Source organism: Elephantulus edwardii, unplaced genomic scaffold, assembly GCF_000299155.1.
Source record: "Elephantulus edwardii isolate Elephantulus edwardi_28Jun2011 unplaced genomic scaffold, EleEdw1.0 scaffold00105, whole genome shotgun sequence".
In the NCBI taxonomy this organism is placed as follows: domain Eukaryota; kingdom Metazoa; phylum Chordata; class Mammalia; order Macroscelidea; family Macroscelididae; genus Elephantulus; species Elephantulus edwardii.
The window spans coordinates 908,376-978,855 of NW_006399855.1; the positions used below are offsets into that span (position 1 = coordinate 908,376).

The window sequence follows — 70,480 nt, forward strand, 5'->3', positions numbered from 1 at the left end:
GGCTCCACGGTCAACACTCTTGGCACCAGCATCCAGGAAATAAAAAAACGTATTGCGATGGGAAAGTCTGTTGTTAGGGACCTCTCCAAAGTACTCAAGAGCAACGGTGTCTCTCTGGAGACTAAAGTGCACCTGATACAGGCCGTGGTCTTTGCAATCACTTGTTATGCATCGGCGAGTTGGACAATGACTAGGGAGGATAGAAGGAGAATTGACGCCTTTGAACTGTGGTGCTGGAGAAGAGTGTTGAATGTACCATGGACTACCAAGAAAACAGACTCATCCTGGAGAGGGATAAACCAGGCTACTCCTTGGAGGCAAGGATTCTGAGGCTTTGTCTGACACACTTTGGACATGTTGTAAGGAAGGACTGGTCCTTGGAGAGCGACACCATGCTTGGGAGGGTGAAGGGTCAGTGCAGGAGGGGAAGACCCTCTATGAGGTGGATTGATTCAGTGACTGGGGGAATTGGGATGGGAGTGTCAGAGGCAATGCAACTGGCACAGGACAGAACAGGGTTTAGGGCTGTTGTACATAGGGTCACTATGAGTCGCAAACGACTCGATGGCACATAACAACAACAACAATTCCACAACACTTAGCATCTGAGGGTTACATTATATCTTTGTATTCTATTTTAAAAGATACAATAGATTTTCTCAAATCTTCAAGTTAATCACAATGACTATAAAACAAACGTAAATTATAAAGTTTATGTAGTACAGAGAAAATTTTTTTTGCTTCAGTTGTGTGCACTATCATAGACAGCCACCTTGGGGGGTTGTTGTTATTGGGGCATTGTTAGGTGTCATCGAATGGAATACAACCTATAGCAACCCTATGAACAACATATCTGAACCCTGTCCACATTCATTAGTTAGTGCCTTTCCTAAGGCACTCCCTAAATATAGGGCTCACTCTCTTCTTGCTTATTTAATCCAATAATTTATAAAGAATCATCAGTTCTCATTCCTTTACTGTTACTATTGCTAGCTGCTGTGAAGTTTATTCCAATATAATAACACATATGCATAAAATATAATTTCTCCATAGGCATTTTCAAGGCAAGCTGTGATCTTTGTAGAAGCAAATCACCAGGACACATTCTGAGTTGCCTCTGGGTGGGGTGGGGGTGGGGGTTGAACCAAAGTTTCAAACATATTCACTTCAATTTTACCTTCTGCTGAGAATTTGCACTTCTACCCTGGACATTCTAAATCAGAAACTATTTTAACAAGAACTCTAGGTGATTCTTACAGATCATAAGCCCTGGCATGAACCATCAACCTTTCAACTTTACCACCTGTACAACTCAGGGACTCACTACCGTTTTTATTATTTATTCTTTACTTGCTCTGCTGGTGTAGTCCATAAGAAGTTGCTATGCCTCTCTGGTGGTTTGAATTCACCCGCAGCTCCAAGGGAGATAGATTTGCAATTTCCTCTCATACAATTAACCTCCAATATCTCACGGAGGGTCAGCTATGATGAGCTGGTTCTGACTTAATAGCAAAGAGGATGAGTAATATTCTATTATTGTTATTATTATTATGTGCCATTGAGTGTGACTTATAGTGACCCTATGAACAACACATCTGAACTTTGTCATATCTTGTGCCATCCTCATCATCTTTGACACTCCTAAGCCCACTACTGCAGTCACTGTGTCGATCCATCTCATTGAGAATCTTCCTCTCTTCTGTCAACCCTCTACCTTTCCAAGATGTCTACCTTTCCATAATGTCTCTTTCCAAAGAATAGCCCCTCCTTTAGTCTGGTGGGCCCCATGCTACTGAGCGGAGCTCCTCCTGCGGGCTCCGGCCCGGGCCGTGGGCGCAAGCAAGCGCAGGGGGAGGCGGCAGGGGGTGCAGGGGCCGGCCCAGGAGGGGGCAGCAGTGGAGGAGTGGCCAAGTGGCTCCGGGAACACTTGGGGTTCCGGGGAGGGGGCGGGGGCGGAGGAGGGGGCAAACCGGCGCCCCCCGAGCCCGATTACCGCTCCCCCGCATCCTCCCCGGCAGCGCCCCCCGTGCCTCCCCCGGACATCCTGGCAGCCTACCGGCTGCAGCGGGAGCGCGACTTCGAAGACCCCTACCTGGGGGTGAGGTCGTCCGGCTCCACGGCCCTCGCCACTCCCGCTGCCCCGGCCCCACGCCACCCCCACGCCACGGCTTGCCACCCCATCGTCTCATTCGGGTCGAGACTCCTGGGCCCCCAGCACCCCCTCCCGAGGAGCGGATCTCTGGACCCCTGCTAGCAGCGACAGGCTGGCAATCCTAGAAGATCATGCGGACCCATTTGATGTTCAGGAGACTAGCGAAGGCCCAGCAGGAGCTTCAGGAGTCCCAGAAAAGATCCCTGAAAATGGGTACATGGAACCCTACGAAGCCCAAAAGATGATGGCTGAGATCCGGGGCTCCAAGGAGACTGCAGCTCAGCCCCTGCCTCTGTATGACACACCTTATGAGCCAGAGGAAGAGGGAGCCACCCCAGAGGGTGAAGGGGCCCCCTGGCCCTGGGAATCCCGCCTGCCTGAGGATGACGAGCGGCCCCCTGAGGAGTATGACCAGCCCTGGTAGTAGAAGAAGGAGCGGATTTCCAAAGCCTTTGCAGCCCAGTTTGAAGGATCCGAGAAGAGCTGCCTGTCACCTGGCCGGGAGGAGAAGGGGCGACTACCTCCCTGACTCTCTGCAGGGAACCCTAAGTCAGCCAAGCCCATAAACATGGAGCCCAGAAGCCCCCTGGGGGAGTGGACAGACCCAGCACTGCCTCTGGAAAACCAGGTATGGTACCACGGGGCCATCAGCCGCACAGATGCCGAGAACCTGCTCCGGCTGTGCAAAGAGGCCAGCTACCTGGTGCGCAACAGTGAGACCAGCAAGAATGACTTATCTCTCTCCCTCAAGAGCAGTCAGGGCTTCATGCACATGAAGCTTTCGAGGACAAAGGAACACAAGTACGAGCTGGGCCAGAACAGCCCGCCCTTCAGCCGTGTTCCTGAAATCGTGCACCACTATGCCAGCCACAAGCTGCCCATTAGGGGGGATGAGCACATGTCCCTGCTCTACCCTGTGGCCATCTGGACTCTACAGATGTGTCCAGCATGGTGACAGACCTGGGCCCAGCGCTGTGGACCTCGACCTCAGAAACCCTTCTTTCCCTTTCTCTCCCTAGGATCCAGAGGGAGTTGGAGGATCTTAATATATTCTAAAGGGGAAAGGTTACGGGTGGGACCTGTAAAGTTAAAGGTGGCTGTAACTGGGGTAGAGAAATTTCTGGGGAGAAAGGACGGCCTCAGGATGAAGGAGACTTTGAAAGCCTTAGGTCTCCTGAGGGGTTTATTAATCGGTTACTCCAGGTCCCTTACACCCCTAGCACAGAGGTGATGAGGACCCCTTTTATTACCCACTCATTACTGGGTCTAAGCTAGGTGGAGAGGGACTTTTTCTCCACCTCCACTCCAACTACCAGAGAGTTCTGACCAGAGTCTGGCACGGGGATTGGTGAGTAAGGCAGAACCCTGGGCAGGAGACGGCTTTGAAGGGTGGGGAGAGAAAGGCTCTGGTCAGAGGGAACTTGTACAGTCCCGGAGCAGCTCCGGCCAGAGGCAATAAATAAATGCAGCCCCGCCAGGCAAAAAAAAAAAAAAAAAAAGAATAGCCCCTCCTAGCAACATGCCCAGAATACATGAGATAAAGTTTCAGCATCCTTGCCTTCAAGGAACACTCTGGTGGCACCTTTTCCAAGACTTATCTGTTGAGTTTTTTTGGCAGTTCCTGAAATATTCAATGTTCTTCTCCAACACCACAACTCAAAGACATCAATTCTTCTTCTGTCATCTTTATTCACTGTCCAGTTCTCAAATGCATATCAAATTCTTTTTAAAAAATCATGGCCTGGACCAGGCACACCTTAGTCTTCAAATTGACATCACTGCTCCTCAGTAATTTGGAGAGATTACTGATAGCAGACTTGCCCAGTACAATATCTCTCCTGGTTTCCTGACTGCTGGTACAAGGATGCTGACTGTGGATCCAAATGAGATGAAATCATTGATAATCTCAATCTTTTCTCCATCTATAATGATGCTATCTGTCCAGTGGGGAGGATTTTTGTATTCTTGATGTTGACATGCAGTCTTTATTGAAGGCAGTAATCTTTGATCCTCTGCACTAAATATTTCAAGTCTTCCTCACTTTCAGCAGGTAAGGTTGTGTCACCTGCATAACACAGGTTTATTGCTAAATCCTCCTCCAATCCTAATTTCACATTCTTCTTCAGAGAATCTAGTTTCTCAAATGAATTTGCTCAGCATACAGACTGAATAGATAGGGAGAAAAGATCCAACCCTGATCTTTACTTTCCCTGAATTTAAATGATGCAGTGTTCTCTCTTGCTCTGTTTGGACAACAGCTTCTTGGTCTAAGTAGAGGTTTCGCATAAGCACGATTAAGTGTTCTGGGATTTCCATTCTTCTCAATGTTAGCCTTGGTTTGTTATGATACACACAGTCAAATGTATTTGCATATCAATAAAATACAAACAGTATTCAATACCTACAACTTATTCTTTATCCATTACGATTCTTAGAACTTTCATTAAAGTCACTATTACATTGCTCAAATTTTTTGGTCAGTGAAAGAAAGCCCACTGAAATTGGATCTACGTCCTTTTTTTATGCCCCATCATTCTTTGAGTAACTCTTTACCTTCTAGCACAAGTTTTTCTAGACTCATTTTCATTTTCCTAAACCCAATATTAAATTTCTGCAAGGAGCTTAAGATTCTTTCAGTGGAAAATGGTATTTAAAAAGCCAAAATCAGGGCACTAAGTGTGTTCATTGCTATCAGGATTGTATTACTTCTAAACCTCACTGGATAATTTGGCATTAATACACATACATACAAATACATTTATATCCTTTGTCTACATATATCTCAATAATCATGACTTGACAGTGATAATCTTTATAATTCTAAAGTCCTGATCAAAGTCTTCTTTCTCCCTTTAAGCATTTCAAGACACTTTTAGTTGTAATTGTGGTTCTTTCTGTTCTGACAGTATTTTGTCATCTATGCCTCCCCTTTGTCATCTTTGCTCACCAGTTTACAAACTCCCTAATGACAGCAATCAAATCCTATTTACTATGGTTTACCTCACTGCTGCCATTGCTATGTGCCCCTCAGTTCATTCCAACTTGTCGCCAGTGAGTTACAACCCTGAGTGATGGAGGAGAACTGCCACATGAGGTTGCAGTCTTTCCAGAAGCAGATTGTTATTTTCTTTCATGGAGCTGCTGAGGTGCTGAGGGCTGTGAAATGCTAAACTTTTGGCCAACAGCTCAGTGTACAATTGTTGTATCATCAGGACTCCTAATTTACCTTAAGATATCCTAGTGCCCCAAATATGGTAAAGTAGTAAGTATACCAAGTGAATTTTCATAAAGAAAGACAACTGACTCTAGAGTAAAAGAAAACTGCATTTCTATGAGCAAGAGACAATGGTGATGAAGGAGGAAGTGCAGGCTGCTCTGAAGGACCTGACAAAAAATAAAGCCCCAGGAATTGATGGAATACCAATTGATGTATTTCAGAAAACAGATGCTGCCCTGCATGTGCTCACCAAGTTGTGTCAAGAAATCTGGAGGACAACTACTTGGCCAACAGACTGGAAGAGATACATATTTATTTCCATTTCAAAAAAAGGTGACTTGACAGTGTGGAAACTATCATATTAATACCACTAATATCACACACTAGCAAAATCCTACTGAAAATTATCCAGAAAAGACTTGAACAGTACATTGAAAGAGAACTACCAGAACTACAAGCTGGGTTTAGAGAGGTCGTGGCACTAGGGACATTACTGGCAATGTTAGATGGATCTTGGCAGTAAGCAGAGAGTACCAGTAGGATGTCTACCTGTGTTTCATTGACTATGCAAAGGCATTTGACTGTGTGGATCACAATAAATTGTGACTAACCTTGAGGAAAATGGGCATCGCAGAACACCTGATTGTGCTTATGCAAAACCTATACTTGGACCAGGAAGCAGTCCTCAAAACAGAGCAAGGAAACACTGCATGGTTCAAAATCAGGAAAGGAGTCTGTCAGGGATGCATCTTGTCCCCGTACCTTTTCAATCTGTATGCAGAACAGATCATTCAAGAGGCAGGGCTTTATGAGGATATGCAGATGACACAACCTTGTTTGCTGAAACTGAAGACCTGAAACACCTGCTGCAGAAGGTCAAAGACTGTAGTCTTTAATATGGACCGAAGCTCAACATCAAGAAAACAAAGATGCTCAACACTGGGCCAGTTGACAGCACCATGATGGATGGAGAAGAGATTGAGGTTGTTAGCAATTACAGCTTGCTCAGATCCACAATCAACATTCTTAACTCCAACAGTCAGGAAATCAAAAGACAAACTGCATTGGGAAAATGTGCTGTCATGGACCTCTCCAGAGTGCTGAAGAGCAACGATGTCAGTCTAATACAAAGGTGCGCCTAATACAGGCCATGGTCTTCTTAATCACTTGTTACGCTCCAGAGAGTTGGACAATGACTAAGGATGACAGAAGAAGGATAGATGCCTTCAAGTTGTGATGGTGGAGAAGAGTCCAGAACATACCATGCTGTACCAAGAAAACAAATAGGTCTGTCTTAGAGAGGGTGAAACCAAGTCTCTTCTTGGAGGCTAGGATTTTGAGCTATGCCTCATTTACTTTGGGCACATGGCCTGGAGAGATGGTCCTTGGAGAAGGACATCATGCTAGGAAACGTGTACAGACAGTGCGGGAGAGGGAGACCCCGGAGGAGAAGGATTGATACAGAATTGAGGCGATGGGAGTTGGTGTGTCAGAATTGGTGAGACTGGCTTAGGACAGGGAAGGGTTCAGAGCTTTTGTACACAGGGTCGCTATACATCGCAGGCAACTCAACAGCACATAAGAACAATACCATACTATGACAGGTTTGGAAGCAAGAGTGGTATCCACCTCCTAAACAACATGCCTCCAGAAACTCTATGAACTTTGATAAATGTTGATAGTTGTAGAAGCTTCAGGTCTTTTGCTCATAGGGTCACTACGAGTCGTGCTCAACTCAAAGGCAATCAACAACAACTTATGTCAGCGCACATAACTTTTAACACTTAAGGAAATAAATGGTCTTAGGTGTTTCCACCATTTTGTTTCTCTTATACCTTAGAAACTATCACAATAGAAACATCCCCTTATTTAGAATTGTATTAGAAAACACCTTTTCCTTAAAATGTTTTCTATTTTGTGTCTTCACATTTATATAGAGGGAACTTTATAAAAATCTTTCTCTTTTATCTTAAAACATTTATCTACTAAAAGTATTTTTTTCAGTAAATATTTTCTTTAAAAGATAACATAAATTAAAATTTACAAGATGAGATTCTCGCCAAATGCAGCCAACATGGTGTTCAGGCGCTACATGGAGGTCGGCTGGGTCGCCTATATCTCTTTTGGACCCCATGCCAGGAAACTGGTCGCCGCGTGTAAACGTTATTGATCAGAACCGGGCTCTAGCTGACGGACCATAGACTCAAGTAAAAAGGCAGGCCATGCCTTTCAAATGCATGCAGCTCACCGACTTCATCCTCAAGTTCCCACACAGTGCCCACTAGAAGTACGTTCGACAAGTCTGGCAGAAAGCTGATATCAATACAAAATGGGCAACCACAGATGGGCCAAGAAGATTGAAGCTAGAGAAAAGAAAGCCAAGATGAGAGATTTTGATTGCTTTAAAGTCATGAAAGCAAAGAAAATGAGGAACAGATTAATAAAGTATGAAGTTAAGAAGCTTCAGAGGGCAGCTCTTATGAAAGCTTCTCCCAAAAAAGCAGTTGCTGCAAAGGGAGGTGCCACAGCTGCTGCTGGTGCTGGGAAGGTACCACCCAAGAAGGTGACTGCTGCGGACAAGAAGGAGAAGGCCCCTTCCCAGAATGAGAAGGCTGCAGGCCAGAAGGCTGGACCTTCAAAAGCTCAGGAGGGTCTGAAAGCCCCAGCCCAGAAAACTCCTCCTTGAAAGGCATCGACAAGAAAGCCTAAGAGGCTGTTATAAAAGTAATAAAGTTTCCACTGAGGGAGTATGGGGGCGGGGGGTGTTTGTGCGGGGAGAAGGGTGCAACAATGAATGAATGGAATTCCAAAATCTCTGTAGATGTTCATTGAAATGAAAAATAAACAAACTAAATTAATTAAAAAAAAAGTAATAAAGTTTCTTTGTGACCCCCCAAAAAAATTTATAAGATGAATTTTATTTTGAAAGGCTATAATATGTTCAAGCAACTTTTATAATTTTTCAATTTTTATATAAAATTTTGGCTACAGTAACATACTTCTCTAAACGCCAACCTAAAATAAACTAATTTTTATGCCACTTAAGTACATTTGTATAAATAAGTAAATTTTAAACCTTAAATAGACCTAAAGAAACTTAAATGTTAGGCTTAATTTCTTTTTTCAAAGCTCAAGTGAAATAGATCCAAGAACCACATATGCACGGAGAATGCAGCCTCTGAAATCAAATGGAAAAATGAGCAAACTATGTTTACTTAATGATTAAAGTTCTTTTTCAAAATAATAACTCATAAAGAAAAAGGTATTTGAAATGATAAGTGCATGGGAATTTAGAAAGGGAAGCTCTTAACCCTTCATGCTATCCCTGATGACAGTGTGAGACTATACTCACAGTGACACTGCTCTATTCTTACCGTCAGTGTGGCCGTGTTCTCGTCATCTGACCACTGTATGGAGAGGAGGACAAAAAGGAGGCTTAGACTCAAATAGCATAAGTACTGAGCTTCTTTACAATATCATTTACATGAGACCAAACTGTCAACAATTACTTTTACACAAAATCAAGAATATAAGGAGGAAGGTAAATTGGATTAGTGGAAACCAATCCTCCAAAATGAAAAATACTGAGAAAGCCAGGCCTTGCCAGAATGAATTGTACTGAGAATGTAATCAACATCAATGAACATTTTGTGTACAAACTACCAAATGGGCACCTAAATGGTTATGTAAACGTTCAACAAAAACACAGTAAAATATTTCAGGGAAAAATTTAAATCATGTATTTGGTTTCCAAAACAGTATTTCATGTAAAAATGATAAACAGGTGACATCTTTTCCCAAACACAAAATATATGTAAACATACATGTCAATATGAGATATTAATGAAATTTTTCACTTTTATCAAATGAGTATTAAAACTAAATTCAGACTCATTTCAGAGATCATTTAGAGTAGTCTAAAGAATAGACACTTTCTTTTGTACTAACCTGTATCTCTTCTGCTTCATCATCCATGTCTGGCTGAGAGCATGCTGGTGGATCTTCTCTAGAAAAACATAAGGGAGGAAAAAAAGGCTCTAGTCTCTCAAAGTAAAATTTGCAGTGTCCTAAGTATTAAAACAAAACAAACAAGCCAAAAAGGCAAGTGTTTGAATAAAGGGGACAACATTAGAAAAAGTTCACTTTCTAAAAATGAAACAAAAACTAAAGATGGAAAAAAATGAGAGTACACTTTACATAAAAGACAGGAGAATAAATATTTTCAATCCTCTTCTCAGAAATTGTTTTTAATAATATATAAGAGATGTTAGAGACAGAAGATTAAACAAGAATTGCAAAATCAAGGAAACTGCCCAAAAAATAGAATGAAGAAGGAGATAGACAACTGAAGAGAAATTACAACATCCAGAGTAATCCAAGAGATCTAAAAAGTAAACACAGTCTTTCCAGAAAAAGAACTAAAAATATTTTCAAAAATAGGATACTTTAAATGCCCCCAAACTAAGTCAGCAGAACACAAGGACCAGACAAGAACACAGTGTAAGGAATGGAAAAGAAAACTCAGATGACGTGATAAATCATTTACAAAGATGGCCACTACTATTCTTCCTGTCTCTTCATGCATGCCTCTACAGGGTGACCTTGCCATTCTTCCTATTCAGGATACACATATTCACAGAATTCACAAGATTAGTAATAGCATTATTTTTAAATGCATATATGCAGTCAAGTAACTCTTACTTTCGCAGCATAGAAACAAAAAAGTTAGGATAGTTAAGGGATGTAATGAGATGAATAATTCTCAGTTACTGACCATTTCATTATTGGAAATTATACAGCAATAGTAAAAGAACCTCTTATCTATTTTTAAATTAACAGATGGCAGTACCACACAAAGGTTCAAGGCAAGAGTAAAGTTAGCTGTGATGGCTGGTTATGTGTCAATCTGGCTGAACCATGATTCCCAGTGGTTTGGCAATTACATAATAACGTAAGCTGGCAGTTACGTAAAGATAGAATCATCCTCCATTTTCCCTTAAAGCAGAATTTCACATAGACTAATCTTTTAAACCTAATCATGACATTAAGGGAGATGACATGTACACATCCACACCTAGACATATAAACAAAAACTGAGCTTTAAGAAGACATGTTTGAAGAACGTAATAATAAAATGCACCAACTACTGATATGCATAACATCACAAATGAACACAAGCATTGTGCTTCACTGAAGAAGGCAGACACAAAAAAAATCCTATACTATTCCATTTATACAAAGTTCTTAAAAAACTAAACTTTCATGATAAAAATCAAGACATTGCTTGTAGCAGATGGGGAGTGGAAGGGTGACTGTCAAGCATACAAACAAACTTTCAGGGTGATAAAGAGGTCAATATTTTGAAAAGGCTACTAGTTAAACAGGCATATATTTTATCAAAACTACTGAACTGTCTATTTAATATCTGTAAATGTGTATCACTTAAGTGTTCAAGATTTTACCTATAAAAGTGATTCCATCTAAAATTCATACCCTTTCAGGCCAAAATTCTTCTCAATCTCAGTAAATGGCATCTTCATTCACCCAAATGCTCAATCAGAAATTGGAGAATAATTGATAATTTCTTCTCTATCATCAAAAAATAATCAGCATCTCCTTCACTTCTGACCACTTAATTGTCCCCTCCTTAGTTCAAAGTTCTTATTTGGTCCACTGCAATGGCCTCCAAATTGGTGTCTGAGGTCTACAAAATCACCCATCGTATTCTAAAAATTAAACCAAATCAAGTCACTCTCTTTTTCCTTTAATATTTTCCTATTATCTTCAGAACACATTTTAAACTCTAATATGTTATCTTCCTACACATACAAATGTAACCTGAGAGTGCAAACCACTTCCCTTTCCCACTAATTTTGAAACCTGTACTACTCTCTCTTTGTGTCTAAATGCTCCTGCCACAGTAACCCTTTCTTTGTTTCTTAAGCATGTCTATGAGCCTTTGTCAATATTATTCTATTAGTCTGGAAGATTCTTACTTCCACTCTTCAACAGGGTACCTTTCAAACCTTAATCTCCACATCTCAGAGGCTCAAAAGTTACTTTTTTTCAGAGACTTTCTAATCTCAGCCTGTAATGCCCTGATCCTCAGCAAACCAATGCAGTGACCACCGCCCTCCATTTCCTTCATAGCACTTCTTACTAATATACTTATATGTTTGCTTAATGTTCACTGCTATTAATACTAATGATAATAGCAGTTATTCAATGTATACACAATATTAGGTATTGAGCTACTTTATTATCTCATATATTAATGCTTTTTATCCTCATACTAATCCTAAAGTGTTTTGCAGGGGGAAAAAAGCAAGAGAGAGACATTAAAAAAGGATGCACCAGTAAAGACTACTATTACACTACTTCAGAAAAGATGGTGAGAAGGAAAAATGCTAATTCAGCTTCTGAGCAGAGACCTGAAGGGGATGGGGAGAAGAAATCCAAATGGAAACTTACTGAATTCAGTGTTTCTTAAGCTTTTCAAATTTGCACCAAAAAGACTGAAAAATGCTAACTTCCTCTTTTCACTCCACAAAGAAGGTAATTCAGGCTGGGTAAATTGTGAGAAACAAAATTTAAGACATTAAATTATAAATCCTTGTGGTTGTTATGATGCTAAACACTGTGACACTGATGTGTCAAATGGTTACCCAGGGTGGACAGGGTTTGGTGGAGCTACCCGATAAAAACAAGTGTGGAAGCAGGAGTGGCATCCACTTTCGAAATAGCTTGCCTCTGGAAACCCTATGAACTTGGAGAAATGATGAAAGTTATACAAATGTTCAGGTCTTTCATTCATAGAGTCACTATGAGTCCTCTATGATTGTTTGTTGTTGTTAAATGCCGTCAAATCAAATTAAATTCTTAATCCCACAACGGCTTTCTAATTACAATGAACAATAAATATTTTATTTTAAAAACTGAAGGATGTCACAGGGTTATAACACAGCTCCCCAAAGCCACCACTTTCAGAAGGAAAAGTCCCCATCATACTGATTTTTGAAAGGCAGAGATGAAAGAAATTGCTAACCTTTACAGCTAGTGATTATTAGAAGGGAGGAGTACTAACTCTTGAAAATATTATGGTTTAAGCATTCACTAGAAATAAGGGAGAAAGATGAGCACATAATTTTAACTAGGAAAAAAGAGCAGACCTAAGGGGAAGGAATAAAGATTAAGAACTTAATTCATTTTAGATGATGATAAAAGCAGAGATGCAATCATTACATTTCCTTATTAAAATGCTTAAGGAGTTTAAATGTACTTTACCTTCCTGAAACCACCAGGGTTCCATCATCAAGTAAATAATCCTTCACATTCTGAGGAAGTGGAAGAATGACACTAAAAAAACAAACACAAAAACAAACAAAATATACAGGGGGGAAAAAAGGTAATGTTTTAAAACATCCACAGTAGAGAGGAAAAAAAAAAATCCAAACTTATTCATGAAATGTCTTTCCTTAAATTTAGTATGAAGCAAAAAATGATAATGATATACACTTGGCAGCAGCAGACCAGGAATATGAATATGAATACATATTGTAGTAAATGAAATTGGTTTTGTTCTCTAGCTGCACAGAAATTTCTCTTAGACACTGCCACCACCACCCAACAGCACTGCAAACCGAAAGGTACAGCCTCTAGGAGTTCCAGAAGCATGAGTAAGGACCTTAAGTACCCTTTAGGAAGGATTTCACCCCTGCCCTCAGTGACAGCAATTATCAAAAAGCTGTCACTACTTCACCTGTATACCACCTTGCTTGACTGTACTTGTTTGTTCTCATACCAGCCTGTTTGCATAATAAATCTTATAGTGACCACAAAATTGTTATACGTAATGGCAAACAATGCTGCCATTACGTAGGCTCTGACTCATATGTACACCAGAATAAAACCCTGCTCGATCCTACACCATCCTTGGAATCTATGCTGTCACTGTAACTGTATCAATCCATCGTGTTAAAGGTCTTCCTCTCTTTCACTGACTCCCTACTTTCCCAAGCATGATGTCCTTTTCCAAGGGCTGGGCCCTCCTGATAACATGCTTATGGTTTGTGGGATTAAGTCCTACTATTCTTGCCTCTAAGGAACACCCTGGTTGCACTTCTTACAAGACAGATTCATTTGTTCTTTTGGCAGTCCATGGAACATTCAAAATATTCTTTGTCAACATCACAACTCAAAGGCATTGATTCTACTTTGATCTTCCTTATTCATTGTTCAACTGAAATGACTATGGTGCATCTTAGTCTTTAAACTGATATTGTTACTCTTGAGCACTTTGGAGAGGTCCATGACAGCAGATTTTCCCAATGCAACATGTCTTCTGATTTCTTGACTGCTTCTGCCATGAGTGTTGATTGTGGATCCAAGTAAAATGAAATCAACAACAACTTCAATCCTTTAGGTTCCTATAATTGTCACAATCTTCTTTGTAGTGAACAAAACAACAAAAATCCTATCCAAATCCAAGAACCAGACTGAAATCACAGTATAAAAGCAACAAGCTCAAAATAATTTGAGTTAGCAAAATGATTATGTGTCTTTAGGGGAAAGAGGACCAGAAAATCTTTGCAAAAGCACAAGAAATCCAACAAAATAAGCCAAACAATTAACAATACTTGACTATTTTCTAGCAGACTTTATTAGAAAACCATTTTGCAGTTAGCTACCCATGTAAGGGTAAGAATTCATATGTCTTCATGGTAACCTACTGAGCTGTCAGGTATAAAGCTGCTTGATGGGGCATGCTTTACATTAACTGATGTCAGATAATCATTAAGGAAAAACCACACTTGAAATTACTTAGAAACTAATGGGTTAATCTGCATTTTTAACTTGCTATAAGCAATCATGGGAAAGTATACTGTTTTTATTTTAAAGCACATATTTTTTTTAAAAAGTGATAAAGATTACAACCTACTTTTAGAGTTATCTGGACATTGACTTATAATGCACCTCACTCATTGAGGATTTTGTGTGTGTGTATATGCATTATGAATTGTTTTGTGCACAGAAAAGAATACTGATGAGCTATTTCATTTTAATTATTAATATTTATCAATGCTCAATTGAAAATTCTAGACCTTTCTCCGTCTTTTCAGTTAAGAAATCTTACTACTCTATTTATAAATCCATTAAGTCTTAAATACTCTTAAGTGAGAACATGCAGCTGAAAGCTCCTTCATGAACTTAAAATCTAGAAAAATAACCTATTTTATTTTCTTTTAAAGAATTTTAACTGAGTACAAATAAACCTTCAGAAGCATTTAACTCATAAAGCTAGCAAATTGGCCTATATAGTTGAATATTAGATTGTCTTAAATATGCCATCATTATTTAAGAACATTTTTTATTATACATTTTAACTTAATGTAATTAAAAACCAATAACCCAATTTAAAGTTATGGCTTCCATTTAAATTGAGTAATTAGTGTAGTGCAGCATTGGAATGTTTAAGACAATCTCGTTGTTGTTTACCGTAGAGTTGGAACTGACCCATATCTGACCCACTGGTGGGTTTTCAGAGGCAGTTAACTGCACGGGAGACTGCCCATCCTTCTCCCGTGGAGCAGCTGGGGGCCTCAAACCAAGTGCCTTTGGGATTCCAGGGAAGTTTCTTGCCGCTAGGCCACCAGAGCTCCCTAAAACAATCTTAGATACAGTTTGTTTTAATGTGACTTTGACCACTAGGAAAAGCAAAAATTGTATTCATTTAAGTGGTTAGCCTGTCTTATTCTATGGATAACTGGAAGCAGAGTCTACATAACATGATAGGAAAGAATTGTCTTTTTTTAATACCCTCAATGCGATTTTTCAACACTTCAAGACTGAAAAAGTTTCCTTCTTTGTACTTACTTTCTGTACTCCAATGAAATGAAAAAGACTATAATAAAAATAAAAAGGCAATCTAGATCTAAAGGAGAAAGGGGTAAACAGAAGATTTATCGACAGAAACCCTCTTAGTGAGTGAAAACCAATTCCTGCATCAGGTAGCAGATGCTATGACTTCATTTGAAAATTAAGAGTATTCTAGTTACCTTGTCTATGTCTAGTACCTTGAATGATGGGATAAAAGAAAGAAATAGTTAATGCTCTCTTTGTCCTACAAATTGGGAATGGATTCATTTTTCTAAAGCAGAGAACTAAGAAACTAGTACTATTCTATTCTCCTTCCCCATATTGGCTTCTATCACAGTACATCACTATCCTTAACAATATATAACTACAACTGACCCTTGCTTCAAGTGCACAGACTTTTTAAAAAAAATATTGTGTGGCACAAATCACCTCTTCCTGAATAGTTCAATCTCTTCATAAATTGAGCACTGCAATAAAAGACAGAACTTAGTGCAATACTGTAAATGCTGAATAATACCACAAGACCCATATGAAATGCTACTAGTGATGTGAGAATTTGTCTCCAAAAGCAAAGTTATGATATAAAGAAAAACTTAAACCACTTCATATGGAGTGGAGATTGAGGTCTGCACTTGTGGGTGTGTACTATTCCAAGATAAATTAATTCAGTGTAAAGACCACTGAAGGAGAAAACAAAATTGTGAGGTTATTGCTGCAGCTACACCAGTAGACATGAAAACCCTGCACTTTTAGTGAAATAACTTGTTTTCAAAATACAGCTTTTATGTGGGTGTAGTATGTATAATACAGTGTCTGGTCAATATCAAGCAGTTAGTCATTTTGGGGGAACTGAAAGTTATACTTGAATTTGTCACTGGGTAGAGAAGTGTCTAGCCACTAGACATATGGCGTTGTTCAACGTTAACAGAATACTGACACTTTTTTCATTTTTTATTTTATATGAGTGTGCATACAAAATTCATATGCATTATTTTGTTTCACATTTTCCTTCATTTACATTGTTTCATACAATCATCCCCATACATTGTGTCTTATAAAATTAACCACCATTAAACTATGCCCACCATTACACCTTCTCAGGTCCCTCCCTGCCAGATCTTTTCTATTTCCTTTAGTCCCTCCCTCCCACCACCAAATTGTGCGACCCTGTGATTTCCCCCTTGCCCACCTTAACCCCTCTGTTTCCAACTCCTTTCCCATTTAGACTCTCATACATACTTTACTAGTTGTCCATCTATTTTTATAATAGTCTTATGCAGTATTTGAGTTAGATCACTCAGCTCAGCATATATTGACACTTTTTAACGTACATTATCATCTAGCAACTTGACAACGGATTAAGGTAGTCAGGTTTAATGCTACAACTGTGATCATTTTACCAAAAAGAAAAGCAGTGAAGTGACTATTAGATTCTCCGGATTATCATGCCTCTCTGGCCCATTCATGCTCTCATTCTGGGAGGACGATGGTGAAGAGAGAAGAGCACAACTCTCAAACCCAAACTAGGTTAATCCACTACTCATCCGGTCCCCGACTCCCTGATTTACCTTCCTCACTCTCTTAGCATAAGGTGGACGGCAAACACTAATTTATCAATCCATTTCAAATCCCACTCGTTGTTGTTGCTGTGTACCACCGGGTCGAAATCGACCTGCAGGTGATCCTTCAGTGGGTTTTTAGAAGCAGTAAAGCGCACAGGAGAGACTGCCCATCTACCATTCGCGGAGCAGCTGCTGCATTAGAACCACGTACCTTGAGTCAGCAGTACAGCTCCTTCCCACTTAGCCATCAGCGCTCCCTTAAATACCACTGCTGTTGACTGCCGTCGAGTCAGAAATGACCCACAATTGACCCTCTAGAGGGTTTTAGAGGGTCTAGAGGCAGTTAAATCGCACAAGGGTTGATTGCCCATCTTTCACCTGGCGGGTTCGAACCATGTGTCTTTAGGTTGACAGCATAGCCAGGGTTCAACAGGGCTCCGTTGAATACCATTAGAAAATCGATTCCTCGGCTTCCCGTTCCACTAAAAATAAGGCCATTTTTTTAAAAAATGAAGATGATATTTGCCAAAAATGTCGCCCTTTTCCTTTGCCTTGCTGCCCCAGAGTAAATCTTCTCATCTTACCTCTTGATGGTGAGGCTTCGGAACAGTGGGTACCATGCGGAAAACTGACAGTGCAGCACTTGCTCCTTCTTCATCCTCTGGCCACCTCCGCCGTCGCCGCCGCCTTTCCTCTTCTGGGCACTCTCCCGGAACCCTGGTCTCCGATCCCGGAAGTGCCTGCCGAGCTATTTTGGTTCAAGGACTCTTCCGGTCTACAAATCAAAGCAAGGTGGTGGAGAAGGTATTGTTAGCAGAAACATCCTTTTAAAATAGTTTTGGTCACGAGAAGGGGATTCCAGAAGTGTTGCGAAAGGAATTTTAGGTAGTTCAGTATTCCCATTGCTGGCTCTAGATGCGCAGTGACCCGGAAGGATAATCTGTAAAGTTCTGTCACCGGCAGGGGTGCTACGGGTGCCGGGAGGGAGGAGAGCGCACATCCTCGTATCTACCGCGAGACGGGGCTGTCTCAAGCAGTAGCAATCACATCTCCGGACTTGCCTTTTCTTCTTTCAAATCCCTAGAAGAATTTTACACCTTGGGGTAAGTGAGTGCAGTTAATCACAGTAGCGGGTTTCTTTGGGAAAGAGATTGAAAAGAGAGGGAGGGTGTACATCTAGAGCGTGCTGACTGCAACCCGCCGCGCGCGTGGCTGTCTCCGTTTCTGCGGACTGGGCTCCCATCCAGTAAAGCGAAGGAGAGAAGGGTGCGGTGGCGCGTAGCGGAGAAGTTCAGATGGAAACTAGACTAGAGAGAAAAGAGGCCCGGGATACTTGAAGTAGAGAAAGCGGGGCAACACAATAGACATGTAATTCGGGTTCGGGTTTGAGGTCCCTGCAAGTAGGGGGATGGCGCCTCTTCGTTCACTAATGAGAGTTACGAAAGAGAGGGAGGGAATTCCCCTTACCATTCTGGGGAATTTGCTTTTGGAGCTAAAAGAGAATTTTCGGAGAGCAGAGAATTCCTCTAGGCATAAACTTAGTTTTTTGCTGCACCATAGAAAACAAGCTCTTAACAGAATTCTTGCAGTGATGCAATCCTAAGAATTCTAGTCGAGCTTGAAATATCCTTCCCTCTTCTTCCCAGCCGCCACCCATTTTTTTCCTCTTCCTCTGTTGTTGTATGCTGTTTCCTTGATTTAGACTCAGTGAACCTACCTACAGCACAAAGTAGAAATACCCTAAAGAGAATTTTCTACGCTGAACTCTTAAAAAATTGCCAAACTTTTACCTCCATGGAGCTAGTGGGTTCCAGCTGCTAACCTTTTCATGAGCAGATCAGTCGTTTAACTATGGCAGCACCAAGGTTCCTTTACTCCTCCCTTTGCATAATTAAATGCCTGATGCTGTGCTGTGTTACGTGTCAGCAGGAAAATGGGCAGTCTTCTGTAAAGATTTATAGTCTTGGAAAACCGATGGATGGCGAATGGGTGAATTTAAGTCTTTTAAAAAACCCACCAGATCTACTCATAGCGACTAAATTTACAAGAGGAAGCAACTCATCTTGTTCCTTAGAGATGTTGGTGGGTTGGAACTGCTGATTCTTTTGATTAGCAGCCTGGTAACATTCCACACTTCGCCCTCACAGCTCCTTTTTAAGTCAGCCGGAGCTGCTTAAAATTAAAAATCTTGAGCATGTTCCAGGTGTATTATTTTCTATATAGCCTTAAAATTTCATGTTCTTACTAGTTTTCCTAGGTAGCTTTAAATTAGAAGGAGATACAAAGTTCACCCACCGCAGACCTGTAAGAAAGACACTCATACGGAAAATACAAACTGGAACTTAAGTGTTTTGAGTTAATACTCTTCTCATTTTCCTTGCCCTCTCTCCCTTCCATACCAGTAATATACATGTTTTTTTCTTTTTTCTCTTCAAATGTGCTACTGATAAGTGGTTTAATTGGGAACATATCCTTTAAAGATACATTTTAAAAGCAAAGGTAAATAGATTATAATATAGTAGTGTATTTTGGTGGGGGTATACTAGGTATAATTGGCCATATACATACTACTGAGGTGAAAGATTATGCAAACTTTTCTGTTTTGAGGGAAAAATGATGTACTATCTATGCCGGAAGCATGATGTTTACAGTTAAGTATATGAGACATAGTGGAGAAGTTTCACAAGCATTTAGTTTTATTTTGTTGTTACATGCTATTGAGTTGGAACCAACTCATAGCTGAACCACCAGCAAATTTCCAAAGGCTGTAAATCTCATGAGAGAAAATTGTTCATCTTTCTCCCAGGAGCAGCTCATCGATGCCACATGCCTTTGGCTTCATAGCACGGGCTTCTTACCTGGAAATAAATTGCAGCTGAAGGAAATGTGATCTGTATGAATGTAGGCAAGATTTTTTTTTTGGTTGAAGCTATCTTCAATGGATTAACAGGTGTATAGGAAAAGGTTCTAAGTCAGATCTACCAGCTGCTCCATAGGAGAAAGATGGATAATCTCCTGTTAAACTGAAAACCCACTGGAGGGGCAGCTATGAGCCAGTTCTGACTTGATGGTACAGAAAAACCACATAGGAGAAGGTAAAAGTCAGAAATATATGCTTTCTGCAAGGGTATTACTTTGACAGCAGAGAAAATATATTGAGCACAAAGTTTGAGGTAGCTGCAAATTTTTGATAGAAAATTCCAGTTTGTAGAGAAGCGGCTAAGTTTGTGAAGTTCAATATTGACATTATAGACAAGAAATTTGACTGGTTTTGGGGGTTGAATTTGTATTGTTTGTGGGTTGTTGTTTTTTTAACTCCAGCATATTTTCAAACTGTGCTTAGTAAATTTTCAGTATTATAGTACAGAAAGTTTTAAGTAACTATTCCTTAAGACAAAATAAACCAGCAGGACTCAACTGTTATGAGTGACTATACCAAAATTATGGACTCTGTGGGCAATGCAAAAGCTTGAGTGTGGTAATTTGAACTCACTCCGAGGCATCTCAGAAGACATGCCCTGTGATCTTGCCCAAATGAAGTCTCCGTGAGTCGGAATCAGCCTGCGGACTAATTTTCACTACTTTTTAACCATCTATTTGACTTTTCTTCACTTACTCATAAAGTACTTATCATGGTTATTTAGTAAAATGTTTGTCCTGTTGTGTGCTAGCAAGTCAGTTTCCAGTCAGAGAAATACCATGTGAGAGAGTAGAACTGCCCTGTGTCTTGTTCTTAGCTGTAATCTTGCAGGGTTTTCTTCACAGTGCTAGTTTGTTTTGTTTTTGTTTGTTTTGGTTTTTTCTTTAAATTTTATTAATTTTAACGAACATTTACAGAGATTTTGGGTTTCCGTTCATTCATTGTTGCACATCCCCCCCCCCCCAGTTCGCTCCTCCCTTTGAAAAGTAAAAGAAAAATTCTTTCATTGGTATACAGTCCCTCCACACACACACACTGCCCAAGTACACTCCCCTATGCAACCTTAATTCTGGACTCTTGTGATAACCATAATACATAATACAACAGCCCTGAAACACCTCTATCTTGTGCCAACTTTATTGTCTCCAACACACCTAACCTCATTACCTCAGTCACTGTATCAATGCATCTCATCAATGGTCTCCCTCTCTCCATCCCTCTACCCTTCCAAGCATGATGTCCCTCTCCAAGGACAAGTCCATCCTTGCAACATGCCCAAAATATGTCAGACGAAGCCTCAAAATCCTTGCCTCCAAAGAGCAGACTGGTTTCACCCTCTCTAGGACAAACCTGTTTGTTCTCCTGGCAGTCTATGATATATTCAAAACTCTTCTCCAGCACCGCAGCTCGAAGGAATCAATTCTCTTTATATCATCCCTAGTCATTGTCCAGCTCTCTGACGCATAGCAAGCAATTGTGAATGCTATGGCCTGGATCTATACTTGGACCAGGAAGCAGTCATCAGAACAGAGCAAGGAAACACTGCATGGTTCAAAACTGGGAATGTGTCCTATCTCCATACCTTTTCAACCTATATACAGAACAGATTATTTGGGAGGCTGGACTGTATGAGGAGAAGTGTGCCATCAGGATTGGAGGAAGACTCATCAACAGTCTGCATTATGCAGGTAATACAAACCTGCTTGCCGAAACTGAAGAGGACCTGAAGTGCTTGCTGCAGAACGTCAGGGACTACAGCCTTCAATATGGATTAAGGCTCAATAACAAGAAAACAAAAATTCTCACCACTGGGCCATTTAACAGCATCAGGAAGGCTGGTGAAGAGATTGAGATTGTTCACAGCTTTAGTTTGCTTGGCTCCACAGTCAACAGTCTTGGCACCAACAGTCAGGAAATTGAAAGATGCATTGCAATGGGAAGGTCTGCTGTTAGGACCTCTCTAAAGTACCGAAGAGCATTGGTGTCACTCTGGAGACTAAGGTGTGCCTGATACAGACCACGGTCTTTACAATCACTTCCTATACATTAGAGAGCTGGACAATGACTAGGGAGGATAGAAGGAGAATTGATGCCTTTGAACTGTAGTGTTGGGGAAGAGTATTGAATATACTATGGACTACTAAGAAAATGAATAGGTTCATTCTGGAGAGGGTTATACTAGACTGCTCCTTGGAGGCAAGTATTCTGAAGCTTTGTCTGACATACTTTGGACATGTTGCAAGGAGGGACCAGTCATTGGAGAGGGACAGTGCAGGAGAGGAAGACCCTCTATGAAATGGATTGATTCAGTGACGGGGTAATCGGGGTGGGTGTGTTGGAAACAGTGAGACTGGCACAACATAGAGCAGGGTTTAAGGCTGTTGTACATAGGGTCACTATGAGTCACAGGTGACTGGACAGCACATAACAACAACAATAACAAAAGGCCTAGATCAGGTGCACCTTAGAGTCCAGACTGACATCGTTGCTCTTCAGTTCTCTGGAGAGGTCCCTGACAGCCAACTTTCCCAATGCAATTTGTCTCTTGATTTCTTGGCTGCTAGTACCAAGAGGGTTGATCATGTAGTCAAGTAAACTAAAGCTGTTGACAATTTCAGTCTCTTCACCATCCATCATAATGCTGCCAGGTGGCCCAGAAAATGTTTTAGAACTAGTAGTAAACTCTCATCCACAAGAAATTAAATCTGTTTTCTTGCCACTGCTACCACTCTAGTCCAAATCTATGTTATAGGACTATTCTAAGAGATTGTTTACTGATCCCATTACTGTACTGCTGTAAGTAATTAATCTTCCTCTGGATGATATAATCAGTTCATTCTTACACAACCAGAAGTATCACAGAATTATTGCAAAACACTTAACAAGTTGCATAGTCTCAGTAAATGTTGGTTCCCTCCTTTCTACTCTCCCAGACCTGTCAAGAAAGAAAATGACATTCAGTGATTTTTTTCCATCATTTTCAAATTAAGTACAGAAAGTCTTCATTGTCTAAGGATAATTGGTGTCAACAATTAGCAGTCACTTAAAATGAATTACAACTGACTTTTGAATAACACAAGGAGCCCTAATTGTGTTGGATTGCTAACCTAAAAGTTGATGTTTGAAGTTCACCAACTGAAAGATGGGCAGTTTTCCCCCATAAAACATCCTATCCTCAGACACCCAATGAATTAGACCCAGTTTGACTGGCAGTGGGTTTGTTTTCTCTCTTGTTGAACACAAATTTGAACTGCACGGGTCTACTCATGTGGAGTTGTTTTCTGGTTGGTTTTTCTTCTTACTGTTTCATTGAGCTCACGTGTTTGGATTAAAAAATCATATGGCACAAATCACCTCTAAGGGAGCAGCTTTCTTCAGTAAATGGCTGTTGATCACTTGGATACATAGCTGAAGGGTGCTGACAGAGCTGGCATGACCAACATCTCTCTCCACAGTGGCTCAATTATACTTGATGTGGGTACCAACATTTTAGCATACATGATGCAAAAGAAGGAATGACGAGTGTATGTTTAAACTGAATTTTAAATGTTTTCTTATGACTATAACCAAAAATGATTCACTATAAATACACTCTGGTGCTGGAGTCCATAGGGAATCATGCTGGTAAACCAAAGATGGCATGTCAGGAGGTTCAAATCCACCATTGGATCATTGAGAGAAAGAAGGGTGGTCTCCTCTCCAGTGATTCCCAGAAATTCACTGGATGTTTAGCTGTAAGTTGGTTCCGACTTGGTGTAGTTGAGTGAGTGATACCAATTTGGTATTCTCTTCCTTTTAAAGCAGGTGGGGGTTTGCCACTTAATCCTAAGCAGTATTTTCCTTCAAAGTGCCTTGTTGATTTTTCTGTTCAATTATTAAACTGTTCCAACTGCCTGATCCTCTTTTTGTTGATTGAAAGCTTCCTTGTGATTTCTACTCCTACATCTTTTATTTAGTTGAATATTGCCAGTGTCTACAAAATTAACTTTTATCAGAGAGTTACTAGCTAACAGGTAATTTATTGTTGTGACTTTTTGTATTATTCTGAAACCTCATTAAATTGGAATGATTCACATTTGGTAATAACTCAGTAAGGGAAAGTTTGCATGCAAAGTCAGTCTGGCTTTTGAGAATTTCAGTTTAACTTTTTGTTGTTAAGTGCCGTCGAGTCGCAAGTGACTCATAGCGACCCTGTGAAGGAGAGTCCTCGATGTTTGCGTGTCTCTCATCCTCTCTCAGGCTCATAGGTTTCTGGAGGCAAGCTATTACGGAAGTGGATGCCACTCCTCCTTCCAACAGTTTAACTTATAAAATCTAAATTCTCTCTTCACTCAAATTCAGCTGTATTGCTGTTGTTGTTATGTGCTGTCGAGTCATCTGTGACTCATCGTGACCCTATGTATAACAGCTCTGAACCTGCCCTATCCTGGGCCAGTATCACTGATTCCAGCCATCTAATCTCATCACCCCAGTTATCGTGTCAGTCCATCTCATCTGGAGTCTTCCTGTCCTGCGCTGTCCCTCCACCCTTCAGAGTATGGCATCCTTCTCTGAAAATCCTGTTTGTGCATGATTAGTCACTGAAAGGTGAGATATTGCTACCTAACTTGAACTACCTTTAATAGCTACATAGTAGCTTAAATATTTTTAAATAAAATCTATTTGAAACAAATAGCTCAACATTTGCCCACTAAGGACTTCACTTAATATTGTAAAGATTGTTTTGTAATTGAGTTTAATTAAATGAAAAACAGTAAATGAGAATCTTTCCTTGAGTATAGTAATTTTTTAAAATCTTTTTGGAAGTTGAGAATACCTTTAGAAACCTGAGGAAATAGAGCTATTCCTACAAGAAGGCCTAGTAGAGAAATTAAGAACCAGAAGTTCCGTGTAAATTTGTAGACGCCTTACTTGCAAAGGTGTTCACTATGATGAAGGAAGAGGTTGCTGTGCTTTCCTCTGTTATGTGTTATATTTGTCTGGAATGTCTGGGAATTCAGATTAAAACTCCTATTCATGGAAGAAGTAACCTCTGATCCTTTTTTCTGTATCTCCTCATAGTGCTCATACATGTACAGAAAAGTTACATGGACAGACGAGAGGCAAAGCCTTTGAATTAGCATTGCAGCTCCCTGTGCCACCATAGCTCCCTTTTACTCATCCTGATTAACTCATTGCTGATAAATTGGATCTGGCTTATAGCTGACCACCTATGGGTTTTCTGAGGCTGTAATTCACACAGAAGATTTGTCTGCCTTTCTTCCTTGGAACAGCGGGTAGATTAGAACTACATACCTTTGGTTTGGCAGTGCAACTCTCTACCCACTAGTCCAGGTACTAGGAATGCAGCAGTAAACAACATGGGCAGAGATCTTGCCCTCATGAAGCTTATTTTCTGCCAATGATTGAGAAAATGACCAGAATGATATTTCAACTTTGTCAAGTGGGTCTGAAATTTATGGAGAAAGATTAAGAATAATAAAAGGAATAGGAAAGGTGGAGAAGGAAGGTCCAATAGGCAGGTTGACCAGTGAAGGCTTTTAATGACATTTGGACAGACGCTTGGAAGTAATAAGGAAATAAATCATACTGGTATTTATAGATTATTTCCAGTAGCCACTTAACATATTATCTTTGAAAGTATCCCACATGATAAATTACTGGGTAAACTTCTAACTGGCATTGGTTGAAGCAAATAATTTATTATGAGTAATCAAGGAAGTGTGTTGGACCAAATAAAAAGTAACGAAATGTAAAACAGTGCTCTGCAACCTGTCTACCTATGCACTCTACACTCACATAAAAGATAAGTAGCTTTATCTACTTAGATTTTTAACTTCCAGTTATCTGTTCTTTATAATATGTGACATTGAGAAGACATTTCCTCTGCTTCTAATTCTAATCTTTGAGATATACATTTAGGCAACCCAACCAAGCGGCTTTATTTAATGCACAAAATAATCTCTCCATAATGGTACACAATACTTTGGATTAAGTTAAATTGCTACGTACTTGTAAAAAATGACACTAATGCCATATAACTCCCTCTCTTTTGCAAAATTTGCAGCAGATAGATCACACAACACCCCAGCAGGCACACCACAAAGGCCGGTTGTAACTCCCTCCCTTGTGATTTGTAGCCTCCAAAACTTAATAGAGGGGCAGCTATGAGTTGTTTCCACCTCAGTGGCAATGAGAGAGAAAATGGGAACAGAAGGGTCAGTAAAAGAGAGGAAGGCCCTCAACAGTGGATGATACAGGGACAGAAGCAGTGAGCTTAAGAATATGGATGATGAGGGTGGATAGGACAACAGGACAGAACAAGATTCAGATCTGTTGAATAGGGTCACCATGAGTTGTACTTGACTCGGCAGCACCTAACAAGAACAATTCCTTGGAAAGTGGCATCATGGTTGGAAAGGTGGAGGGTCAGCATAAGAGAGAGAAGATCTTCAACAAGAGGCCCTGACACAGTGACTATAGCAATGGGCTTGCTAAGGTATGTCAGAGATGATGATAATGGCACAGGATAAGACAGGATTCAGATCTATTGTTCATAGGGTTCCTATGAGTTATACTCATGTGAAACTTATGCCTAAGACCAAGAGGCTGTTGTGCAAGCATAGCAAAGGAACACTGTTGCATGGTTTAAAATTAAGAAGGGAGTGTGTCAGAATTGTAACTTTTTTACATGAAGGGAGTTGTCAGAGTTGCAACCTTTCTGCATGAAGGGAGTGTGTCAGAGTTATATCCTTTCTGCATACCTGTTTATTTGTATGCTGAGCAAATCAGTCAAGAAGCTGGAGACTCTGAAGAAGAATGTGGTATCAGAATCAAAGGTAGATTCATGGATTATGCACACTATGCAGATGACACAGCCTGCTTACTGAAAGTGAGAAAGACTTGAAACACTTGATGGAGAAGATCAAAGACTACAGTCTTCTATATGAATTGCATCTCAATGTCAAGAAAACAAAAATTCTCACCACTGGACCAGTATCCAACGTTATGATAAATGGAGAAAAGACTGAAATTGTCAATGACTTCATCTGACTCATATCTACAGTCAACACCCTTGGTAGCAGTAATAAGAGGATCAAGAGATGTATTGCACTAGAAAAGTCTGCAGTCAGAAGCCTCTCCAAATTGTTGATGGGTAGTAATTTCAGTTTGAAGACCCAGGTGCATCTGATTTAGGCTGTGGTCTTTTCAGTCACTTGCTGTGCATCTGAGAGTTGGACAGTGAATAATGATGATAGAATTGATGTCTTTGAGCTGTGGTATTGGAGAAGAGTACTGAATATCCCATGGACTGCCTAAAGAACAAACAGATATATCTTGGAGACATTTTGGCCAGAGTGCTTCTTGGAGGAAAAGATGATAAAGCTTCATCTCAAATACTTGAGGATGTTGCTAGAAGAAGCTATTCCTTGGAGAGGAACATCATGTCTGGAAAAGTGAAAGGTAAACAAAAGAGAGGAAGATCCTCAACCAGATGAGTTGACTCAGTGACTGCAGCAATAGCAGTATGGCACAGGATAGGACAGTGTTCAGATCTGTTGTTAATAGGTTCAGTGTTGTGTAGTACTTGACTAGATGGCACCTAACAACAACTGATAGAACAAAAGAGAGGCGATACTTACATTGCTAGTTTGAGGATGATGAGTAGATGTGGTTAAGGGAGTAAATTCCAGTAATTATCTTATAAATGATTGCTGAATCCATCAGCAGATGAGACTAAGCAGAGAAATAGCTTAGATAGAGAAGTGATCAGGAGGGTCTCTGAGGAAGCACTGTGTATGTATAAGCAATGGAAAGAATCGTTTCCTAGAATGGTGGAAGAGCAGATTGCTACAGGCTTGAATAAAGAAAGGTAAATTGATTGGCTCTAAGATTAAAGACAATGCTGTCATTGTTCTTTTTAGAGTTAGGCAAGGTCTGAGTAAAGAACAGGTTGTGAGAAGCTTAGTGATCATTGTGTTGTGGGGTAGTCTACTTTCATTGGAGGTAACTTACTAATGAAGATTTGATGGGTAATTATTACTTTGGATCTAGAAGAAACAAAGGAAAGATGTTTTCCTTAGAGTTTCTCCAAACCTAAAGTTAGAATTGGTGTAGGGAACTATGGAATTTAAGAGTAGTAGTCAAGGTTTAAGATGGCTGCTGAGAAATACAGATAAAATAACAAGGAAATAGAAAATAGGTTTTTAAAAAGAAAGCAAATAAATATCAATCCAGGAAATGTAATTGCTAAAAAAAAAATTATACATATCAGAAAAAAAGTTTCGGAATTTCTCATTGAAGGAGAGGAAATTATCACTGAAACAATTCAAGATCCCTGTAAAACACAGTCTGTAGTTTCCAAAGTCAGTAGTAATACACATGAAAGTAATACCAGCCCCAGGTACATCAGCATGAAGATATGAATAACCTGCAAGCTTCCAGAGAAAGAAAACAGGTTATATAGAAAAGGCGGGGGTGGGGGGGACGGGGACAGAACAGCAACATTGGAGGCAAGGTAGTTGTGAAGTATCTTCAAGTTTTGATAGAAACTAATGTTAGCCTATAATTCTACAGTCAGTCAGATTATTAATCTATTGTGAGGGCAGATAAAAGGTTTTCATACATGCAGGGTCCAGAACTGAAAGATTAAGAGGGAGTAGTGGTATACAACAGATAGGATTTAAACACAACAGAGAAACTAAAGAAGTTGCCAGAGTGTGAGAAGAAGTCTCAGGAAGCGTTCGGCCACAGACAGAGAGGCAGCCAGTCCTGGCACAGGACAGGCTTCCAAGAGAAAGAAGAAGGTAAAACTGACGAGAGTACAAGGTAGCAAGTTTGAAGTGATTCCCATACACCTAGCGGAACCCATTAGTTGAAAGGAGAGGCACAAAATCTAGATGGGATGATTTCAAGTTTCCTATAGTGTTTGTCTTTAGTTTGAAGGTCTCATATTTTACAAGTGGATGGCCAGTCTTACTTCTGTTTTAATCTGGAAGCTCCACTAAAACAAGTCCAACTATGGGTGACCCTGCTGGTCTTTAAAACATCAGTGGCATAGCTTCCAGCATCACAGCAATTCTCAAGCCACCACAATACAGCAAACTGACAGGTGAATGGTGTTGGCAAACACTATTGAGTATGCTTTGGGCTGACAAAAAGAACAAACAAATCTATCTTAAAGGAAGTGCAACCAAGAGTGCTCCTTAGAGACAAGGAGGGTGAAAATTTGTCTTACTTAATTTGGCCATATTTTCAGTAGGAAGCCATCCTTGGTGGCTGCCCCCCATTTAAGATCATTGAGCATAGTTCAGAACAGGGCAAGGTTCAGATCTGTTGTTCACAGGGTCATTATGAATCCTAGTAGATTTTTTTAACTCTAATTTCTTTAATTTTTTAAAATTTATTATTAATTTCAGTGAAAATTTACAGAGACCTTGGGTTTCCATTCATTCATTGTTGCACTCTTCTCCCCTCCCAACCCTCCCCCCTAGTACACTACCCTCTTGGAAAAGTAAAAGAAAAATTCTTGCATTGTTTTACAATCCCTCCCCCAGATCCATTCCACTATACAGCCTTCGCTCTGGACTCCCATCATGACAAAAATACCTAATAATTTTTCCCTCTTAAACAGTTTTCTCCCTCAACTGTTTCAAAGCAGTATACATTATTGAACCCATCTTTCTCAATCTCCCCTCCAACCCCGAGGTCAGGCCTGTTTTATAACAGTGGCACCATGCAGTATTTGTCCTTTTGTGACTGAGATACTTCACTCATCATAATGTCCTCCAGGGTCACCCATTTTGGGTTTGTTTTGGTTTGGTTTGGTTTTTTGTGTTGTTGTTTTTTTTCTTTAATTATTAATTTCAATGAAACTGTACAGAGACTTTGGATTTCCATTCATTCATTGTTGCACTTTTCTCCTCCCAACCCTCCCCCCTAGTACACTACCCTCTTGGAAAAGTAAAAGAAAAATTCTTTCATTGTTTTACAATCCCTCCCTTCAGGTCCACTCTACTATAAGCCTTCACTCTGGACTTCTGTCATGACAAAAATACCTAATAATTTTCCCTCTTAAACAGTTTTCTCCCTCAACTGTTTCAATGCAGTATACATTATTGAACCGATCCTACTCAGTCTCCTCCCAACCCTGAGGTCAGTCCTGCTTTACAACAGTGGCACCATACATCATTTGTCCTTTTGTGACTGAGATATTTCACTCAACATAATGTCCTCCAGGGTCACCCATTTTGATTAATATTGCACGACTTTCTTCTTTTTTAATGCAGCATAGGATTCCATTTTGTGAATATACCACAGCTTCTCTATCCATTCGTTTTTGTTTCCAGGCCCCTGCTATTGTGAACAAAGCCGCGATAAACATGGGTGTGCATATATCTGCTTGGATGTCAGTTATGGTCTCTTTGGGGTATATTTCCAGTAGTGGGATTGCTGGCTCAAATGGTATCTCTATTTGCAACTTTTTGAGAAAGCGCCATACCGCCTTCCACAGTGGTTGCACCATTTTACACTCCCATCAACAGTGAATAAGGGTTCCAGTTTCTCCACAACCTCACCAGATTTGTTCCTTGATGTTTTGTTAAATTTTGCTATTCTAACTGGGTTGAGATGATATCTCATAGTTGTTTTAATTTGCATCTCTCTTAGAGCTAGGGAATTTGAACATTTCTTCATGTGCTTGTTAGCCATCTGAATGTCTTCTTTGGTGAAGTGTCTATTCATATCCTGTGCCCAATTTTCTATTGGATTATTTACCTTTATCTTGTTGTGGTGCTTGAATTCTAATAGATTTGATGGCACAAACAACAACATCACCATAGCCTTTGTATTTTCTCTAGGACATCCTCCCATACCTTCACACAAGTGAAACAACTTTGATGGTGGATAGATAAGGTTATTTTACCGTTTAAATGCTTTGACCAGTCATCTATATAGACAAATGTGTTGCTCAGAAAATAAATTTAACCAAAACAGATCTCATTCTCTTACAGCCTGAACTTCTTCACTGAAGACTGCAACAACTTTCCAGTGTGAAAATGGAAAACCAAGCAATGAACTCTCCTCAAACAGCCAAACAGTCTATTATTTCAGAGGAGGTATAAATTGATATTCACCTCCCTTTCCTTTCACCATATAGTCTGAGTTTAAAAGAAATTGTAGCCTGTTTTGATAGTTTCAAGTGATCATTTATAATTCTTTTTTAACAATTTTTTTTATTAATTTTAATGAAAATTTACAGACTTTGAATTTCCATTCATTCATTGTTGCAGATCATTTATAATTCTTAGAAATATAAATTCTTTTTTCTGCCCTCTTTTTTAGGGCTCAGGAATGCTTTGCATTTAGAGAAGCTGCATCCCTCTTAATTATATGCGCTAGATAAAGTGAGACAATTGCAAAGAGGATCTGGGCTCTTGAGAGAGAAAAAATTTCACTTAATATGAAAAATTTTTCTGATGGAAAAATATATGTGAGGTTTAGGGCTTAGACATTTGATACTTAGATCATATCTTGGTTGAAAGCAGTTAATTGCAATATGATTTCCATGAGTTCTAGAACTAATATATATCTTATATGTTATTCATTTTAGCTTTTAAAACATATTTTCCCTTCCCCCCGGCCCCCCGTACTTACTTAGCCACTTTTTTTTTCTTTCCTTTGTGGTAATTTTTTTAAAATTAATATTAATGAAAGTTTACAAGAAACAGGGTGTCCAGCCATTCATTGTTGTACTTTTCTCCCTGCCCACCCCATTCCCCCCAAATCACTCTTCTCCTTGAAAAGAAAAAGAAAACTCTTTCATGGTTATGCAGTCCCTTCCCCCCAAGTTCACTCCACTATGCAGTCTTCACTCTGGACTTCTGTAATGACAAGAATACCCATTTATATGTCCCTTTTAAACAGCTCTCTTCCTCATCTGTTTCAATGTAATATGCATCATTCCTCCCCTTCTTTTCTGTCTTCTCTCAACCCTGATGTCAGTCCTGTTTTACAACAGTGGTCCTATACAATGTTTGTCCTTTTGTGACTGAGATATTTCACTCAGCATAATGAAATAAATCATTTTTTAAAAAATCTTCCTGCAGGAACCATTGTAATGGATAATTTTAAACTCTTTATCTTTGAATTCTAATTTTGGCACCTTTTTGAATTCTTTTTTAAATATTTTCATATTGTCTTTGGGCTTGGTGCTTGCAAGAAGTGAAAGATTATCTTGTACCAAAAAACTACTACTTTACATACACTGTAGTTTTCGTTTCAGTTTGTTGTAGTGCCATAGGTACGTTAGCCTTTGGGCCATCAGCTCAGTGTCAAAGCAGAACGATCTCAGGATGCCCTTCTCAGTTTAGGTGGGACACTCACATGTCATCATAGGAAATTCAGTTATTGGATATGGCTTTCTCATAGTCAACTTTCCTGTTTCCATTAAGGAAAACATTAAGACCTAAAAATCATTATTGAATATTTATATAGTGAGCCACTGCCCAGATATAGAAAGCTTTAAAGTCACCTTTTTGGTGACGTGGTTCATAGAAAGTTAATCCACTATCACATGGGAGAAAGGCACACGGTTTACAGCCTCTGAAAACCCAGTGGATAGTCAGCTGTGAGTCAGTTCCAACTCTACAGCAATGTGTGTGTGACTGCCCACATAAGAAGACAGAATATTAGGAATCTCCCATAAGACACTACTATGTCTGCCGTCTTTGCCCTTTTATGCTCCTCATTGCACCCACTCCCCACTCCCCAAGGAGTTTTCAGGCAATCATTTCCTTTCCTCTCCAGTACCACCTCAAAACCCCCAACAGAAACAGAATCATCCTTTAGGAAAACAACTTTTAATGCTTAACTCTGACCTGAATATAAATTGATCACTAATTATTGAGAAAGAAGTAAGTTTATTGGAGGATCAGATAGAGCAAATTTGGAAGACCAAAACCTTTTTAGATTATTAAACAGTTTGATTTTAAGTTTCCTAATTTATTGTTTGGTCTCTTTAGATAATTTCAGAAGGAAAATGGGTCAAACTTGAAAAAACAACCTACATGGATCCTACTGGTAAAACAAGGTAAACTGTTTCCTCTCCTCTTCTAAAATGCTGAGTATTTACATTCTTGGGGTCTCTTGTTTAATATTGGCATACATTTTGACATTTTTCTTCATTGTAAATTCTGTTAAATACTCTTAACTGTTCTTCCCACTGTTAGAATGTTTAAATCATTTATAATCTCTAGTTAAAATTAGTTTTTAAATTGATGACAGTAACTAATCAATAATCTACTTTTACATCATTCTCCAAAAGTAGCTAGTGTAGACCCAAAACACTGGGGAGCAGGCCTAATTTCATCTATTTCTGGTAAGTTGGCAGAATAATTAGCAGTACAAGTGACTTCCTTTAGTTGAATTTTTCATTTCCAAATTAGAAGAATTAAGGAGAAATATTGCTGTATTTGAGGTGCTTAAACCTTCCTCAGGTTAATGTAAATGGGATATGCTTTTCTGTAAAGCATTTCACTATGAATATATCCACACATATATAAAAACCTTAAAGACAGGGAATAAATCCCACTGAGAATATTCTAAGGACACTTTCTCTTACTTGGAATAATTTTGTGAATGAAAAATGTTCATCAAAATTTTAAATGGAAGAAAAAAATTAAAATAGCAAACAAAAAAAGGAAAATAGCCTAAAACACCTTTAAAAATAAAAATTATTTTCTTTTACAGTTTATTTATGTGGTAAAATCTGAGCAACCATCTATAAAGCAGATTATGAAAATAATCTAGCAATATAAAAAAGTACATTGAAAACAAAACTGAATGTTTTTATATTTGTATAAAATTAATAATGTGTAAGAATAGGCTGGGGAAAACTAGCAAAATTTTAATAACAGCTGTGCAAATAACCTTTTTTCTTCTATTTTCCAGATGTTCTATTTATAATCTTTTTACATAAATAATTTTCTGGAAAAGTGTATTCAATACAATGAATATGTATTAAATGAAATGTGAATGATAAAATGAGTACATAATATAAATTCATAAATTTATAAGTAGAATTTTTATGTTGATATTATTAAAAAGTAGTATAATGTCTGCATAAAGAAAATAAAAATCATGAATTCAAAAAGTACGTGGATTTACCAGCAATTTTGACAAGTTTTGATTATGCTTGCTTGCTTAAACTAGCAAAAACGTAATTAAGGCCTAATGATAGAGGACTATTTGAAACGTGTATTAAATTAATATAAGCACTATTACATTAAAACCCAAAAGACAGAACTGTGACCATCAACATATTGGAAGAAAAAACTATTGACAATGTAAAACTAAGTGTGAAATAAGTAGGGTATAATAACCAAACCCAGTACAACATTGTGGTAAGTCTCAAGCCTTAGGGAACATGGTGAGTTCATATATGCCAGTACTCAAATGTACTTGTGAAAATATAGATAGATTGGAAGGCAGCTTATTGTGGTACAGTTTGGTTCTCTCTTTTCTGTAACATTATAATATATGCTGTAACTTTTTAGTACTGGTCTATAAAGTATGCTTTGTTTTAAAACAGCTTGTCTTTTCCCTGGCTTTTCTTCCTTTCCAGTATTTTTCCATCAAGGACCATTTGTATTAGAACCATTTATAGATGTTTTCAAAATACTAATGTTTAGGTCTCAGTTAATGAAAGTCTATTCGAGTAGTATGAGAGTGGGACTCTAAAATCTCTACTGTATTACAACATTGTATTACATGTTTATATCATGTTCAACTTTAACTTTTCATATGGAGGCCTCAGAAGAGATCTTATGTAAGATACTACTATTCCATACCTCTGTATGAAGCTTTAAAGAATGACTCTCTACTTTCCAGTAGACCTTGATTTATGAATGTACAGATTTTTTTACCCCATAAGAAGATATCAAAGCATGTCTATATAGGGTAAAATACCAGCTAGAGAATCTCTTGTTCTATTGCCTTGCTCAAGGAAGAGGATATGGAATTCATTTTAGAACCATAAAAATATGTGACAACATGCCATTCTGGAGGCTGTTGAAGTCACACATTGTCACCCTTTCTGATCCTAAATAGAATGATTACAGGGCAGAGAGCAGAAGAGTGTTTCCTACAGCACAGGGGACTAAATGATGGGGTAGCTTGACTCGAATCAAAATTCTAAAACTAGAAGAGACAATCAAGGTGACTCACATTTTTAGTTTCACAAATTCTAAGTTGTGTTTCAGATAGGCTATGGCTTTGGCTGTGGTTAAGGAGGCAAGGAGAGACAAAGCTCAAAGTGCTGTCCAGATTCTTGGCGCTCTTGTGGGGCATTCTTCTTCTAGGACTTGTCATAAATAAATTTCTATTTTATTGCTTATTATTTGTGGCCTGTTCCTCCTCCTTTCTGTCTTCATAACCACTACAGTGATGCTGTTCTCTTTTTCCCACTTATTCCTAGTTTTTTGGGATAGAACCTGCGGTGCTTCTCCTGACACTCTCTTCTTCAGTCGTTAGGACTAACGTTAGGAGGCTGCTGTGAGAGTTATGCCAAAGGTGTTTTTGTCTGTTCCAGCCTGGATTGTTTACTTATCAGAATTGCTTGCCAGTTGGCTTCTTGCTACTAACAGGAATGTTGAGTTGCTCTGAGTTTCAAAGTAATATATTGTATTTTCATAGGTTCATTTTGACATGATTATCCTTTAGAATTTAGAAATATCTACAGTTTACAGAGGGATTGTTTTGTGTGTGTGGTTTTTGTTGTTTTTTTTTTTAATTTTGTTTGTCACCAGATGAAATATTGGAATTTTTTTTACAGAAATGTGACCAAGTCCAAACTTTAGGGACAAAGATTTTTGTCCTTAAGACAAATAAAAAATAAATATGAGACACCTTCCTTAACTAAAGAAGACAACGAGACAGATTCTGACTCCTTATCTCAATCCCCAGAGCCACTCAGATGACTAACTTCTTTTAGAAGTTGTTGTTCTTGTTGGGTGACATTGAGTGGAAACCAACTCATAGTTGGCACTCCAGGGGGTTTTCAGAAGCAATAATAATGCAGGAGGTCCTCCTTCATTCCTCTCTTACAACTGCCTTTTTCTATTTAAAGGATTAGAGAGTGAAGGGGAGTGTCCCATACACCATTGTTCCTTTAAACAACATGATTAACTCCAGTACCACTCTGCACAGAAGAACTGTCACAAATTTTAATAAAGAAGAAAAACTGAACTAGGTAAACCAACTGGAAACCAGTACTGAATCATGAATAAGCCATACACATAAAACCAAACACACTGCCATCCAGTTGCTTCTGATTCATGATGGCCCTCTGTCTGAGGCTAAAAATCTTAGCAGTCGAGTACCTCATCTTTCTACCTTGAAGCAGCTGATGGGTTCAGACTGTTGACATAATGGTTTGCAGCCTTGAACATAATCACCAGGGCTTTAAGCCATAGAAAGGAGCAAGAGTCTGTTATTATTTGCCTTTTTTGATGTTGTTGTTCTTTTGGGGGCCCTGTCCATCTAAGATCACACATGTGCCAAGCACTTGCCACAGTTTAATAAAGCACTTACTATATTTTAATAACTCCTCAATTGTGAACTTAAAGAGGCCTCCTTCTTTAAATTTCAAATTTCAAGTCACATGCTTTTAAAGGATAAACTAAGTAACTGTTTCAGTGATTGACATTATATTCAGTTTCTTTTGTTTTTAGAGATAGGTCTCGTATTTTCAGAGGGGACTTAATTTGCATAAACTCCTTAATAGCTTTCAAACCTAAAATCACCCACTGTCTGCTCGCCATTAGACTTAGGAACCAAGTTACTCATAGTAAATGGTTTTAAAGCTTCAACGTGGGGAGCTCTGGTGGCCTAGTGGTAAGGAGCTGCAACTACAATCCCAGAGGCACACGGTTCGAATCCACCAGATGCTCTGCCGGGGAAGGAGGGACAATCTCCTCCTGTACCAGTCAGATGTGATTGGACGGTACACTCACACAAAAATAATAAAATTTAAAAAAAAAAAAAGCTTCAACGTAAGTGATCAACACAAGCTATAGAGCGATAGGTATAGGGTAGCAGGATTTTTCTGTAAGAAAGCACGATTAGACTTTTTGTATCCTGGTCTTTTGGATCAGTAGATGAGTGCATTTGCATGCTTGCATTTGTAAAGTTCTGGCTTTGGGCAAACCTAAGAATTATCTTCTCTTTCTAGCTTAATGATTTTGTTTTTCCTTCTCTGCCCAAACAGAACTTGGGAAACTGTGAAACGCACAACCAGGAAAGGACAGTCAGCCGATGGTATGATTGCACACTTAATACACCTGTCTTTAGAAGAGAAGTTAGCAACTACTCTTATGCTAAATGTAGATCTTTTAAAAAAAAAAACACAAAACCTCAGGGGCAGAATTCTCTTCAGTTTTGGTCTTTTACTACAATTCTTTTCTGAGCAAGCCTCTGGCGGCATAGTCTGTAGGTATTTACACTGCTAACCCAAAGACGGCACCCCTCTGGCAGTTAGACTCCACCAGCTTCTCCACAGAGAAAGAGGTGCAGTCTCCTCCCATGTGATTTGCAACCGCCAGGAGTTTTGGTGGCCTAATAGTAAGAAGCTGCACTGCAATCCCAAAGGTACTCCATTCGAATCCACCAGTTGCCTCCATGGGAGAAGGATGGGCAGTGCCTCCCATGCATCATACTCCCTCTGAAAACCTCCTGGAGGTTTAGCTGTGGATCATTTCTGACTTGGTGGCACACAACAAGAACCCAGTGGAATGGCAGCTCCATGGGGGAAAGATAGGCAGTCTTCCCTCATATTATTTACAGCTTCTAACATAGCTATGAGTCAGTTCAAACTCAGAAGCAATAAAGGAGTTTTCTCTTTGCTTTGCTCACCACCACCACTGGACCAATAGGCAGGATGATGATAGATGGAGAAAAGATTGAAACTGTCAATAGATTCATCTTATTTGGATCCACAATCAGTATGCTTGGTACAACAATCAGGAGATCAGGAAACATAGTGCACTGGAAAAGACTGATTTTAGGGATCTCTCCAAATTATCGAGGGGCAATGTTATCAGTTTGAGGACTAAAGTGCATCTGATTCAGACCATAAACTTCTCAGTCACTTACTATGCATCTGAAAGCAGGACAGTGAATAAGGATGACAGAAGAAGAATTGATGCCTCTGAACTGTGGTGTTGGAAAAGAGTGCTGAATATCCCATGGACTGCCAAAAGAATTAACAGATATGTCTTAGAGAAGGTATAGCCAGAATGCTCCTTGGAAGCAAAGATGATGAAGCTTCGTCTCATATACTTTGGGCATGTTGCTTGGAGAAGGAAATCATGCTTGGAAAGGTTGAGGGACGACAAAAGAAAGGAAGACTCTCAACCAGGTGGACTGAGGTCAGTGACCACAGCAGTGGGTTTGGGTGTGTCATAGGTGATGACGATGGCATGGGATAGATTTGTTGTTCATAAGGCTGCTGTGAGTCATACTTGACTTGGCAGCACCCAAAAGCAACAACAGCATGCTTTGCTACTAAAACAAGTTGTTATGTGCCTTTTAGTCACCTACAATTCATAGCAATCTTATGTACAATAGCTCTGAACCATAGCCTATCCTGAGCCAGTTTCACTCACTCCAACACACCTATACGCATTATCCCAGTTACTGTGTCAATCCATCTCATCAGAGTCTTCCTCTCTTCTGCTGTCCCTCCACCCTTCCAAGCATGATGTCTTTCTGCAGGGACTGGTTCCTCCTGGCCATGCACCCAAAGTATGTGAGATGGAGCTTCAAAATCCTTGCCTCAAAGAAGCAGCCTGGCGTCAACCTCTTCAGGATAAACCCATTTATTCTCTTGGTGGTACATGATCTATTCAGTACTCTTCTCCAGCACCACAACTCAAAGGCATCTATTCTTCTGTCATCCTTAGTCATTGACCAGCTCTCTGATGCATAGCAAGTAATTGCAAAGACTGTGGTCTGAATCAGGCACACCTTGAAAGTATTCTTATTAAAAAAATTTTTGGCGAGCTCTGGTGGCCTAGTGGCAGGAAACTGTACTGCAATCCCAGAGGTGCGCGGTTCAAATCCACCGGATGCTCTGCTGAAGAAGGAGGAACAATCGCCTCCTGTACCAGTCAGATCCAATTTGACGGTACACACATAAAAAAGGAAAAAAAAATTTCTGGCTCCTAGTATCTAACATCAGAAGAATGATTTAAGAGTTGATAATACTGGCATTTATAAAACCAAAAACCAGTTTACTATTGTATCCGTTCCAAATCCTAGTGACCCCATGTCTTTCATAGTAGAACTACATTCCCTACGGTTTTCAGTGGCTCAGCACTTTGGAAGTAGATTGCCAGGACTTTCTTGCAGATTTCCTTGAGTGGATTCAGATTGCCAGCCTTCCAGCTGAGCATTTAACCACTCTGGGATTCCTGATTATGTGTGACCAGACATAAGTCATGATTTGAAGCTACATATTGTATCTAGTTGTGTTATGATTTCTAGAAATATTTAACTGTCCTTTTCAACAGTCTAAGTGAGAGCTTTTATTTTTTAAAAAAGTATGTAGCACAGTTTTATGCTTACCAGAACATTTCTTTTGCAAGTTGAAGAGGAAGTGGGACTGGCGAAACACTAGTCATTTATTCACTTTCCCTTCCAGGCATGAATGCTTTCACTGACAAGGCAATGCCTCTCTCAAAAAAAAAAAAAAAAATTAAAATCAATCAGTCAGTCAATCCCGAAAACCATATCTTGTGTAGGGGAATTGGGCAGAAGTTTTTTTCTTCTTGGGTATCTTTCCACTGTGCTTTATTTTCTCTTTGTAGTGAAGCAAACAAGAGTTGTTGATCTGCTGCAGCTATTAGTTTTTAGCTGATAAAAAAGTATTTAAGAAAAACCAGGTACTGCTCCTGGCTGGTGTTTTCTACCCAGGAGTTGGTTTCATTAAGTGTAAAAACTTGGAGGATAAATGTCTTTTATCCTATAAAAAAAATAAAATTCTGCTTATTATGCTATCCTAAGCTGGTATATACTACAGTGGAACTTAATTGATTTATAACTTTAAGGAAATATACTCTGTCATTGCATTTGAGCCAGAAGCATCTCATAGCTGACCCTCCAAATGGTTTTGAGAGGCTACAAGTTAAAAAAGGAGGAAATAGTCCCTCTTTCTCCCACAGAACCATTGGTGAATTCAAAATGCCAGAGAAGTACCACCTTGGGCTTAGCACTGCAACTCTCTACAAACTACACCACCAGAATAAGGCTTCATAAATGGTAGATGTATGATGAAAAGTAGTTCTATGTAGAGATTAGTGTATCAAGAGAAAATTCAAACAACATGGAAGTGTAATTTTTCTTTAATTTAGAATAGCTTCTAAAGTTAATTGCCCATATTATAGATTAATTTCCTTTCTTCTAATAGGCAATAGCAAGTATATTGTGATATAAGGCTTCTTAAACCATGATATTTTATTTAGATTAAACTAAATAAATGGCTGGTATTACTGATCCTTGATGATAGATTTTCTTGGTTGTATTTTTCTGGCTTGTAGGTGTGGCAATTATTCCAGTGCTGCAAAGAACTCTTCATTATGAATGTATTGTTCTGGTGAAACAGTTCCGTCCTCCAATGGGTGGCTATTGTATAGAATTCCCTGCAGGTGAGTAACCAGACAGAAGAAACGTCTATGGCATTGCTGGATGGGGCCAGAGCAAATTCTGGAAACTTCAGTGCTTCCAAATTTAACCCTTTTTATAAGTCCCTGTGGTTGTAAGTAAACCAAATCAATTTCTACAGACTATTCTAGGCCACTGGCAACACTAATTTATTGTTACTGTTGGGTGCTTTGAGTCAACAGTGACTCACAGTGACCCTGTAAGCAACAGATGTGAAAACTACTGTAGTGGTCATCCAAACCCAAGATGGCAAAATAAAACGTGGTACCAGAGCATTCTATCTAGACTATTATTTGAGTAATTTCTTACTTTTCCACGGTCTGTCAACTTACCAACTTTCTATTTTCTTTGTAAACTCACATCCTTATTAATCTGCTTATTTCATTTCCAGCACTTGCTTGAGTTTTGTGGACATCTTATGATACTTTAATATACATTTTCAAATCTAAATGGCAGAAACAAGCCATGTGCCAAGTCTATAATAGTTTCTAGATTCATTGCCTCCTAAATCATTCTGTGCTGCAGTCTTAAGTCTCAAAGTTGGAGAGGTAAAATTGAGGAAAAGAATTTCAGAAAGACTAAATTATAGGTAACATCTAAATTGCATTGTGGTGGGTTTTTTCCTCTTCTCATCCCTTTTGACCCTTCACGATTTATTCTGTATGTGAACCTTTCTTTAGCTTTTTATGTTAGTGGTCTTTTGTGACTGATGTAAGTCACTCAGCATAATTTGCCCTAGATACATCCATGCTGTTCAGTATTTCACAAATTATTGGCACATGATAATGTTTATTGACACATAATAATACTCCATTGTGTAAATGTGCCAGAATTTCTCTAGCCATTTGTCCTTTGACAGACCCTTAGGTTGTTTCCAACTCTTTGCTTTTGTAAATAATGTGCAGTATCAGTTTGTTCTGCAGCTCTGATTTCTTTGGGATATAAACCTCATAATGAGAGATATAAACCTCATAATGAGATTGCCAGATCAAATGGTATATCTGTTCCCAGTTTTCTAAGGAAACACCAAACTACTTTCCATAGTGGCTGCACCATTTTACGTTTATACCATCAGTGTGTGCATCATACAAATTATGGATAACATTGAGAAGAACAGAAATCCCAGAACAATTAATTGTGCTCATGAGAAGCCTATACCTAGACAAAGAAACTGTTCTCCAAATGGAACTAGGGAATACTGCATGTTTTAAAATCAGGAAATGACATGTTAGGTTTGTATCTTTATCCATGCCTATTCATTCTGTATGCTGAGCAAATAATTCGAGAAGTTGGACTATATGAAGAAAAATGTGAATCGGGATTGGAGAAAGACTAATTATACTCATTATATGGCCCAACCTTGCTTGCTGAAAGTGAAGAGGACTTGAAACACTTGCTGCAGAAGATTTAATACTGCAGCCTTCATTGTACACTGCATTTCAACATCAAGAAGACAAAAATTCTCTGGGAGACAGAAAGCCACTGGGCCAATAGGCAACATCATAATAGATGGAGAAAAGGTTGTCAAAGATTTCATCTTGCTTAAATCCACCATCAACACTCATGGTAACAGTATCAAGAAATCAAAAGACCATGGGGGAGCTCTGGTGGCCTAGTGGCAAGAAGCTGCACTGCAATCCCAGAGGAACACGGTTCGAATCCACCAGACGCTGTGCCAGAGAAGGAGGCGCAATATCCTCCTGTACCAGTCAGATCTGATTTGACAGTACACGCACACAAAATAATAAAAAAAAATAATTTAAAAAAAAAAGCTGTTTTAAAAGAAATCAAAAGACCAAAGAACAACCACCAACACACAGAAGACTGCTCATCTTTCTCCCATAGAGTCATTGGTAGTTTGGAACCACCCACAGAGGCATCATGTTTGGATTAGTGGTGGAACTCCTAAAGATTGTGTCACCAAGGCTCAAAGTAAACATGTTAGCTTAAATCTTACCATTCTTGCTTCTAAGGAGCTTTCTGATTACATTTCTTCTAAGATTGAATTGCTCACTCTTCTGGCAATCTATGGTATATTCAATATTTTTATTACCACCACATGAGCAAAAAAAAAAAACCACCACAAACCCTCTAGTGAATTCCTACTCACAGAGACCGTGTATGACAGATTAGAGAACTGCCCCATAATGTAATGTTTCCAAGACTTATAGGAGGAAACTACTCACCTGTTTCCTCATAAAACTGCTTGATATGTTTGAACTACCAAGTTTTTTGTTATCAGTTCAATGATTATCCCACTCTGCCACCAAGACACCTTAATATCTATTATGCAGGTTCATTCAAACCTTCTGACAATTGTCTGTCAGTTATAGCAGTAATAATAACAACAAAAACTTTACTTTTCCTAAAAGACTTTAAGATGTTTCTGTACATCTCTAAAATGAAATTATCAAACTCAAAAAAAAAAAAAAAGAAAGAAATCAAAAGACCAATCCCAGAGGTATGTGGTTCAAATCCACCAGATGCTCTGCTGGAGAAGGAGGAACAATCTCCTCCTACCTGTCAGATCTAGTTTGACGGTACACGTAAAAATAATACAATAAAAATTTTAAAAAAAAAAAGAAATCAAAAGACCTGTTCCAGTGGGAAAAATCTGCTGTCAAGGACCTCTCCAAAGTGCTAAAGAGTAACAGTAACAGTGCTGTTTAAAGACGTAAGGTGTGCCTGGCCCAAGCCATAGCATATTCAGTTACTTCCTATGCATCTTAAAGTTGGACAGTGAATAAGGATGAGGGGAGAAGTATTGATGCCTTTGACTTGTTGTGTTCGAGAAGAGTACTGAATATCTCATGAACCACAAAAAGAACAAGTGTATCTTGGAGGAAGTGCAACCAAGGTGCTTCTTAAGCATGGTGAAACTTCATCTCACATACATGGCATGTTGTCAAGAGAGGCCATCTTTGGAAAAGGACATCATGCTTGGAAAGGTGGAGGGTCAGAGAAAAACAGGAAGACACCCACCCCTACCTCCCAGTTAGGCACTGGCACAGAGACTGTAATGATGGACTGGAGCGTATCAGAGATGGTGTCAGGTCTGGTCAGTTGTTCATAGAGTCGCTATAAGTTGTGAACTTGATACCGTGTATGGAGTTCTAATCTCTCTACACTCTTGCCAGCATTTATTGTTTTCTGTCCTATTAAACATTTTTGCTGATGTGAGATGGTATCTCATTGTTTTTATTTTCATCCCTCTAACAATATGCTTCTGAAAACTATGAACTTTGATAAATGTCAATAGTTACAGAAAGGCTTCAGGCCTTTTGTTCATAGGATCACTATGAGTCATGCTCAACTCGACAGCAGTCAACAACAATAGCTAATGATCATGAATACTTCTTGATGTGTTTGTTGGCCATCTGAATGACTTCTTTGTTGAAGTCTCTATGTCCTTTACTAATTTTATAAATCAGTTGTTTCTATCACCAATAATATTTCCCTTGTATAAGTAATTTCCAGTAATAAGTAGCCAACAAATGCCTAACTCCTACAGATAGCAAAAACACAAAAACCTATCTTGGACATTCATAACATAAGATGACCAAGGAAATTATCTTAATTAATTTCAAATGGAATAATTTTTTACTTGCACAGTAAGATAGGAGCTTGGTGGCTTAGAGATAAGGAGTTGTGCTGTCAACCCAAAGGCACATGGTTCGAATACACCCACTCATCCATGGGAGAAAGTTGGGCAGTCTCTTCCCATGTGATATATTGCCTCTGAAAACCTACTAGAGGGTCCTCTATGAGTTGTATGTACCAATTTAATGGTACAGTAGCAAAGAGTTGGAAACAACCTAAGTGCCCATCAACAAACTAATGTATAGGGAAGCTGTGGTATAGTCACCCAATAGAATACTATGCTGCACTGAAAAGGGGTAACTCATGAAATATTATTCAAAATGGGTGACCCTGGAGGACATTATGCTGAGTGAAATATCTCAGTCACAAAAGGACAAATACTGCACAGGACCACTGTTGTAAAACGGAACTGACATCAGGGTTGAGGAAAAACTGAGAAAGAGGAGATAAATAATGCATACTTAATTGAAACAGATGAGAGAAAGAACTGTTTAAAAGGGATATATGATCAAGTATTATTGTCATGACAGGAGTCCAGAATGAAGGCTGCACAGTGGAGTAGAGGGATTGTATTACAATGAAAGAATTTTTCTTCTACTTTTCAAAGAGAAGAGCGAATTGGGGAGGAGGAGAGGGTGGGCAGGGAGAAAAGTACAATGCTGAATGATTAGAAACCCTAAGTCTCTGTAAACTTCCATTAAAATTTATTTTAAAAAAAAAACACCCAACAACATCAAAAAAGAAATATGCTGTCCATTCCCTTTAAAAATGTTTGTGTTATATTTCTATTTTTTGAGTTTAAAGGTTTTTTGTTTTCCATCTGTTTGAAAGTTTTACATTTTCAGATGTTAGGTATAGTACTTGAAGTTTTCACTAGAAGCTTACTTTCGAGTTTTGGAGGCTTTATTCAAACTGCTTTTAAATAAGTGGCTTATTGTCAGTGTTCTTACCCCTTTACCCCCAAAATTAGTGGGATATTTTTGTTCTTGTTGTTGTTTCTTTCCATCTTATCTATATATAAAATGTTTAGACTCCTTCCCTCCTTATCCCATGTATTGCCCTACTACTCATAAAACTATATGTTTTGGCACCAAAAGCAATGACAAATAACTAAGTGTAATGAAAAATTAGAGCAAAGAGTCATTCAGCTTCAGTCTTTACATACCATGAATAAAACATCATATGGAGAAGTTTACATGGTGATTGTTCACCTGCAGTACTATGGACTTTTAACATTATGTCCCCCTTTCAGTGAAACAGAGCAAAAATAATCATCTACCATTACTGTTATTTGCTGATTTTGGTTTTTTGTCTTTTGGGTGTTTTGTTTTTTTTTATGGTAATAATCTATCCTTTTGACACTATTGCAACCAAATTGACTTTACCATCTTGGCTTTAGTAGGTATAGAAGATAATGGATAACCATCTTTATTGCTGTAATGTGTTAAGCATTATATGCTAGTATAATCTCATTTCATTGTTTTAGGTGGAAAGTATTCTTTGGGTTTCCATTTTGAATGTGTTTGGACTAAACATAAAATAAACTACTGATGTCAGCAGCAAAAAAAAAATGTTTGTGTTGAGATGTTCAAGAAAATAAACTGTTTTAATATGAAGAACATCAGATAACTATCTTAATCTTCCTGGAGTGTTATTCTCCACTGCCATCTCCACACCCACATCTGGTCATAGTTCCAAGCCTCAAAGGCCACTTTGCACCATCCTCTCATTCACTAGCACAGCTCAGCAGTAGCTGATAGAATGAGGAGTTTGAAGAATATTATACTTTTCCATCCCTTCTGACAGATGATTTGGACTTTTAGGTCTCATAGATGATAATGAAAGCCCAGAAGCAGCTGCTCTTCGGGAGCTTGAAGAGGAAACTGGTTACAAAGGTGATGTTGCTGAAAGCTCGCCAGGTGTGTATTGCTTCCCACTTGTGCTCTTGGTCTAAGCTCTTGAAAATTAACACAGCAGTAGATTCTTACAGGTATAAATAATATATCAGAATTGGTTGCCACCTGGAAATGAACTTCCTTTTGAAAATATGTTGAGTTGGAACGACCAAAAGTTGGAGTCAATTGAAATTGCCTTTAGAATTTCCTACATCTTAAGCTTTTATTATTTACTAATCTTTCATCCACATGCCAAATTCCTTCCTAAAAGACTAGGGGTTTTGTAGAAGTGGTGAAAGGATTTTACAACTTGTACCATGTAACCCCTGAGTTGCCAAAATTAAGAACCTTAGAAAAATAAGAGTATTTAAACTCTACAACTCTGCAAGCTATTCTATACTGAATAATTCTTCTACATAAACTCTGCATGCTAATTATGTGACCAGTCTTCTTCCTATTTTATGTAAGGAGTGAAACAAATGACGTAAGATTGTTACTTCTTTTCCATAGCTGTATGTATGGATCCAGGTTTGTCCAACTGTACTGCACATATTGTGACAGTAACAATTAATGGAGATGATCCTGAAAATGTAAGACCCAAACCAAAACCTGGTAAGTATGTACTGGTGATGTTTAAAGTCATGTTTGCCGGGATTGAATTGCATTAAATATTTTTAATTTTTTTAATTAATTTTAATGAAAGTTTACAGAGGTTTAGGGTTAGGATTTCCAGTTACACATTGTTACACTTTTTTCCCTACCCAACCCCCCCAATTCTTTAACATTTTTTATTTATTAGTAGACATTTCTTCAATATTGTTGGCTATTAATCTCATGCATTTTAGCATTTTCTTTTATATTTCATTATGTGTTTTTATATAACATGCTAAATTACATTTGCCAAGTTTCTTTATGGAGTTTACTGTAGGCCTAAATAGAAAATGATAAGAAAATTCCAAAATCACCCTAATGAAGACCTGGATCTAAGAATGTTATCAATAAGTACATGATAAGGGGCACCCGCTTACTTCTTTACTGAGACAGTATATAGAGACACTGTTAGGAAATTCTTTGCATTTCTTGGAAAGTATGAATAAAAGCTGTAATATTTGTTTCTTGAAAAATTATAATAAATGCTGTATCTGGATCAAAAATATTTCAGTTCCGTATCATGTCTGTCACCTCCTTAAAGAAGGATACTTCTTACCTACGTTCCACTCTCAGTCATTTTAGGATGAAAATTCTGTCATTTCTGATCCTCCTAAATTGTTTCTTCATACATTTCAAATTTATCACACTGCATCTCATTGTAAATGGTGATTTTTTTTAAATTACAAATACGTGTACTACAGGATAAGATATAGTTATATTCCAGGGTATTTTTTATCTTTTTGTTTTGCTGATGTTTTTTGTGTCTTCACCTGTTAACCATAGTTCCAGGTTACTGTTAAATTCTGATACTTTTTATATGTTTTGCATAAAAATACATCATTGTCTTCCCACTGGCTAAAATGTTGTTCTTGTTTCTTTTCAGGAGATGGAGGTATGCTATTCAACTCCCAGACCACATAGCGCTTATGGTACTAGATCTTTTGGGTGGTTTTAGTAGACTCTCTTCCTTGACACTGTTTTTACTTACATTCTGTTTGTTTAGAATTTGTGGAAGTAATTTCCTTACCAAAGAATGACCTGCTGAAGAGACTTGATGGTAAGCATTCTTCACATTGTCAATTAATGTTCTCTACCCAGGAAAGGTGGTATTAAATAGACCTCCTTTTAAAAAATCTCTTCATTCCCATTTTAGTCAAATACCTAGAAATTACTGTAATATTACAGTTGACCGATACTTCTCTTCCTCTCTGGATGTTGGTGGCATTTAAAGCATAAATTAAAAGCAAAGCATTCTACTCAGAAAGGGCACTTTTCTTTTTCTTCCTTTCCTATAGAATGGTCAAGAATACAGGGCTGCTAACTAGCCAGAATTACTCTAATGTTTTACAAAGATATTAAGTTGATGTTTCTTAGCTTTTCCTCAAATATGTCCTGTGTTATGTGACTATTTGTGAAAGCTTTATAGGGTATTGGTTCAAGGATAATAGTAACACTCTTCATTCAGTAAATATTTGTAGTATCTGTTGTCTAATAAAGGAGCCTTGATGGCATACTACTCTCCACGTTGGGAAACGTCAAAAGGTTGACAGTTTGAATCTCTCAGCCTGTGTGGGAAGAAGATAGGCAGTCTGCTCCCACAAAGATATTCAGCCTCAATAATACATTGAAGGGTCACCATGAGTCAGAATTTACTTGACAGTAGTGGGCTTGAAGGGTTTTTTAGTTTATTATATAGCAAGCATGATAAGCTGAAATAATACATGATCATATATATAATTCCTGACCAGTCCATATCATGTTGTTGTTGTTAAGTGCCATTAAGTAGCCTTCTTATGAACAAGTAAAAACGCTGCTCTGTCCTGCCCATTCTCACTGTCTCCACCATACTCAAGACCGTTGTTACTGTATTAACCCATCTTATTGAGAGTCTTCCTCTTTTTTATGACCCTCCTCCTTTGCCAGCATGATGTCTGTTTCCAAGTACAGGTCCCTCCTGACACTATGCCCAAAGTGTGTGAGACGGAGTTTCACTATTCTTGCCTCAGTTGCCCCATGGGTGCATGGGTGCACTTTATCCAGCAAAACAGTTCAAAGGCATTAGTAATATCTGTCATTCTTACTCACAGGCCAACTTTCAGATGCATAAGAAGCAACTGAAAATACCACCACTTGGTTTGAGCACACCTTCGTTTTTAAATTGACATCCTTGCTCTTTAGGCCTTTAGAGAGTTTTATAACAGCAGATTTTCCCAGCATAACACATCTTGATTTCTTAACTGCTACTACCTGGAGTGTTGTGGTTCTAAGTTAATAATAATAACAACAATAATAATAATTACTATTATTATTGTTGTTGTTGTTGTTATTAAAAAATAATAGTAATTAACAACTTCAATCTTTCCTCCATTGATCATGATATAGCCTTTTGGTCTACTGGTGTTTTTTTTTTTTGGTTTGTTTTTTTTTATTTTTGGTGTGTGCGGTCGAATTGAATTCAACTGGCACAGGAGGAGATTGCCCCTCCTCCTACAGCAGAGCTTCTAGTGGATTAGAACCATGAGCCTTTGGGATTGCAGTGCAGCTTCTTGTCACTAGGCCACCAGAGCTCCCCAAGGGTTTTTGTTTTCTTGATGTCGAGAGGTAATCCATATTGAAGGCCTTTGATCTTCTTCAATAAATGGTTTAAGTGTTCACTTTCTTCCAAGCAAGGATGTGTCATTTGCAAATTTCAGGTTGTTAATAATGTTCCTCCAATCCTGATGCCACATTCTTCATCCCATCCCATTACAGGGCTTTTGTAAAGCAGGAAGACTAAGTGGACAGACATCCTTTAATTGTAAAGCATCATACATTAACAAATACTATACGAAATCCTAAAGAACAATGGTGTCAACCTAGAGACTAAGGTGTGCCTGATTCAGGCCATGGTTTTTATAATTACTTACTATGCATCAGAGAGCTGGATAATGACCAGTGATAACAGAAGAATTTGAGCTGTGGTGCTGGAGAAGAATGTATGATGAGCTGCCAAGAGAACAAATGGATCAATCCTGGAGAGGGTGAAACCAGGCTGCTCCTTCAGGGCAGGGACTTTCAATTTCCGTCTTTCATACTTTGGGCATATGGCCTAGAGAGAGACAATCCCTAGAGAAGGAGCTCATACTTGGAAAGGTGAAGGGACAGTGCAGGAAAGGAAGACTGGGGTAATAGGTGTGTTGGAGACAGTGGTACTAGCTTAGGATAGGGCTGGGCTCGGAGCTGTTATTCATAGGGTCACTATGAGTCACAGGCAACTCAGAGGTACACAACAGCATACTACACAGGTATGGCATGGTCTTTTCAAGTTTGTGCTGTCTTGAGTTTATCTCCACTCATAAAAGATCATTTTCATAACTATGATATTTGACTGGTTGTATTTTTAAAAGGATATACAGTTTTTCCACTCAAGCCAAAACCAAACACACTGCCATGTAATCAATTCTAACCCTTAGTGGTAATCTTAAAAGGAGGAGACTCCATCATTGTCTCTTAGAGCATCTGATGGCTTTGAACTGCCAGAGAGGTTTGACCTTTAGGTTAGCAGCACAACATGATACAGACTGTGCCACCAGAACTCCTCCTTCCCCCTTTCCACTACTCTTCAGCATAATTTTTTTTTTTTTTTACATTAAGTGAGTGCAGTCTCTTCTTTTGTACCAGTCACTTAGTTTCACTTCATAACTATATCACTTTATTTTTAAATGCCTTTGTTAAAGCAAGCCATCATTATCTTACACAAGATATCACACCTTTGATTCTGGCAGGCCTCAAGGGGTTTGCAGCTCAGTTTACTAACTGGTTGGTTTTTAGCTTTGCTAAAGCTTTATCATCAAATAAAATAATGATCAATAGTTCCTGCCTTTGATGATGTGTAAGTAAAAGGACATGACATAAAATATACAAAGCTCTTGGAACATAAGAGCTTTTAAATGTTCTATGCCACGTGTATTATTTTTTAGTATTAGAACAGTGCCTTTTAAAAATTCCCTTTTTTTTATCCCTTCCACCTAACATCACTTCCTTTCTGGTTCTGAGAAGGAGAAAATATAGGAAGCAAAGTGGAGGTTGAAAAGATATAAAGAGGGAGGATAAAAGTACCCATAGCCTCAATTATACTAGACTCACAATAATCAAATAATTTATTCACCAAGTAACATTTCAGCAATTGTGAGGAAAGTACATCCACTCACTTACTTAAGACATGTTTATGTTCCAAAGACTACATAATTATGTGATAATCATAATTATAAAAATTATTATTAGTATAAAAATTATGTTAGTATAAAAATTGAAAATTATCACATCAGGTCACAAAATGAACAATGACTACTACACAACTGCCAATTTAGATCATAAACTTGCTGTAACCCTCACAGCCAGTTCTACTCTGACCTCAGGCTTTAGAATGTTACTTCCAGACCTGTTATCGGCGTAATCAGACAGCTTTTATTAGCATCATGGAAGTGTCAAATATGACTACTGATAAATGAAGAGTGACTCTGCTAGAAGAAATGGCATTGAGCACCTGTCAAATATCTGTCATACACATGAGAACCACCTGATAACTGCCTTCTAGGATCAAAATGTCTCAGCTTATTCCTGAACAAGTAGCTTGAATACTGTGGAGTCTGACCTAGTCCATCTAAGTAGTAAGATTAAGACCTCCTTCATAATAGTATCATTCCAGTCCTATTATGTACAGACTTGTGGCTCCCAGTGAAAAAGACAGCTGAATCTCCAAGTAAAGTAATATATAAAGATCATTTTAGAGTAGCAGAGCCCAAGAGTGAACTATATAAATGTGTCACAGTTGGATCTGTAACATTTTGCTGTTTTAAGAAGTAAAATCACTGTCTCGGATTTAGAGAGGGACATCATGCTTGGTAGGGTGGAGGTTACAGCGCAGGAGGGGAAAGCCCTCTAAGAGGTGGATTGATGCAGTGACTAGGGTAATCAGGATCAGTGTATCGGAGACAGTGTGATTGGCACAGGACACAGCAGAGTTTAGGGCTGTTGTACATAGGGTCATTATGAGTCTCAAGCAACTCCACAGCACATAACAACAACAACAACAGTGCTGGAATAGAAATCTCACTCTGCCACCAAATTAAGATCCTTGAAGACAGAATATGCACTGTAACTGATGTTATTACCAGCATCAAGCATAGGAACTTTGTTCTGTAAATAGTAATTGACTTATGTGTTATTTGTTGCTTATTAATTACATTCCCTAACTTGTATTCTTTCCTTCCTTTAGCTCTGGTAGCTGAAGAACATCTTACAGTGGATGCCAGAGTCTATTCATATGCTTTGGCCCTGAAACATGCAAACACTAAGCCATTTGAAGTGCCCTTCCTGAAATTTTAAGGCCAAAAAGGACAATAGACATGTTGGTTTGGTGGTGTGTGGGGTTTTTTGGTGTGTTTTTTTTTTAAAAGATCACCTAGCCTTCACTCATACTGGGCATTCCAACATAATTTAATACATATTTGAAATTAGTATTTTCACAAAATCAAAGCAACACAGAATGCATGTAATTATATAAAATAATTGCACGAAGGCTATAACTTTCATTTGAATTTGTTAAAGCTCTAAAATTAGTAAGAAGGAACAATAAATGTAGATATATTTTCTCCAAATTAAAAAAGAAAACTCAACTGTTAACTCTCTTAATGTAGCCTAGCGACAAGAATGTTTTCGTAGGAAACTAGACATGAGTTTCAAATGAGGTCAACTAATCTGAAACCCAGCCCATATTAAATTTTCTGAGAAATAACTAAGAAGATAACTATTTACTCCATTAGTGTTGTTTGGGGTTTTTTTTTGGTTTTTTTTTTTTGTTTTTTTCAAAAGACTACACTTTCCAGGCTTCTCTTAAGTATTTTGGTTTTGTACAATTCAACTGGATAGGAGAACATTAAACAAAATCAATAAAGAGAATATTTTTGATAAGCAAATCATTGCATTTAGTATTATTACTTACTTAACAAAAGATATCCATCCCTCCAGCATGTACACACTCACTCTATTTAGAATCTGATTTCCTATCCCTGCCTCAGAAGCATTGAGAAGAATGGGAATCCCAGAACACTTAATTATGCTCATGTGAAATCTATACCTAGACCAAGAAGTTGTCCGACAGAGCAAGACCATGGTGTGAAATTTAAAAAAAGTTTGTGTGTGTGTGTGCGTGTGAGAGAGAGAGAGAGACAGGGCTGTATCCTTTCTGTGTAACTATTCAATCTGTATGCAAATAATTCAAGAAGCTGGACTATATCCTGATGAGTGTGGCATCAGGATAAGAAGATGCATTGGCCACCTGTGTTATATAGATGACATTGCTTGCCGAAAGTGAGGACATGAAAAGCAAAGATCACAGCCTTCAGTATGAGTGACATCTCAACACCAAGACAACAAAATTCCCTCACCACTGGGCCAGTATCATCCTCTTAGATGGAGAGAAATGTTCAATGATTTCATCTTTCTTGGATCAACTCTCAGTACCCCTAGCACCACATTCAGAAAATCAATACAAAAGATGCATTGCCACAGATCTTGGCAAAGTGCTAAAGAGCAGTGATAATAGTTTAAGGGCTAAGGTGCACCTGATCCAAACCATGATCTTTTCAGGATCTTTCCATGCATCTAAAGTTAGGCAGTGAGTAAGGATGACAAAAGAATCAGTACCTTTGAGTTGTGTTGGAGAAGAGAATTGATTATCCCATGGACTGCCAAAGAACAAACAAATGTCATGGAAAAGGCATAGCCAGGGTGCTCCTTGGAAGTAAGGATGGTGAAACTTGGGTATGTTGTTAGGGAACACAAATCTTCGAAAAAGGACATCATGCTTCGAAAAGAAGAATCAGACAAGGTAAAGACCCTCAAGGAAACAGATGTGGTGACTGTAGCAGTGGACTCATTTTGTGTTGGCATGACGATGGTACATGATAGGCAAATGTTCAGACCACTTGGTCATAGGGTCACTGAGTTACAACTTGACAGCAGCACTTAACCACCTCAAAAGGTAGTTGACAAGTGGCTTCCTTCAATATACAATGTCCTTCCCAGTCTTTCCCCTGACAGGCTACCTACCGTTCCTTGGATATCCTCCTCCAGGTCAAGAAGAGTCATTTCCCCCTCCAGCTTAGTATTCTTAGCCTAATGGCTTTCTTCCAATGGGAGGAGGTGCCAACCCACCTGGTCCAAGTGGTGCTACCCAGGCACTGGAGGCTTCTCAACTCCTGGAGGTTATCCTGATGCTCCACAACCAGAGGGAGCCCATCCTACCCTGGAGGCCACGGATTTGGAGCCCCACCAAGTGGAGCCTTTTCTGGCTATACACAGCTACCATCATGGGTTCCAATGCCAGGTGGGTTTCCTGGTGGACAAGTTCCTTTCCCCAATCATCCTGCAGTGATAACTGGCCATTCAGGGAACACTGTAACCTGCATCCAACTTTGATGTTATGAAAGATTAAATTGTCTTAAAAGCGATGAAGGGTTTTGGACAGAAGAGCAGGCAATATTGAATATAGTGCCCAACCATTCCAATGATCAAAGGCAAAAAATTAAAGCTGCTTTTAAGACCCTGTATGGCAGGGATTTAATCAAAGATCTCAAGTCAAAGTTAAGTGGTAATGTGGAAAAAGTCATCCTTGCCATGTTCATGATGCCTGGAGTTTACAGAACGCAATGAAGGAAGCAGAAATGAATATTGAGATTTTATGCACAAAACCAATCAGGAAATCCAAGAGGAAATGTCAGATGTTCTGAATCAGACTTTGGATTACACCTTGAAAAAGACATTAGATCAGATTCATGAGTGCATTAAGAATGCACTCTACATGTATCTATGCCAGGGAAATCATGATGAGAACTGAATGTGAACCATCAAACAGCTCAGGAATGATCAGCACCTCTATCAAGCTGGTGAGGGAAGACTAAGAACAGAGAGATCTTGCTTTAACATATTCTTGCCACAAGAAGCTTTTCTCTGCTGAGACTGGCTGTTGTTATGTACCATCAAGTCTCCTGCAACTCATAGCAACCCTATGTACAACAGCCCTAAACCCTGCCCTATACTGTGCCAATCTGTTTGCCACACCAATCTCCACTACCCCAGTCCCTGAAACAATCCATCTCATCAAGGGTCTTCCTCTCCTGCGCTGTCCCTTCACCCTCCCAATCATGAGGTCCCTCTCCTAGGACTGGTCCCTCCTTGCAACATGTCCAATGTATGTCAGACAAAGCTTCAGAATCCTTGCCTCCAAGGAGCATTTCAGAACACCATCTCCAGGACAAATCTCTTCATTTTCTTAGCACTCCATGATATATTCCATACTCTTCTCCAACACCACAGCTCAAAGGCATCAGTTCACCTTCTGTCGTCCCTAATCATTGTCCAGCTCTCTAAGGCATAGCAAGTGATTGCAAAGATCATGGCCTATATCAGGTGCACCTTAGCCTCCAGACTGACATTGTTGCTCTGCAGTACTGTATAGAGGTCCCTAACCACAGACTTTCCCATCGCAATACATCTTTTAAATTTCCTGGCTGCTGGTGTCAGGATTGTGGAGCCAAGCAAACTAAAGCTGTGAACAATCTCAATCTCTTCATAATTCATCATGATGCTGCCAGTCGGCCCAGTGGTGAGGATCTTTGTTTTCTTGATACTGAGCCTCAATCCATACTGAAGGCTGCTGTCCCTGACCTTCCACAGCTAGTACTTCAGGTCCTCCTGTTTTCAGCAAGCAGGGTTGTGTCATTTGCATAACGCAGATTGTTGGTGAGTCTTCCTCCAATCCTGATGCCACATTTCTATTCAGAGTCCAGACACCCAGATAATCTGTTCTGCATATAGATTGAAAAGGTATGTGGATAGGACACATCTCTGGTGTACACCCTTCCCAATTTTGAACCATGCAGTGTTTCCTTGCTCTGTTCTGACAACTGCTTCCTGGTCGAGGTATAGGTTCCTCATTAGCATGACCAAGTGTTCTGGGATTCCCATTCTTCTCAGAGTCAGCCACAGTTTGTTGTGATCCATACAGTCAAACGCCTTTGCATAATCAATGAAACACAGACGTTCTTCTGGTACTCCGTTTTCAAACATTAGCTAAAATATCCCTAGCACTATGACCCCTTGTAAACCCAGCATACACTTCTGGCAGTTCTCTGTGCTAGTCCAGTTGTTTTTGGACAATCTTCAGCAGAATCTTGCTTGTATGTGATATTAATCATATTAATTTCCACACTCTTGGATCACCTTTCTGGGGAAAGGGAACAAATAGAGATCTCTTCTAGTCAGTTGGCCAAGTGGTTTTCCAGATTGTCATGCTCAGTGTTAACTGAGAGTTCTCCAGAAATGTTGCGAGTGGTCTGAAAGTTTTCTTGCAGTGTTTCCTGAACTGTTCTGCCTTCTTTACTAAGAGGCTTTACTGGAATGGACAACTCTACCTTGGTCAGGATTGTGGTTACTCGACGTGAGAATGACCTTGTATAAATAAAACAGGTGTTCAATCAGATGTATCAGAAGATCCTGAGCACAGTGGCTGCAAGTGACCCCAGTGGAGCACACCAAAAGCTGCTGCTGGCCATTGTGGGCCAGGAGGAGAGAACTGTTTAAGAATTAATTTTCTACCCAGAGCTTATCCTTCAAAGCAGTGACTGAACTGCATGTAGCCATACCAACCACTACTTAACCATAAGATTTTTACTAAGGACTGTCTGAGGGTAAAGTGCTTGGTGTGTGCATGCCTTTATTCTGATGTTATTTTTTTCCTTTACATACAGTCAGTGTAAAGCCGTATCACAATGGTGTAATAATACTGTATTTGTAAAGCATAATTAACTGCTTTTGTTCTAATCAGTGTATCAAATTGAATAAAAAAAACATAATCTTAAGGTAAATGATGTTTCTAAACATGAAAGCCATTGAAATTTATATGGCTTTGTCCAATGGTGTCTTGATGTTACACTGGGAAGAACTAGTAAGGTCTGAAAGTACCAGGTAGCCAGTGTCATTAAAAAATGCTACCCAAGTTACTGGTCATTGACAGAGCCTCTTGTGTAAACTTGTGTTGCCTTTTATGGCTGCTAATCCCTCCGTGATTATGCTTGTACCAGCCAGCCCTACTTCTGGTAACTCCAATGGGGATGATTCTCACTGGCCAGCCCTATCATGTTTCTAGCCCTGACTTCAGGAGTCATGTGAAGCCACTTACAACAAAGTTGTTCAGATCAAATCAGGGTGCTGATGCCAAAAAAAAATTCATGCAGACCTAGTGGCCTAGCAGGTAAAGAGTTGAACTGCTAACCTAAAAGTAGCACCTCCAGTGATTGAAACATCAGCAGCCCCTCAGAAGAAAGACAGGCAATCTCCTCTCATGTAATTTACAACCTCCAAAAATCCACTGGAGGGTCAGCTATTAATCAGTTCCAACACAATGACAGTGTGCTAGTTCAGAGAATGCCTAAATTGCTGTCATGTGGGTCATTTGTTTACAGGTTCACTGTTGTTCAAAGATATTCTGAATTAAAATGCAAAGCTATACTGGATTTCTTAAACAAGGATTAAAAGAATGATAGCACTATACAATTTAATCATTCAAATCCACTATTCCTATTAGAGAAATTAAGATGAGTATTTGCTATAATATAGCTGCTTTCCTCAGGGCCTGCAGCCCTTTTTAAAACTTTTTTCCAGTCCATGTCATGAGTCTCCAAATACCTTAATCCTTTTCCTTTAGCACTCTAAGGCTTAATCTTGTCATTTTCCTTGTCATTAATTTTCCTTCAAGTTCAAGGAACTTGTATGCATTCATACAGATGGGCACAGGCCAACTTTTTATGATAGCCCACTTCCAGAGCCACTCCCCAAAGTGATAAACCTCTTAAAGGCTGATAGAGAGTGGCATTTTACTGTCATCATTAGATCCCTTTTTCTCTGTACTCAATCAACACTCTTAACACCAGCAATCAGGAAATAAAAAGACAAATTGCATTTGATAAGTCTGCTATCAGGGAACTCTCCAGATACTTAGAAGCGACAATGTCACTCTAGAGACTAAGGAGTGCCTGATCTGGTCCATGAGCTTTGCAATTACTTGCAATGTATCAGAGAGCTGGACAATGACTAAGGATGACAGAAGAATTGATGCCTTTGAGTTGTGATACTGAAGAAGAGTCTTGAACATACCATAGACTGCCAACAAAACAGGTCTGTCTTGGAGAGAGTGAAACCAAGTTTCTCCCTGGAAGCTAGGATTTTGAAGCTCTAAGAATACTGAAGAGCAACGACATCAGGCTGGAGACTAACTAAGGTGCGCCTGATTCGGGATATAGTCTTCGGAATTATGTGCTATGCATCAGAGAGTTGGACAGTGAATAGAGATGATAGAAAGAGAATTGATGCCTTTGAGCTGTGGTGCTGGAGAAGAGTGTTGAATATACCATGGACTGCTAGGAGAACAAACAGATTTGTCCTGGAGAGGGTGAAGCCAGAATGTTCCTTGGAGTCAAGGATTCTGAAGCTTCGTCTGACATACTTTGGGCATATTGTAAGGAGGGGATGGTCCTTGAAGAGGGACATCATGTTTGGCAGAGTGGAGGGGCGGCGAAGAAGAGGAAGACCTTCTATGAGATGGATCGATTCTGTGACTGGAGCGGTGGGAATAAGTGTGTTTGAGATGGCTAGGTTGGCACAGGATAGAACGGCATTTAGAGATCTTATACAAAGGGTCGCTATGAGTCGCAAGTGACTTGATGGCACAAAACAACAACAACAATAATCTCACGTACTTTGGGCACATGGCCAGGAGAGACCGGTCCTTGGAGAAGGACATTATGCTCAGAAGGGTGGAGGAACATCACAGGAAAGGAAGACCCCAGATAAGATAGAGTGATACAGTAACAAGGGAAATGGGGGTAGTTGTGTTGTCAGTGGCTCAGGACAGGGCAGATTTTAGAGCTACTGTACTACTGTCACTATGAGCTACACACAACTCAATGGCACATAACAACAAGAAACCTCAATGGAGGGGACCTGGGGGAGGGTTTGTAAAACAATGAAAGAATCTTTTCTTTTACTTTTCCATAATTTTTGGACTCATGTACTTATAACTTGTTAGTCAAATTTGTGTCTTCTAGGTTGCAACACCCCCATGATACATCTTGAAGGATATGTACATGTACAGCCAAGCACAATCAATAAGAGTGCATCTGAATTCCAAAATCAATCTCCATAATAGTCTATGTGTTTCCTACTGCCAAAGGGGCCCTTTAGAGTAGTGAGAGATCTTCACCCTGAAACCCACAGCGTCCCTTTTCAGCAGGAAGTAGCTAAGAGAATACGCCGTCCCCTTTTCCTTATGACTCAGGGTGAAGTCTCTCTCAGGGAGGAGTGATAGGGAATGGCAAAGGATACACTGACAAAGAAGATTAATCAGAACTGGCTTTGACAAGCACTGTGGCATTTGGACAAGAACAAACTGGGAGGAGGGTAGAGAGAATAGTGCAACAATGAATGAGTGGAAGCCCAAAATCTCTGTAAATGTTTATGAAAATTAATAAAATATAATTTAAAAAAAAAAAAAAAAACAAATGTTCCTTCTAAGATCTCCCAGAATGTAGAATGGCCTTTACTTGTTTTGTAACCTGCCTTTCCCTTTTTATCATAATGCAGTTTAGAAGTGACCGCTAAACCTAAACATTTCCCTAGCGCCATTATTTACAAACATTTAATGTCTTTGCTTTGGAAAGTCAGTCGAAGATTGGAAACTAGCATCTGATGGTTTTCAAAGTCAGAAATCTTAATACCAGGTCCATATTTCTCTGCTGGCAAAGATGGTCTGAGATCCCAACATGTCCCCTAGGTGGCCATCTAACTATCCCACCTGGCTTTACTTGACTTGCTTTGCACCTACAGAATTTGGTTTATGTCTAAGCTAGTAAACATGACATACTTCCGCTACTGAGAAAGTAAACAAAGATGGAAACCCATATTTCTGAAAAGGATGCTTAAAATTAAGTCTGATCTTCTGGAACATGGTTGAAAAAATAAATTTGCAAACAACCTTTCAAAAGAAGGCTAAAATGATATTTTCATGAGACCATTATTTTCCTGTTCCTTTCCAAATGATGATCACATAGTCACTGTCTCAGTATTTAAGGATAATGTTAAACTGTAGTTAATACTTAACAGCTTTTACGTCTCAAAAGGCACTTCAGGATCAATTTTGTATAAATACAATGAACCTATACAAATAATCTTAGAGAATATTTAACACCAGATATCTTTATTGTTCTAACACAGCTGAAACTGTTTCATTAAATAAATGTTTATTGTTTACTATTTAATTCATGTTGCTGCTGTGAAGTACAACAACATACACAAATTCTTGAAATTATTGTTCACCCCCACTGAACAACAGACATTGCTTGAGAATTGGATCTTTTTCTTTAGGGATTTAAAAAAAAAAAATAAGAAGAAGCCACACAAAACAAAATATCTTAAGAGTATTCACAAGTGACGTGTTGTAATTAGAAAGCATAGCCAATACAGTAAAACAGCACTGCTTATGCTGTCCCTGGAAAGAAATGAAAAATGGGAAGAGTAATCAATTTTATGTAAATTTTTGTACTACAGGTATCACTCTGAAGCTTAATTCTGCCCATCTGGGCTAAGTGGCTGCTTTGAGAAGGGCCAAATGAAAGGGGGTGGGAAGGGGCAAGGAGGACACATGGATACTATGGGTTAAAAAAGTATAAAAATTAATTATCTAAAATAGAGATTAGATATAAATGTTCCAGAACTCATTAAATAAGCTCAAAAATACTGGAAAGTGGCAATTTGAACTACATTTATTTTTAAACAAGTGGGAGAAATATTAAGTGTTCAGAATGTTGTGTGCAAAACTAATTCACGTCACCATCTCACTGGTGACTGAACACGGCAAGGGAGATCCATTGGTTTCCAGCATTACAGGCAACACTAGATGGACACTTTGAACAAATAATGTAAACTTGAGTTTTAAGGCAGCTGGTACTAATGCTGCACATAGGCTTAGCTCAATGCCCATTTCAGAAATGGGGCACTTAGCACTTGAAAACAAGAAACTGAGAGGAGGGGGGAAAGGGGGAACCAGCATCATTTGACAAAATGTGTCAAAATATTTTCCCTTTCTCACACACACACACACACACACACACACACACACACACACACACACAAATACTTGAACATTTAGAAAAACAAAGCACCCATCCCTCCAACTTCAGCCTGTTCCTTAACAAATATTTCAAAATATTGATAAATTATAGTGACTGCAAGTAGAATTCCAGTGCCAGATCCAATGGCCCCTAAGAAGTCAGCTAACACTGACAAGGCGCCAATGCACAAACCGCCAAATGCAGCTGCAGTAGGGATGTACCTAGAAGACAAAAACCATTAGTCAGTGCAGCAAACTACAAAAACCAAGTCAAACTAGTAATATGCTAAAGCTTTGTTACTGATGCTGCTCTAAAGCAGTTGAGTAAACTCATCATGAAAGGACCAAGTCTCCACAACTAAGACCACATGTGAATGAAAAGTGTGTGATTATGCCAATGATGCTAACTGCCCAAGAAGCCAGTAAATAGCCACAACAGACAGTATGTGGTTCTTAGGGCTAACAATTCCTCAATTTAGATTTAAGTAATTAATATTTTTTATCAGTAACCAGCTCTCTCTTGTGGAAGAAAGGATAATAAACTTCAGAACGCTTTCTAAATTCCAAATAAATTAGTGATAGCAAATTGTGATCTTTTAACATAGATGAACCCTGATACAGGTTTTGCTCATTTAACGTGAATAAACCCTGAAGCGCCTTTGAGCTGTGGTGCTGGAGAAGAGTATTGAATGTACCATGGACTGCCAAGAAAACAAACAGATTCATCCTAGAGAGGATTAAACCAGGCTGCTCCTTGGAGGCAAGGATTCTGGGGCTTCGTCTGACATACTTTGGATATGTTGTAAGGAGAGACAGGTCTTTAGAGAGGGACATCATGCTGGGTAGAGTGGAGGGACAGCGCAGGAGGGGAAGACCCTCTATGAGGTGGATTGATTCAGTGACTGGGGTAATCGGGATGGGTGTGTCAGAGGCAATGAGATTGGCACAGGATAGAGCAGTGTTTAGGGCTGTTGTGCATAGGGTCGCTATGAGTTGCAAACGACTCGATGGCACATAACAACAACAACAAACCCTGGAGACATGCTATGTAAACTAAGACATTCACAAAATGACAGATTTTGATTCCCATTTATATGAAAGCTAGAACAGGCAAATCTACAAAGAATAGATTTGTGGTACAGGGAATAGGGAGGACACTCTTGTGGCATGGTCCATAGTGAGGTGTACGATATGCAACTAGCTCAAAGGTTATGTGCCTCTTATAGTCTCTTCCCATTATGATTTACAGCCCTGGAAATCCAATGAAGGATCACTGTGGGTCAGAACTGACTTAATGGCAGTGAGTTTGTTAGGGCAAAGGGAACAGGAGGGCAACCAATGAATGGGGAATAACTGCAACTGGATATAAGATTTCTTTCTGGGATGATGAAAATGTTTCAAATTAGATTTTTGCAGTATTTTGAATATACAAAAACCACTGAACTGTACATTTCAAATGGTGAACTCCACAGTAGTGAATTATCTCAAGTAGGCCAATACTGAAGGACAAAAAAAATGATGCCTGGGACGCTCACCAAACTACTTAAATCCAATTCCTGGAAATGGAAAAATAAAAAACCACCTCACTTCTGTCAAGTCAGAACCAACTCTTAGCCGGTCCTCCACAACAGGTTTTCAGACTATAAAGTCACATCTTTCTCCTGTCATGCAGCTGGTGGATTCAAACTACCAAATTGCCGCGTCTGGGTTACCCAGCTTTCTACTCACTACAACATCAGAGCACTCAAAAGGTGAGGAAACAGTACTTTTTTAAAAGCAGCTCTATCTATGGTTGGTGTTTCTATATGCAATCAGTCAACACTGATAATCACATTTTTAATTTGTGCTGAGCAAAGATGGAACAAAATTTCAACTAAAGTAACAATTTAGATGTGGTCAGCAATTAATGTTTGTGTTAAATTTTAACTGTGTATAAAAAAAATTAAGTATGAATATGAACAAATAATCACAGTGATAAAGAGATTTTTGAAGCAACCTATGTGTTGCTTTAAAATACATACTCTCTTATATAAAAGACTGAATATAATGGCCTTACCTATTAAGTTCATGAACCATAGAGGTATCCCTATGACCTCTCATTACCATTTGTTGTTCTTTAAGCTGTTTCGCAACCTGCCAGGAAAAAAAACCAACAAATTTTAAAATAAAACTAACATTTCTCTTTATTATTAAGTCATGTAAGAAAAACTTTCTACGCAGTTTCAAGCAAAATATAAAAACACTGAAGTAGGCATTGCCATATTACTCAAATCTAAGAGAAAATGGTGCAGTGAGGCAAATCTACACCTTAACTACACATTAAACCAGTGTTTCTTACCCTTTCATGTTCCTAATGCAAGAAATTAATAAGCCATGAATAAGATTTTGTTGGTTAGGGTTGAGTTTTGAAGGGCCACAAATTATTGTGGCCCTTCAAAGAATGTTCTGCACATTGTTTTTGCTCTTGTTAGGTGCCATCTACACACTAAGAACCAATTTTTGCCTGAGTGTGACATAATTTCATTAAGAATTGTATGAAATAGAGTTTAAATTACAAATTATATGTGGCACTGTTTTTGACATCTAAAACCAATGTTTCAACCAAGCTCACAATTTTGTTTTCATTTTCAAATAAGTCAAATACTTACATCTTTTGCTGAGGAACCAGACACCTCTATCCATGTCTTAGAGAAGAATGCACAAGATCCTAACATGAAGATGATGTAAACCACTACATGGACAGGATCCTCAAATATGGCACCCATAGACTCAGGAGGAGAAAGATAGTAACAAAGGCCGCCTACTGGGTAGGAGCGAGCAGGTCCCCCTCCACTGACATCCTGCAGAACAGGAATTTAAAAAATTAAAAAATAAATCAGCGTAACTGGTTAAATAGAGATCCATGATTATTCATAATTCTTAAAAAGTATGACTTTGTTTTAAGCTCAAATCAACTACGGTTAACGATTCCGTAAAAATGTATTTTTGCTTAATTTTTTCAAGATCACATTGTGACATGTTATTAACAGAAAAGCAGTTTTTCATAAAGCTATTTGAAAAATAAAACACTATCATAATATATCTACAAAATATTCACTTCAAAAAGGAAGTAATTACAAGTGGAACCTGCAACTGCACAGATAAAATATACTGAAGCCTTTATGAAGAACTCTTCTATTTGGAAATATTACAAACACAATCAGAATGTTAGTGATGGTGAAGTGATCTGGAAATGGACATTAAGGCAGCACAACTTGAAGAAATTAATTTTAAGTAAGAGAATATAAAAATGTTACAGCAACTGCTTCTTTTATGTCTCCTATCTTTCAGGTATAGATATAATCATAAAATGCCAATTATATTTTAAATACTTAATATTATTAACAAAATACTCACAGCCCACTGTCCTAGTAAATTTACTAGGAAGTTGCCACTAAATCGTACAGACAGCATCTGGGAAATAACATACAGGTTTGAAACTAAGGCAGACTGAAGAATAATGGGAATGTTGGAGGTGTAGAAGAGCTTGATGGGATAGCTACTGTACTGTCCTCGATACCGGGCTGACTTAATGGGCAAGTCAACTCTAAATCCCTAAAAAACAAAAATCAAGAATAAGAAAAACAATAAATATCAAGAAAATATAAGCAAGTAAAAAATAAGGCTAAAAAATAGAAAACTGGCTTGACTAGACTTTGAAAGACTGTCTTGGTTAGACATCAACATTTCTGCATTCCCTTTACTCACAAAATAAAAACCCACATCCTACAAACTTTAGTGAGGACAGTATGCTTACCTGAAAATATATGACAACAGCAAACACAAAAACTGTAGCAATGAGGTTCATGAGGTTGGGTAAATTCTGACGGTAGAAAGCCTCCCTTAAAGCTCGAACTTTGTCTGTTCTGGTGGCCAGTAAATGAAAGAGAGCTATGACTGCACCCTCAAACTCAGTACCTGAAAACCAAATAGAAATTAACTGTAAATTCAGTATCCAAAATTATCCCAAGGATCAAAGCAAATAACCTTGAAATTCCAGTGTACAATAAGAAAATGAGTCAAAATAATTCTGCAATTCTTATTTTATGTAACAGCCATGTGTACACATTCTACATTTTATCATTGAGGCCAAGGTTTGGTTTTGGCTTGGTTTTTTTTTAGCATAAAAATTAGTTTTTTCAAGGGATTTTTTTTTTAATGAAAATAGCCAACGTAGAATAAACCAAAGCAAATATTTAATTCATAAAAATTTGCCTCTCTTTTACTTTGGGGAAGGAAAAATAGTATTTTTTTGGAGGAGGAAAGGAGAAGCAGCAGCAGCAGCAGCAAAGCAGAATAAAGATGTCAGATCAAAAGATATATGTTGCTCAAACAAGCTTATCTTTAAGTTTGTCATACCAAGAATAGTAAGGAGCCATCACTGCTATTTTCTTAAGGCTAGATCAGAGTTTACATGTTAACCAAAAAGAGTGGCTTTTGAGTGAAATAAAGATAGGTAAAAGGCAAAGACAGAATAGTTCAAAATTCAGGTGCTATTACAAATCCAAGTAGAATAGCAGCAAAGTATTAGTACTTCCTGATGATAATATGTTTCATTTAAAAAAATCCACCAGCTTATTCATCCTAGATTTGCTCAAACTGGCTAAACAAATGACATACAGCAATGGCTTAAGCAAGGTTAATAAACGCAATTTTTTTAAATGTGTGGCAACCACTGAAATTTTTAATGTGCAAAGGCTACAAGATTTTCTTTTTTTATAAGAAGTACTATTTCATATTCCACAAATCTCTACTTATAAATTTTTGAGCAGTTAGCATTAGTTGTTCTCTGGGATAGCAAATTAGCATATCTAGAGGCATGTACTTCTACATAATGTATTAGTTGTCAGCACACATCCAACAAACTCGTGCAGTTGCAGTCACTGTGCAATGTACCTCTGCCAGTGTTAATGGTAGTGGGACTAAAGGCCTTCCAGACAATGGTCTCACAGATGTTGGTGGCAATAAAGAGGGAAATACCAGACCCCAAGCCGTAACCCTTCTGTAGCAGCTCATCTAACAGCAGCACAATCAAACCAGCAACAAACAACTGTGGGGAAAGAAAGGGCAAGTAAGCTGAAGCAAGAATAAACACAAGAAAAGGGGAAGATGAATACCATTGACTATTTTCAAAGTATGGGCATTTTTAAGATTAAACCCTAACTTCTGCTATCAGGAGCCCTGGTGGCACACTGGTTAAAGCACCTGGCTGCTAACCAAAAGGTTTGAACCCATCAGTTGCTCCACAGGAAACACAGCAGTTTGCTTCTGTAAAGATTTACTGCCTTGGAAATCCTGTGTGGCAGTTCTCCTCAGTCCCACAGGGTATGGACTGGAAGTGCCTTGAGAGCAGTAAGTTTAGTGTTGTGGTTGCAGTATCACCATTATGATGATCTGTATTTTTATACCTGCGTTAGTAAGGACAAAAATCAACTAGGAAAATCAGGGGACTGGAACTTTAGGTAAACTTATATACCGTCTGAACAATTTCTCTGACATAGTAAAGACTAATTTAAAAAGCACCATGAAATAAAAAATTCACAACTGTAGAATTTATGATAGCAAGACCCTGAAAACATTCCAAATACCTCTGAAGCAATTATGTACTGCTATTAAAGGATAAATATGTCAACTCTTTTCTATAAATTTTTGTATGTTAAAAAACCTACAACATATATTATAACAATGAAAAATGCATTCTATACACAGTGACAAAGACAATATACACATGTATTCAAAGTTAAAGAGTTCATCAGATTCTTAAACTCATAAATTTTTTAAAAAAATGTATACCAACTTTAATTTATGTGATATATGATATTATTTTAATTCTCTTCTTGGAGAAGATATTTCTGTAAAAGTATGCATCAAGTGAAAACAATCCATAGCTTTGCAAGTGACATTCTCCTATACATGACTCCTTCCCTGCTCTTCAGTAACCTAATCAATAGAGAAAGAAAATATGCCACTATGCCCCAATCTCCAACATATCCCAACTTTAAAACACCGTCCCATGAACTCAGGAAATGCCACTTCCATCCCTCCCTGCTCTCAGGTCTCCCACCCTCATTTAATTACTCATTTTACCCAATACCACCTATTAAAAAAAAAAAGATCTAACTACATTATACCATTCTAAGCATGCTTACCTTACCCCATGTTTTATTTTGGGGTGGGTTTTTTCCCCCCTCTCTTTCTTTCTCTGCCATTTCACCAGCTGTACAGAACCTAACTTGTCTTTCTGCTTGATTTTCAATGAGCTGTATGCTGACACCTTATGCCTGAAAACCAAGTCTACTACTTTAACAAAACAGATAATTTAGGACTTATTAACTGTGACTAAATAAATACTGTCAATCATAAATACAGAAAGCCACCCTCGTACAATCACAGTTATCCCTTAGCAATCATTCAGCTGAAAAGTATCATGAGTTCCTCATTGATTTGCACAAAGTTATATGAGCAGGTCTGAAGCAATTATGATTCTTTAGACCATTATTCAGAAAAGCATCAAATTACTGAGTAATCAACATATAGCCTGTAAAAATTAAAGTTAAATATACATACTCTCTTGACAGAAAAAAGGAAAATGAATTTTATTTTTTTATTATTTTTTGTGCATGTACCATCAAATCAGATCTGACTGGTACAGGAGGAGATTGCCCCTCCTTCTCCAGCAGAGCATCTGGTGGACACAAACCTTGTACCTCTGGGCTTGCAGTGCCGCTTCTTGCCACTAGGCCACCAGAGCCCCCTCGAAAAAAGGAAAATGAATTTTAAATAGAAATGGCTTCACTATTTTAGGAGTGATGTAAAAGATGATAAAAAGGTTGCATGACTGTGAAAAAGATAAGAAATGGGCATCTCCTTGACTAACACTGATAAGATCAGGATACTAAGCTCAGGTTCATATGAACCTCTAAAGTGATGTGGGAGCCGTTCACATTGCCCGCATGAGCTGTATGTGCATGCACAATGCTCATGCACGCAAACAAGCCAGTGTGGCAAAAAAATACTTAGCTTTACTACGGGTCATTCTTGCGGTTGTTTTTTTTTAATTAATTAAGACCCATTATATTGCTTTCAAAACTTATTAGCTGAAAACTTTGGTACACTGACTGCATAAATTAAGCAACAGTTAAAATGTTAGATATCATACATAATAACATAGAAATCATTTTTAAAACATTCTTTGCATGTGAAAAAACGTAATCCAATCCCATCTATTCAGTGTATCCATGTATATTCAATGTTAACAAAGCCTTGAAAAGATGCAATGAGGTCACTGTCAAATTATGATCAAACCTATTTCTTTACTATTAATACTAGAATAATTAACCACTAGTTAATATCTGCACACTAGGGTTTATGTAAACAAATTAATTAGTCCATACTCACTTTACTAATTTCATTCTTGGAATACAAATATTCCAAGATTTCTTAATACTGGAGAAAAATTGAAATAACTCCATTTTATAGTCATTTAACTCTTCATAAAACATCAATACTTGAAGGGAAAATTGTTCAGTTGATGTTAGAGAGTGCAAATACATACTCATGAAAATACCAAAGGGAGCTCTGGTGGCCTAGTGGCAAGACACTGTACTGCAATCCCAGAGGTACACAGTTCAAATCCACCAGATGTTCTGCTGGAGAAGGGGAAGGCAGGCAATCTCCTCCTGTACCAGTCAGATCTGATTTGATGGTACACGTAAAAATAATACAATAAAAAAAAAACAGATTTTACTGGACATTAATGTATGGGGAGCTCTGGTGGCCTAGTCGCCAGAAACTGCAACTACAATCCCAGAGGTGCACCAGATGCTCTGCTGGGGAAGGAGGGTCAATCTCCTCCTGTACCAGTCAGATCTGATTTAACGGTACACGCACACAAAAATAATAATAAAATAAAATAAAAAATACTAAAAAAAAAAGAAAATACTAGAAAAATTTTCCTAGCCCATAATGATTTCAAGAGACAGATGCCTATTTTGAGTGTCTTCAAAAATCCAGGTTGGGGGGAGCTCTGGTGGCCTAGTGGCAAGAAACTGCACTGCAATCCCAGAGGCACACGGTTCAAATCCACCAGATGCTCTGCTGGGAAAAGGCGTGACAATCTCCTCCTGTACCAGTCAGATCCGATTTGATGGTACACACACACACACACACACACACACACACACACACACACACACTAATAAAATTAAAAAAATAATTCCAGGTTGTTGTTGTCAGGGTTATTCTAAAATAGAGGCTACAAAAATACATACTATGAAGAAACAAACATAAGGCAACAATGGGCTTATCAGTATCCTCAACAATGCCCCAAGCATATGAGAAAGTCCTCAGCAACAAAAAGATTTTAAAATCAGTTGTTAAGAGTGTAGAAAATGGGAAAGATCCAGTGTGGAGAAACAATGTATACAAACTTTGTAAATAAGCCAATATAAAATTTTTCAAAAAAATCAGTTGTTAAAGGATCTTCTATATAAATCCACTGTGTCTTTTTCCTTTAATTCTCAAAGTGAAAAACTGACCAATTAAGTGCCATATTAAAAGGGGGGAAAAAAATATAGACAAGGCCAATCTTAAAGAAATGCAAATCCTTCTGAGACTAACTGTGACCCTAAAGGACAGAGGAGAACTGTCCCATGTGGTTTTCAGTCTCTAGTTTGTACAGGAAAAAACTGCTATATCTTTCTCCCAAAAAAGTTACTGATGGGTTCCAACTGCAAACTTTTCAATTAGCAGCCAAGAGTTTAACAACCACATTCCCTAAAGAAATGCCCGTATGCCAAAGAGGAACACATCAGGACTCAGAAACACCCAACTCTGACAATTCATTAAAAAAATCCTGGCCCTTTTCAAAGGACACAGCATTTTCATCTAATTTAAAAGTCATCTCCATTATTAATTATGTCAGTAAATACTTGAATTATCTCATAGTCCTTGTTCTGAATCATGCATACTATATAAATATCATTTACTCCATATACATTTTCTTATAAATAATTTAAATTAAAATAGTCATATTCCTCAATCTGTATTAGTAAACTGGTATTTTCACTTTATTTACGAATATTCTGATCATGATTCTTTGACAAAAATAAAATCATAATTCCAATTTCTTAGAATGAACAAGAAAATTTCCAAAATAGCTAGGATGCTACACATCAGTGTTTATTAACCTAAATTTTCATATCAAAATTCAATAAATTATTATATAGCTTTTGTACAACCCATTCTTGTATGACTTCTCCAAATAGTTAAGGATGGTACACTTAAAATGGATCTTCTAAATTTTGCAGATAAAAAGATACTTAATTATTAACAATTATGTTGGCCTTAAAAAAAGTCATTCTAAACCATTCATTTACAAAATTCATAGAATACATATATATTTGATATTTCACTAATGTTTAGACAAATATAGCTTGTAGAGCTAACATGAACTATTAAAAAAAAAAAAGCAAGACACACAAAACCACACAATCATACAAAAAAAACCCACCCCAAACTAAGACAGTATAAAATTTTTACTTTATACTTACACGAAAAGTTATTATAACTGTCTCTGTGTATAAAAGTCACTGTCTCTTGTAAATGTTCATTAAAAATATTTTTAAAAATTATTAAAATAAAAA

General features: G+C 38.5%; 3 protein-coding genes and 3 pseudogenes across 4 annotated transcripts in view; 4 read left to right on the forward strand and 2 right to left on the reverse strand.

The window, feature by feature from the left end:
- Window positions 1–17,522, reverse strand: part of LOC102846135 (cell division cycle protein 123 homolog) — a 54,546-nt gene extending 37,024 nt beyond the window's left edge. Inside the window, exons 1-4 of the mRNA XM_006891837.1 lie at window positions 17,392–17,522; window positions 12,654–12,725; window positions 9,318–9,375; window positions 8,744–8,776 (exon numbers count right to left, since the gene is read on the reverse strand). Of these exons, the coding sequence (XP_006891899.1) occupies window positions 8,744–8,776; window positions 9,318–9,375; window positions 12,654–12,725; window positions 17,392–17,465 (237 nt within the window). The 5' untranslated portion in view covers window positions 17,466–17,522. The remainder of the gene's footprint in view (window positions 1–8,743; window positions 8,777–9,317; window positions 9,376–12,653; window positions 12,726–17,391) is intronic.
- Window positions 1,787–3,107, forward strand: LOC102864338 (annotated as a pseudogene).
- On the forward strand, window positions 7,444–8,091 carry LOC102864748 (annotated as a pseudogene).
- Window positions 17,523–30,784: 13,262 nt separating the features above from the next.
- Window positions 30,785–51,980, forward strand: NUDT5 (nudix (nucleoside diphosphate linked moiety X)-type motif 5). The gene is made up of 9 exons (XM_006891838.1): window positions 30,785–30,844; window positions 32,750–32,817; window positions 36,994–37,043; window positions 40,322–40,429; window positions 45,869–45,964; window positions 46,451–46,552; window positions 47,475–47,483; window positions 47,595–47,648; window positions 51,849–51,980. Exons 1-9 carry the CDS (start codon window positions 30,785–30,787, stop codon window positions 51,956–51,958), a joined length of 657 nt encoding a protein of 218 aa, XP_006891900.1. The 3' UTR covers window positions 51,959–51,980.
- A 1,666-nt stretch (window positions 51,981–53,646) lies between these two features.
- On the forward strand, window positions 53,647–56,215 carry LOC102866767 (annotated as a pseudogene).
- A 4,617-nt stretch (window positions 56,216–60,832) lies between these two features.
- The window catches only part of SEC61A2 (Sec61 alpha 2 subunit (S. cerevisiae)), a 41,729-nt gene continuing 32,081 nt past the window's right edge, over window positions 60,833–70,480 (reverse strand). For both annotated transcript variants that reach the window (XM_006891839.1, XM_006891840.1), the window contains 6 exons: window positions 65,733–65,886; window positions 64,594–64,754; window positions 64,194–64,391; window positions 63,446–63,637; window positions 62,854–62,930; window positions 60,833–61,019 (listed from right to left, as the gene is read on the reverse strand). In XM_006891839.1, the coding sequence (XP_006891901.1) occupies window positions 60,833–61,019; window positions 62,854–62,930; window positions 63,446–63,637; window positions 64,194–64,391; window positions 64,594–64,754; window positions 65,733–65,886 (969 nt within the window). The remainder of the gene's footprint in view (window positions 61,020–62,853; window positions 62,931–63,445; window positions 63,638–64,193; window positions 64,392–64,593; window positions 64,755–65,732; window positions 65,887–70,480) is intronic.

Excerpts from the sequence above, each read along its gene's own strand:
- NUDT5 (XM_006891838.1), top strand. The coding sequence starts at position 30,785 with ATGGAAAACCAAGCAATGAACTCTCCTCAAACAGCCAAACAGTCTATT. Across the intron at positions 37,044-40,321 it reads GAAAGGACAGTCAGCCGATG|GTGTGGCAATTATTCCAGTG; the intron begins GTATGATTGCAC and ends TCTGGCTTGTAG. Across the intron at positions 40,430-45,868 it reads TTGTATAGAATTCCCTGCAG|GTCTCATAGATGATAATGAA; the intron begins GTGAGTAACCAG and ends TTGGACTTTTAG.